Source organism: Hoplias malabaricus, chromosome 1 (genome assembly GCF_029633855.1).
Source record: "Hoplias malabaricus isolate fHopMal1 chromosome 1, fHopMal1.hap1, whole genome shotgun sequence".
Lineage (NCBI taxonomy): Eukaryota > Metazoa > Chordata > Actinopteri > Characiformes > Erythrinidae > Hoplias > Hoplias malabaricus.
In genome coordinates, this window is record NC_089800.1 from 131,503 (window position 1) to 203,591 (window position 72,089).

Sequence of the window (72,089 nt, forward strand, 5' to 3'; positions counted from 1 at the left end):
CAAAGACCACAGTACACTATTGAGGGTGTCTACGTGGACGTCGAGGCGCACCAAGAAGTCACTTCCAATGTAAACGTCGTGCGGCAAGTTAGGGACGACTAAGAAGTAATGGGTGATTACCCTTTTGTTCCACTGGACGGTTAAAGCGCAAATTCCATCAGTGGGTGACATTGCTTTTGATGTCAGGTTAAGAGGAAAGCGACAAGGACTGCTCACCAAAGGAATATTTGGTTGAGTGAGGCGCAGAGTGTTAAAGAGGGTTTGGCTTATGGCGGACTGGTCGGTCCATAGAGCCAGAACTGCATTGTCTACATGATAGTCCTGCATTGTGAGACCATTCACGATGGGAAGGCCTGGAGCGTCTGTTGTGGACGGCTGTGTGAAAGTGCATAGGAATGTGTTCCGTTGTTCTAACATGGCACTAGGGGGCCAGGGAGAGACTGCTGTCTCTGGTGTGGCCGCCATGGGCTCAGTTTCCTCTTCCTCAAAGTGAGGGATCTGACTTGGTGGATCTCCTATTGATTCAGGCCGGATTTCGAGGCGGCAACACTGAGCTTCCCGGTGGTGTGGGGTGCAGATGGGTAAAGGCTCACGCACTTGTGCCCAGATCTTTGACCTTTTGAAGTCAATCAGTGGTTCGAAGCGATTAAGGAGATCTTTGCCGATGAGGAAGGGAATTGTTTCGAGAGGAGACACATGGACTGGATGCACTAAGGTCATTGGTCCAATGGCTAAGTGTATTAGTGCCATAGACTGGATAGTGAGGCCTGCATGTGAATACGGCTGAATTTTAAGAGAACAGTTTTGGAGCTGTATCTCGCGATTTTCACGCCGCGCAATGGCTCGAACCTGGTGGAACAAGGCGGAAGACATGAGCGTGACATCTGATGCAGTGTCCAACAGGGCCTCATGTACTAGCCTTCTCTCCACAATGGTGGACAAGTAGAATTTGCGTGCAACCCCTTTCTCCGTTAGGTGTCCCATGAATTGTCGGACGGGTGTGTCGCCTTCAATGACTGAAGGGTCATTTGGCGTTAAACCTTCTTTACCGTCTAACTGAACAACTAAAACAGCACTGGAGGGTGGTTGCGAGTCACCCCCCTGTATCATCGGGTTTTCAGTGTTTGTTTGGGTCACGAGGAGATTGCACGGTGCACTAGAAGACGGAGCTTCGCTTGTCACTTCTCCTACATAACTTTCTAACATTTCTGGGGTGTTAGAGGATGGCTTTGGGTTAGACCGCGAAGAGGTGATAGAAAGAACGTCAGGTTTTTTCTTTTTCTCTTTGCAAATCATTACAAGCATTCGGCGGATGTCCTCTAACTCCTTAGAGCTGAGTTCCTTGTCTTTAAGCTTGTCTTTAGCGTGATTTTCTTTATTTTGATACCAGTATTTTTCTTTCTTTTCTCTATAGGAATTAGAAAGCTGGTTCGGAGCTGTTCGCTCATATCCCTTATGGGGATGTGATGGTTTTCCACGGCCCGCACCGCGGTTTTCTACAGGGTAATAGTCACGGCCATACCCAGCCCTGTCCCGAGGGTTCCAGAAATCTTTGTCGTGATTTCTGTCTGGCCTGCGAGGAGGGTAGTGCTTGTATTGGTGTGAGGGCAGATGAGGTTTCGGGCCCTCACCGGTCCACGGAGTGGAGGAAGGGTCCAGGGTGGATTTTTGTGGATCGGCCTGGGTGGCACCTTCTAACTCTAAATGTGAGGAGTGGGAGTCGACATTAAAGACTTGGGGTGTTTCGGACCGCCTGTTGGGAATTTGTTGGGATTTTAGGAAACCTCTGAGTGCTAAGTCGCGCAGCTGTCTGCTAGACAGGGTGCGAGGGCAAGCTGAGACTCCCAACTGATGACTGGTGTGGGGATGGAGGTTTTGGATAAATAGTGACTTGAAATTTAACTCTTCCTCCATTCCGGAGTCATTTCTAGGTCCGAAGTACGCCTGTCTGAGTCGGTTATAATATTGCTGAGGGGATTCCTGGCGTTGCTGTTTTATGTTCAAAGCAGCGGCCAGTCCGGTCTGTGACAGGTGATTGGAGAATTCTTCCTCCAATGCTTGGCACAGCACATCATATCGCGCTTTTACATAGTCTGGCTGACGTTCAATGAAGTTACTGACGTCTCGGTTGGAGGTCAGTTTGATCACATATAGTCTGTCATCTATGGTGATCCCGGGGAACCTTTGGAGGTAAAAGTCAATATCTTTTAGGTAGGAAAAGATATCATTAGAACCGTCAGGTTTGGGATCAAAGCGGGTTATATTACGCGCGATTTTATCTAGGTCCTTGTATGAGGGACCGTGAGAGGGTAAAGGTTGAGGGGACCAGACACTGGGTTGCAGTGCTCTGGGTCTAGCAGGGCGTTGTAAGGGACGACTGACAGGAGACACAGGGGAAGGGGAAATACCCGTTGATACCAGAGGAGGTGCTGCAGCAGCTCTAAAAGTTACGGTCCCTGAGTCTGGTTCCTGATCCTCACTATCTTCCTGCTGGCCTTGTCTTTCTGTAGCGGCACTAGGTGGCACATCAGGTGTGACCTGGGGCAGTGTGTTCCCTTCAGCTATTTCACTTTGAAGTCGACTTAACTCTGCCTCTACCTTTGCCTGCTGTCGCCGTGATACGTCAAGCTCACGTTCGCTGGCTCTGAGCTGTACTACAGCGAGGAGGGCTATTTGACCTAATGCCTCAGTTAGGGGCTTGCCCTTGAGGATGTCGGTTAAGTGGTTCTCTACCCACTTAGCCACCATGTGGTCACGATGGGCCTGTGAGGTTTTCTGCACAGTTTCTGCGAGTCCAGGCATCACATCACTGGTGATGCTGGTCAGAACAGAGAATGCCTCATCCCACAAACCTTCTACATATATTTCCGAAGAAAAAGTCCCTTCTGCCATGTTAGCTGTGTTTTTAACTGCGAGGTGTAACTTACTTCTATTTAGTTAGGATTAATTCTGTTTAATCCCTTTTCTAACTAAATCTGAACTAAATTCACCTTGTATCGAGTGCTCTAAGAATAACTGCTAGTATGTATGGTGTTAGAGTTCACTTGTGAATCTCTAAGGGAAGTCTGTTAGTATGAGAGGGTGGAGTGAAAGTTGCTATGCGCGAGTGAATACAAGAAGAGAGGAAGAAAAAATAAAAATTCTCAACAATTAAAATTATTAAAAATTTTGAATTAAAGAATTGTCAAGAAATTTGGATTGAAGAATTTTGAATTAAGTGAAATTTATTACTACATATAATTTCCAATTAAGGAATTATGAAAGTAAAAGAATTTTCCGAATTAAAGAATTATTAAGAATAGCAAGATTAAAAGACTCTCTTTTAACTGCGTTTGTGATCTGGTATCGAGTTAGAGTGTCAATCTCTAATTACTGCACACTGTCTGCTGTAGTTGTATCAACTTATTATGCTTCCAAGCCTTTACTTGTAATTATTCAGATGTGCAGAGTTTAGAGACAGCCACTAGAGCTGTGATACCAGGTCTTATCAGTGTGAACTGGTCGACAATTTCAATTGCGATAGCAAGTTTTCTCCACCAGAGGGTACTGAAGGTAAGTCTGAATGGCAACAGCGAGCTTCAGTATTTAAGTTGAACTTAAATTGTAATACCAGACTAGGACACCAGAGGGCGACAAGCAAGTTACAATGCAATAGCAGCAATGGACACCAGTCGGCGCTGGTGGGAATCCCAATCAACACGGCACCAGCAGACACAGTAACACAAGTGGGAATTTCCACTGTAGCGGGAAGTTTCAACACTAGAGGGCGTTATCAGATTAAAATCTAAAATGGGATAAAGATTTTAAACGCTCAGATACTCTATCAAAAAAAAAATAAAACTTAAAATTTAAAAAGGAGAACAGAGATTTTACACTAAGGTATTTTAAAAGGATTTCATCTGTAATGACAACTTTTAAACACCAGAGGGCTGCTAAACACTTATGTTGTCTCGGCGGACAACCTCCCAACCACTAGAGGGTGTACGGGAATCAAACGTCAAGGGTAGCACCACTTGACCACAAGGAGGAGCACGGGAGGACACGCTTCAATAGGCGCTAGTTATGAAGTATTTTTCCCTGCAATTACGCACTTATACCACAAGAGGGAATTTGTCTTCCTCTGTTTTGGGGGCGTTTTGAATTTCCCTCCTTAGTTTCAGCTCCGCCCCTTCAAAGGGGTTCGTTCCTTTCCTGAATAAGCGTTCAGTTTAACAGGAACAGCTGACAAGAGCAGACCGCTCTTCACACAAGCCGTCTTTTCGGCTGTTTAATAACCTCCCAATCGCCTAGCGCGCGATCTCGTTATTAACGCTGGTAGCGACCCAGTTTAAAACGAACGGGGGTATTCGGTTCGGTGGTCTCTCGCCGGGATTCGCGGCCAAGGGGTCGAACCGAAGGCAAAGTCTTAAAAGCGGAGTTTCGCGCTATTCAGACGTGCCCAAGGCCTCAATTTAATGCATGCAAAATGGCGCAGAGCCGCGCTCTTTCAAAAACAACCAAGCTTATTTTCTAACCGGTATATATATCACAGAACAGTTTTTCAGCAGTAACAAACACAACACGAAATTACCCACATCAAGCTTTGAATCTCAATCGTTATTCAGTAACACAACAGCGTAAAGTATTTCATAAACCCAAGCTGATATTGTTTCAGTGTTTAGTTTGTTCATTAAAAAGCCTTTTTCCGGCCTCGCGTGGGCGCCAAAAATTTATAATGGTTGTATATGTAGTGTAGTAAGGTACACCACAAATACATATACATATAATTTTATAATTTGTTTTATAGCCTTGACTTTATTCAAACTCCTTCAACCTCTGATATTTGACTTAATGAAATTAATTAAGATTTATAATTGGTTTAAGCAATTAGAACATTAATAATTAGTTTGAGAATGAATAATAATCATGCTAAATGAGTTCTTCCGGATTTTCAGAAATTCTAATGAACAAACTGCACACACTGTGATTTCAAATAATGAGAGTTTTATTAATAAAGAGAAGTATTTAATTAACATAGCACAACCTTGTAATCTCACTGTGTCCGGCAGGGGGAACTAATTCGAACTTAAAGGTGAGCTAGGCGTTTCTAATTTGTGACTGAAGTTACTAGCTAAGGTTTAATTAATACAAAATTTATCAAGAACTTAATTCGGTTTCAGCTCTGGAAATGCATAAGTTTAGCTTACTTTTTCGTCGATTTTCACCACCCGTTTGGATGCAGAGGCTCTTTGAAGTCCTGGGAATGGAGGCGTCTCACTTAGTCTCGCGGTTCTTACCGCCGAAGTATCCAGGCTGGTTTAGCGTGGAGGTTTTTCTTCGTTGATTGAGTTGTCTCGGGCGTACCCGGAGTGTGATGACGCAGGCGGCAGGATCCTCTCTTCGGCCTTCGGTCCGGAGTGGGAGAGTCCAAAATATGGACGTTTTGGACGAGCGGTTCGCTAGTTATGGCAGCTCCAGAACTGAAACCGCTTCAATAAACTCACTTATTCTAAGACTTCTGATGTATCGGCAGTGTTTCCTTACTCTGGCCACGAATAAGTTCACCTGCTTCGATCAGTTGTGAGATTAAACTTAGATTGGGTTATAAGACATAAACACGATTAAAAGAAAAGAAGATATTCAAATTACTCGACGTATTAGTAAACTTCATACTCTTAGCTAATTTCGAGACGTCTCTCGTAAGCTTTTTTGAAGTCTGAGAGGTTTTTCTTTGTTTGTTGTCGGCGTGGAAGAGACAGCGTTTCTTTGTCGTTCAAGGTTTCTCGTCGGCGTCCTCTCTTTCCACTTTCTTTCGTGGTCCGTTACTTCTGTAGAGTCCTCGCGACTCTTCAAAACTTCGAACTGAATGTGAGCAGTCGAGCTGCTATTTTCAAGGCTGGCGCGGTCACGCCCTAATGGGAGGCGTCCTCTTTCTGATTGGACGCGAGTTCAGTCTCACGTGACTCTCGCTAGGGGGAGAGAGTCGAAGGGAGTTTGAATCATTGATTCTCACATAAAGAATATGAATTTCTCATATCAAAATTCTTATACCCGCTATCAACATATAACAATGAGTACATTGGACTATTAACATCAGACAGTTACATAAGGTTTCATCTTTACGTCCCATTTATGATGCTATGCTGGGAAAGTATATTAGTTCGTTTAATCCTATTCAGAGGTAGGATTTCTCTTCATGATAGAAAACAGTCCACAATATACACATTTCATTAGGAGGTAGGCATTCATCTGAGGGTACAGAAAGTGACATCAATACATAGGTTTAATACACAAATAATCAGAGTTTGATTATTTTCCGCTATTGTTTTCCAGCGATTCCGAGCGAGGCGTAGTTTCGCCAGTGTCCATTTGGTGTCGCTGTTGATCCGTGCTTCGGCTGGTGATTCACGGGAGTTCACTCGAGGTCACTTTGGTTTGAACATCTGTTGATCCCCGTGAAAGATAAGGGACATTGAGGCGCCACTTTGTCATAGGCGGCCGTAAAAGCTCTCTTCTTTGTTTGAGGTTCCTGTCTCTTTAAAAGCATCATAAAAGTTAGTTATCTCGACAGTTCCTGTTAGTTAAAAGAGAGACGGGGTTGTTGGGGCCATGTGTTGAGAGTGTCCTTTGATGTTTTCAGCTTATGTGTGTGCGTGTGTGGGGGGCTTTGACCCCCGCGGGCACAGACAGTCCTCTGGAATGTGACTTGGTCGCAGAGGAAAGGTCCTATTCAGACTGGAAAAGTTTTAATCCAAAACTTTTCATTTCTTCATTTCGATCTGGTATTCATATTTGGTCCATACTCCACTACAACAGTGAAACACATCTGTGACTTGTGTTTAATTTGTGGATTAACATTTATGCATTTGGACTATTCTCAGTCCAGCAGTGACACTGAGGGCTTTAAAAACTCCAGCAGCACTGCTGTGTCAGCTCTGTGACACTGCTGTGTCAGTGCTGTGTCACACGTACCAGCACAAAACACACACTGACATACCACCACCATGTCAGAAGTGGACTTAATGTTATGGTTGATTGGTGTAAGTTTATGTATTGGAACAGTAGAAATACATTAAAAAAATGTATTATGTCCTTTTCTTGGTGATATATTTATCAAGACATTGTTTAAATGACATATCTATGAATTTATTTATTTATACTTAAATAATTGTGTCCTCCAAAAGTTGGCTTCTACTTTTTAACTTTATATAATCCCCAAACTTTTCCCAGAAAAGTGGTTGACAGCTCCCTGCCACATTTACATTTACATTTATGCATTTGGCAGACGCTTTTATCCAAAGCGACTTACAAAAGAGGATCTAACATTCAAACTACAGCACAATTTATACAAAATACCTTACATTGAGTGCAATACCTTACATTGAGTGCCCCAGTTATGTGTCTGTGTGTTCACTACCACAGATGGGTCAAATGCAGAGAAGCAATTTCCTTAAGGTGATCAATATTGGGGTTTCATATTTTCTTCTTCTTTAGTGTCTTCATGATGCTGCTGATGGACCAGCCAGTATAGCCAGTGTAGGAGCTAACAGAGGAAGTGATGAAGATTTACCTGCTGCGGAACCAAGATGCATCAGACAGTGAACCTGCTGATATAGGGATTGTGATTGAGGGCATCACTGTTCTCAGCAGCGTTGGAACTAACCTATGCCTTGGATCTGAGATACCCAAAGAAGCTCAAATACAGTTTTGAGGTTTTTCAAAAAGTACTGCTGGAGCTGGATTCTGGAAACATATATGTGTGTGTGTATGTGTGTGTGATAATAAACCAATGTGATCACTGTAAAGATGCTGACAATTTAGACATGTTCTGGTGTGAAAGACAACTGGATTAACTACAGTATTTTTTTTTTAAGGGACTATCCTCACACACATTTCACTTATTGTGCAACTGGATGTTAACTCCCAGTACCCTCACATGTCAGGTTACCTTTCTTCATGTGCTTTTAATTCTCACAGTTTTTTATTTATTTATTTATTTATTTATTCTTTTTTGCTAACCATTATTTTATTGGATCTGGCACCATATGCATGAGGAATGGCATTAGAGAGTGAGATTAGAGTACACAGTGAGCCTTACTGCCAATGCGTTAGTGATGACTGCCCTGACTTAGTGTCCATTTATTGACATGATATGCAAATATTACCCATGTTGCCTACATCTAAATCTGCAACTGTGGAAATTGGTGAATGAAGTGCTGAATCAATAAGTCAGGAGATTTCCATAATTTAAGCAAAAGGCCATAAACCCAAAGGTGGATGACCCATAACCTCGATAAATCTCTGAAGCCCAAAAGGAGAACTTTTTTTACATCATCTGCTAGGATGCCAAAAACAGTACATATAAATAGCAGTCTTCTGAAATTGCTGATACAGTTTAAATCTACTTCTGTTTTTAAGAAAAAAAAAAAAAAAGATCAGTGCAATCATTGAACACAACCTCATCCGATTTACTTTGAGAGCTGGACATACAAGGCTGAAATCTGTCCTGTTTTAACTTGGTTCTGTATTGTTAGGGACGAGAACAGATATGGAAATGAGAGAGAATATATGCACAAATTCAGGAATTATGGAAGAAAGCAGATCAAACCAAAGAAATGAAATCAACATTCCATATGAACACATTGATGGGGATGAAGACATCTTGGAATCTAAAGCAAACAGAAGCTATAAGAGAAACCTGACCTCAGGTAAAAGCCCACAATTGCAAATTATATAATACAGGCCACATTGGCACATTTTTTTATTAACTATCAAAGTGAATATTATCACAGATTATAAGCATGCGGTTTGTACTCATTCTTAGGTTCAGCAATGGGTTCTGAAGGAAACAGATGCTATAAAATCACTACAATGTGTCTGGTGCTGCTGTGTGTTCTCCTACTGGTTGCCATCACAGTGCTGTCCATTAAGGTCAATGAAGAGAGTTATACCAACCTGATTACTGAGAGAGACCAATTACAGACAAGATACACCAAAATTACTAATGAGAAAGACCAGTTACAGACTAGTTACAACAGCCTGATTACTGAGAGAGACCAGTTACAGACAAGTTACTCCCGCATTACTAATGAGAAAGACCAGTTACAGACAAAATACAGCAATGTGATTAATGAGAGAGACCAGTTACAACAGGAAATAGATGGTTTCCAGAAGAAGCTATCTGAACTGGGTGTGTGAGTATATTTAACTTTAAGTAATGCACTTTTATATCTATGGAAACAAAAGTCTCATATTGAAATTGAAACTGTAATATGTAAAATGGCAATGTATTCTGATGGAGTATCATTTTCACAGTTTAATGCAATAAAGTGGTCATTTAAATGTTTGTTAAATTATATGTATTTGCCTACAATAATATTAAATTAATGCACAAAATTCACCATAGCATAAATGTGGGAATATTCAAATATATTAAAAATACCAAGGATATAAGGATTATGTTGCCGTTTTTACTTTGATGCTGATATTGTTCCAGAAATAGTCCATGTGGACTTAATACTGGTAGTGGTGAGAGGCCAATTAGACTGAGGCAAGTAGCAGTAGAGGGCAAGTGAACATCACTAGAATAGGAAGAGGTCAGGGCTGTCAGTATCTCATTAAATGTTGTTAACATTTTCATTATGTGAAGGTGGGAAGCCAGAAAGAAATATCTGTCAATAGTATCAGGCAGGACAGGAGGACAGTAAATTATTTTGAAAAGAATAAAGGGATGGACAGAAGCAGCCGTAATACTTTTGAATATATATGAGCTTGAGGAGACACATGGACATCGATAATGGTTGCTTTTGTCTTCCATTCAAAGATAAGCTCAGCAGACAAGGGTGGAGATATTTCAACTCTCATATCTACTTTATATTTACGGAGAAGAAACGCTGGAGTGAAAGCAGAGAAGACTGTAAAAGGAGTGGAGGGGACCTGGTTATCATAAACAGCAGAGAGGAACAGGTGAGGGAGTTTTCTAATCTTTTTTTTTTGTTGTTGTTTTTGAAATTGTTGTTTTATTATCAGGCAAGCTTTTTGGGGTGAAAAAAAAACATGAACAATATCTATATTTATTGAAACTTAAAAGCCCAGTAGTGACCTGCTCTCTATTGTAGTATTTATAAAGAATACATAACAGTCCTTATATGCAGACATAGACCCAGAACTGACCCTCAGTGGAAGGGAATGACCACAGGGAATGTAAAACCACATAATACTGGATAATGGACAGAGAAGAGGCATGAACACAAAATGAAAATAGACAATGGTGGGCAACCAGGAAACACAGACACATTATATATATATATATATATATATATATATATATACATACACATTGAGCCAAGTGGCGGAAGGTGTCCGGTTTGGTGGCCCCAGGATTCCATGTCTGAGTCCATGCACCTCCAAGTCAGAGTCCATGGTACTCAGTTAGAAAAGGGTGGAGTGCTCTCTCCAGCTTGGAAGTGAGATCCTGCCTCAAGTGGAGGAGTTTAAATACTTCAGGGTCTTGTTCATGAGTGAGGGAAAGACGGAGCAGGAGATTGACAGGTGGATCAGTGCAGGGTCAGCAGTAATGCAGGCTCTGTACCGGTCCGTTGTGGTGAAGAGAGAGCTGAGCAGAAAAGCAAAGCTCTCAATTTACCGTTCAATCTACGTCCCAACCCTCACCTATGGTCATGAGCTTTGGGTAGTGACTGAAAGAACGCGATAACAGGTACAAGCGGCTGAAGTGGGTTTTCTCCGCAGGGTGTCTGGACTCTCCCTTAGAGACAGGGTTAGGAGCTTGGACATCCGGGAGAGACTCGGAGTAGAGCCGCTGCTCCTCCACATCGAGAGGAACCAGTTGAGGTGGTTCAGTATCTGGTTTGGATGCCTCCTGGACTCCTTCCTGGTGAGGTGTTCCGCGCATGTCCATGCTGGAGAGAGTACATGTCTCGACTGGCCTGGGAACGCCTCGGTATACCCACGGAGTAGCTGGAGGCGGTGGCTGGGGAGAGGGAGGTCTGGGTTTCTTTGCTCCGACTGCTTCCCCCGCAACCCAGACCCTGATAAGCGATGGATATATATATGGATGACAAACCTAGGAAGTACGCAGGAACATGAGAGAAGGTGATCACATGACAGGGGAAATGACAACATGATACAAGAGACTCAAGCAGGAACAAGGCCCATGTTACAGTACCCTCCAGGGCATGCTAAAAACAAAACAAACAAGGACAAGGAGTCATTTCAAGGCAACATCAAACAACCTTGGAAAAACATGAAAATGTCCCAAAGGTATGTATAGGTGGCCATATTGGGAGGAGCTAAGTGCAGGAGATTTATTGACAAAATATAACAGGAAGACAAACAGAGTGATCAACACAGGAGCTAAAACAAAGATGACCAGAGAACTAAACACAGAGCTGGAGACTGAACACAGAACTAGGAAGTTGTCACGTCCCATGTCTGTTTTCCCCACCATCTGCTCTCTTAGCACATGGCTCTGTTTGTTATTGTTCGTGTCTCCACCCTCGTCCTCGTCAGTCTCGTTGGTAATCTGTCATCCTCGTTATCTGTTCCAGGTGTGTCTTGTCTGTGTCATGTATTTATGTTCCCTTGTGTCACTTCCTGTTTGTCGGTCATTTGTATTGTTTAGCTCTTTAGTCTGTCTCTGCTGTTTCTCGTTTTGATTCCTATGTCATGTTTTCCAAGTCTAGTCTGTCTTTACTATTATTCGTTCCATTTGTCAAGTTAATCAGTCTAGTTTGTCTGTCTCCTCAGTTTTCCGTTTTTGTTATCGAGTCTATCTCCACCGTTGTTTGTCTTTTCTTTTGTTATATCTTTTTAAAATAAACGTCTGTGTTATTAGCGTGTGCGTCCGACATCCGTGATTCCTGACAGAATGACTGACCATCTAAAGGACGCAGCTAACACGGCCATGTCACCGGATAAAGCCATTAAAATAGCAAAGGACTTACTGGCCATAAGGGTGGGTGATCACCCTGCTATTTTGCTATCCTTCCTGGGAGTACCTGCGGAATTTGAAGGAGGTCCCAACTGTAAGGAATTTATACTGCAGTGCAAAGATTATTTTGAATATTTGACCTGTCCTACTCCTTCAGACTTTATCCAGGTCATGTTTGTTAAGTCTCTCCTTAGAGGAGAGGCATTACAGTGGGCAGAAAAATGAATTAAGGAAAAGGCCCAGGAACTTACCCTAGAGACATTTTTAGAACTCTTATACGAAAGATTCTCCTGTTCTGCTCCCGAGGATTACCCCCTCAGGTCCGGGGGAATTTTTTGGGGTGGGGGGTTGAGGGTTGGGGCTGTTAGCCTCAGACCGCTGGACATGGGAGGTGAGGCTAACAGGGGTGCATCTCCAGGGGAACTACGGTTGAAGAAGTCCCTCAAGAGTGTGCCTATCAGTCCCCCTAAACCCGCAATAACTCCAGCACGTGCCCGGCGAGCAGCACAAGCCCCTGCCTCTGTGGACGTCTCCGCTCCTGTTCCTGAGAAGGTGGCTTCCACGGCCGCTCCTGTCCCAGAGGAGGTGGCTTCCACTGCCGCTCCTGTCCCCGAGAAGGCGGCGAACCCAGCAGCTCCTGTCCCCGCGAAGGCGGCCACCCAGGCCGCTCCTGTCCCCGTGAAGGCGGTCACCCAGGCCGCTCCTGTCCCTGAGAAGGTGGCTTTCTCAGCCGCTCCTGCTCCAGAGAAGGCGGCGTCCGCCGTTCCTACTCCAGAGAAGACGGCATCTGTCGTACCTGCTCCTGCGAAGGCGGCGTCTCCCGCCGCTTCTATTCCAGCGATGGTGGCGCCCCCCGCTGCGTCTGCTCCTGCGAAGGTGGCGTCTTCTGCCGCTCCTGTTCCAGTGATGGCGGCGTCACCCGCCACTTCTGTTCCTGTGAAGGCGGGTCCCCCGCTGCTTCTGTTCCCGTGATGGCGGCGACTGACGCCGCTTCTGTTCCCGTAAAGGTGGCATCCGCCGCTCCTGTTCCCGTGATGGCGATGAACCGCGCCACTTCTGTTCCTGCGCCCGGCGGTGTCCCCCGCCGCTCCTGTTCCTGTGATGGCGGCGAACCACGCCGCTTCTGTTCCTGCACCCGGCGGTGTCCCCCGCCACTTCTGTTCCTGTGACGGTGGCCTTTCCCGCCGCTTCTGTCCCAGTGCTAGCGGCCAACCAGGCCACTTCAGTTCCAATGAAGGCGGCAAACCACACCGCTTCTGCCCCTGTAACTGCTTCTGTTCCTGTGAGGGCAGCAACCTCGGCCGCTTCTGCCCCTGTGACTGTGGCTTCGGCCGCTTCTGCCCCTGTGACTGTGGCTTCGGCCTCTTCAGTTTGTGTCCCTAAATCAGCCCAAAGGACTTCCAGGCCGATTCCCAGAACTGTGCCCAGGCTGGTCCCACAGACTTTTGCCAGTCCTGGGCACCCCCTGGTTGTTTTGGTTCCCCTGTCTGTCCCTGTCTTGGTTCCTGTTTCTGTCCTAGTCCCTGTAACTGTGTCTGCATTTGTCTCTGTCCCTGTCACTGTGTTTGTGTCTGTTCCCGTAAACGTCCTGGTCCCTGTTCCCCTGTCAAGTCCTGTCCAGTCCCTGTCCATTCCCAGTTCTCCATTCCGTCATCTGTGCCGTCTCCTGTCCAGTCCCAGCACCCAGTCTCAAGTTCAGTCACCTGTCCTGTCTCAAGTTCAGTCACCCATTGTGTCTCAAGCCTCAGTCACGTCACCTGTCCTGTCCCCAGTCTTTAATCATGTCCAGTCCCTGTACCCATCCAGTGTCCAATCTAATGTCCTGTCCCCTGTTCAGTCACCTGTCTTGTCTCCCTTCCGGTCCACTGTCCTGTCCCCTGTTCAGTCACCTGTCTTGTCTCCCTTCCGGTCCACTGTCCTGTCCCCTGTTCAGTCACCTGCTCCTGTCCAGCCTTCTGTCTCTAGTCCCGTTCTATCCTCAATCTTGTCTCCATTGTCTATGCCTGTTCAGTCTCAGTCCCCATCCAGTATCCAGCCCAATGTCCAGCACCCTGTCCTGTCCCCTGTCCAGTCTGCCGTCTCTGGTTCTGTCCTGTCCGCATTCTTATCTCCTGTTCCCTTTTTACAGTCACCGGTTCAGTCCCCTGTCTTGCCCCATGTTCAGTCTCTCCATTACCATTACCAGTCTTCGGCCTCAGTCCTGTCTCAAGTCCAGTCCCCAGTCCAGTGTCTCATTGCCTATGTCCAGTCCAATCCCCTGTCCCATTTCAAGTCCAGTCCCTGTTTCAGTCAATGCCTTGTCCCCCGTCTCTGCTCCCGTCTTGTCCCAAGTCCCGTCTCCTGTTAGTTCAGTTAATCAGTCGTCGGTCTTGTCCCCAGTTCAGTCTTCTCTCCCTGCTCAGGTTTTTTCTCCAGTCCATTCCCCTCTTCATTCCAGTGCTTTGTCACCCATCTGTACTTCTTTCTTGTCTCCGTTTCTGTCCTCTGTCTTGTCCCAAGATTCTTTGCCTGTTTCTCCCCTTTGTCAGTCTCCTGTTCTGTCTAGAGTCCAGTCTCCTGTTTGCGGTCCTGTCAAGTCCCCGGCTCCATTTCCTGTGTCTGTTCCTGTCTTGTCCTGAGTCCTGTCTCCAGTTGGTTTCTTGTCTTGTTTTCCTTGCTCCTCTCCTGCGCCAGCTCCTGGGGGTTCTAGGTTTACATGCCCCAGGAGTAGGGGGGGGGGGTATCTGTCATTTCCCGTGTCTGTTTTCCCTGCCATGTGCTCTCTTAGCACCTGGCTCTGTTTGTTATTGTTCGTGTCTCCGCCCTCGTCAGTCTCGTTGGAAATCCATCCTCCTCGTTATGTTCCAGGTGTGTCTTGTCTGTGTCATGTATTTAAGTTCCCTTGTGTCACTTCCTGTTTGTCGGTCATTTGTATTGTTTAGCTCTTTAGTCTGTCTCTGCTGTTTCTCGTTTTGTTTCCCGTGTCATGTTTTCCAAGTCTAGTCTGTCTTTACTATTATTTGTTCCATTTGTCAAGTTAATCAGTCTAGTTTGTCTGTCTCCACAGTTGTTTGTCTTTTTTTTTTTTGTTATATCTTGTTAAAATAAACATCTGTGTTATTAGCGTGTGCGTCTGACATCTGTGATTCCTGACAGAAGCTAAACACAACTAGGAAGCTAACCACAGACTATGTACAAAGACCTGGGGACTGAGACAGGAAAATCAAGAACAGAGTGAAAATAGGCAAACAATTTTGGACAACCAGGAAACACAGACAAAGAAAGTGATGTGAGATTTGAAACAAAGTGTTGGGGCCTATGTAGAACAAAAAGGGGCATGCCAGTGTCACGCCCTCGTCCTGTCATGCCTGTTTTCCCCACCATGTGCTCTCTCTGCACATGGCTCTGTCTGTTGTTGTCCTTGTCTCCACCCATGTCCCGCCTTTGTTCCGCCTCCTTGTCCGCTGTCCTTGGTATCTGTCTCAGGTGTGTCTCATTTGCATGTTGTTTTTTAGGTCCCCTTGAATCACTTCCTCTTGTCGGACATTTCTCCTTTGTACTGTTTCAAGTCTGTCATGTTATCAAGTCTGTCTGTCTCTGCAGTTTCCCCGTCATTGTTTTCCACGTCGTCGCTTCATGTTGTCGTTTCATTTCCTTTGTTGTTGTTTCGTTTTGTAGTCTGGTTGTCTCTTTAGTCTGTCTGTCCCGTTTGCCCTGTTTAGCTCCTCGTGTCCAGTTTAGCCTGTTTGGCTCCCTGTTTCTTGTCTTTGTTTTGTTATGTTTCGTTATTAAAGTACTGTGTTTTAGCGAGTGCGTCTGCCTCCGTCAGTCCGTCCCGCGATCCTGGCAGCCAGATGAAGCCTGAGTTCAATGCTTGGGTAGTTATCGTAAAAAATCACATGTCTGATCACAAACAAGGCCTTGGATTCTGTGGGACGTGATTGTCTGATTTTGAGTGTTGCTACATTATAAAGAGGACACGTTATACTGGCCTCAAGCTTGCTTCTATGTATTTTAACCCCCTGGAGTCTGAGGGGTTTTCAGACACCCTGGTGTAGTCTGACATGCCTTGATTGTTTTACAAATTGTACGCATCTGAGAAAAAATCATTTCAAAGTGTTACACATGCATTTTTCAGAACTATCTCTGCAACAACAGTGTTGAATCAGTAAGAGTGTCATACATCTACATTTTGATTAAATTTACTCTAAACTTAGACTTTCCAAAAACCTATTTTCAGAAGTGCTGATATACTGTGAAAAAACACATTCTAAACATTTCTCACCGGGACCTTTGAGGTCAAAACTTTGTGAACACGGGTCTTGGCAACACACTGCTGATTCTACTTTTCATAAATTGTATGTAATTTTATACTTAGGACATAACAAATGTGAGGTGACACTCTGTTTTTCTCAGTCACTGGCTCCTACGTTGCATATGTATGAAGATAGGTGCGAAAACCGAGGTGCGAGGTCCCCACCCCACTGCCTAATGAATGGCCCATTAGCTGTCACTGCCACAGCTGTCAAAAGAGAAGAGACCAGAGGCAGAGTTTATCACAGTTTATTTCAAAAAAAGAGAACTAAACAAGCAATAAAAACAAAAAAATAAATAACTGGCATGAATTAAAATAAATGGAAAATGTGTTCACATGTAAACATAGTGATAATATACTAAAGATAGTCATACTGTATATCCTTGTGTGTGTATATATATTTGAGTCAGTTCAACAAAAGATGCCAGTCTCTAAAACAGTTTCTGTCTGGCTGCATGCAAAGGTAGACATCACACTGTTCACATTTCCATGGGGTTTTTGCATACCACACAGCTGTTCAACAAGCTCTTCCATGAATGCCTTGTGGGTCAGGCTGTCCTGTTGCATAAGTTGTTGTGGAGAATGTAGGCATTGGTAGCAGCAATGTCCAAGAAGTGAAGAAACAGTTTTCTGTACCACTTCAAAGTTTTGTGCTGAGTTGTGTAATGCAAAATGCTAAACTTGCAGAGCAGATGTGGAAGGACCATGTGTTTACACGTTGGTGGTTGCAGACTTGGTTGACGCCGTCGTCTTTGCTTGGAGGTGGAGTATTTTCCACATTTCTGAAAGAAAAATAATAAGAAATGTGAGCTTCTGAGCAGTTACAAAGATTAGCTATTCATGCCAACAGTCACTACAACTAATAATTACTTGTATTTCAAATACAGTACTTGTATATGACCTATGTATAGCAGTACATAGCATAACAAGCTACATAGGATGACACTATTACATTCACACAGGCCATTTACACATGACATTACCACACTAGGCTAAACATTTACAGCCATAAGCCACACTTATGGTACTGGAGCCTCGCATGCTAATGTTAGCACTCTCAGCATGCACTCAGATTAGCAACAGGCTACACTTGAATGTCCCGTTTACACAACAGCAGGTTTTTTTTACATTAATTTATGCTTTCATATACAAAGGAATACTTATTTAATTTATTCTTTATTTTAATTTATCCGGAATTCGCGGAGTGTACACAGTAAGCGCGAAGCGTGGGTTTGTTTCATTTGAAAAGAAATATTTCACTTACCCTTCACAAAAATCCTCCTTCGGATCAATCCGCATCTCAAAATAAATCTTTCTTCGTCACTGTCCTCCCCGCTTTCGTCAGATGAGCTGAAATCCTCTTCATTTTCCAGAACAAAGCTCTCCTCCGCAGTGGCTCCAGCTCCCGTGAGTGCGACATGACGAAGCTCCACGTAAACAATTCCGCGACATGTGCTCTGTATTTGGGCGTTTTCATGCAAATTATCAGCCAATGATCCTCCACTAGCAGCTGCCGAATTACCATAGTGTTAACATATGAATGGCAGAACGCGTCTATGGGCGGAACAAAAAAGCTTGTGCCTCAAAAATGTGCCGGTTGTTGTTTACGCTTCTCTCACAAGAATATAAATATATATATCGTTTCATCCTATATATAGTTGGAAAGTAGACCCTTCAAGGTTTCCGAGGTATGTTGTATTTTTTTTTTAGGATAAAATCTCGCAGAGTTATATACGTGTTTATGTGGAATTTCAATTTTATCCCGCCGGCGGCATAGCCTCAGAGGGTTAAAGGCACTCTGTGTTCTTGTAAAAGGAAAGAAAATATATGATTGTGGTATATATGTCCAAGTCTCAGTGCTGCTTTAAACATGAAGGAACATAAGGAAAAATGTATATGTTAATCCAAAAATACACAAAAAAATGTAATTTAATTGAAACATTGTATTTCATAAAATTTCCAATTCAGTGCCAGTCAAGGTTGATTAGTAATTAATTATCTAATAATTATTCAATTTTTCTTATGGTCTGAACTTTTTTTTTCCTTTCATATTGTCCTAAACTCAGGAGTTTATTACTAGAAATTTTTGTAACCGTGAAGCTTGGATTGGTCTTACAGACCATGTCTCTGAGGGGGTCTGGAAATGGTTGGACAACTCAGCATTGACCACTGGGTAAGAAGCCACTGAACTGATCTATGGTGATAACATTCACTCTTTATTTCAGTGTACAGAAACAAACAACACTCATTCTCTGTGTGTTTCAGGTTCTGGTGGCCAGGGGAACCCAATGATTATGACCAAATGGAGGACTGCAGCATAACCAATTTCAGGCTTTCTCCACCACATACTGTATCATCATGGGCTGATTACCCCTGTAATCACCCAGTAGCTGGGATTTGTGAGAAAACTTTTAGCTTGAAGTAAAAACTGCAGCTCTAACTTTTATTTTTCATTCATTAATATACAGCGTGGGCAATTTATATGGATACACCTTAATAAAAAGGGAATGGTTGATGATATTAAACTCCTGTTTGTGGCACATTAGTATATGTGAGGGGGGAAACTCAAGATGGGATTATGGGACCATGGCCGTTTTGGATCCAACTTTTGTTTTTTCAATGGAAAGAGGGTCATGTGACACATCAAACTTATTTTTGAATTTCACAAGAAAAACAATGGCGTACTTGGTTTTAACGTAACTTTATTCTTTCATGAATTATTTACAAGTTTCTGACCACTTATAAAATGTGTTCATAGTGCTGCCCATTGTGTTGGAAAAACAAATGTTGGATCCAAAATGGCCGACTTCAAAATGGCCACCATGGTCACCACCCATCTTGAAAAGTTTCCCCCCTCCCATATACTAATGTGCCACAAACAGGAAGTTAATATCACCAACCATTCCCATTTTAATAAGGTTTATCCATATAAATGGCCCACCCTGTGTTTTCTTTAGAGCATATTTGTTCCATTCATTGAAGTTTCATTGCAGATGAATTAACAGAATTGATTTAAAAAGTATATCATTACATTTGATTGTTAATTTACATTAAATTACTTTACATTATGAATGCTTTTACTCTCTTGTGTAATGCTTCCATTTTGATAAAAACTGTTTAAATAAATAAGAGATATATATTATTCTGTGTGATGCTAAATGTTTAGATATAACTAACCATAGTAAATTCTATGGTAAATTCTAGGGTATATACCCCTAAGTAACTGTTTTGTTAATTTTCTTAGTGAATATAAGTGCAATTTTTCCAGATTTTGTACTTTAATGTACAGAAAGACAAGCAAGACAATTCCTGATGAATGGACCAGTTGATTTTCTTGCTTAACCCCCAGGAGTCTGAGGCCTTTCAGTCATGTCTGAGGTGATCTGACATGCCTTGATATTTTAACATATTTCACCTACCTAAAAGTTTGTTCCCAAAAAGCTACACATGCTAATATTCAGCACAAACCCAGCAACAATAATGTGTGTGTCAGGATTCTGCTGTGCTCTTCCTGTCTATGTTCTGTTGCTGGCTGTGTCTTGTTTTGTTTGTTTATAGTTCTCCTTGTACCTCTGTCTCAAGTCTTTGTCCTTAGCCATGCTTCCTCTCAGGTGATTTTCTTGTACTTGTCTTAGCCACACCCCTTTCCTTAGGTGACTTCCACAGGTGTTCCCCATTCTATTTAGTTTTATAAGACCTGTCATAATCTTAGTTGGTGTCTGTCATTTGTATTGTTTTGTGTTGAGTTCTTTCTCTAGTGTCCTTGTCATTCATTCATTCATTATCTGTAACCGCTTATCCAGTTCAGGGTCGCGGTGAGTCCAGAGCCTACCTGGAATCATTGGGCGCAAGGCGGGAATACACCCTGGAGGGGGCGCCAGTCCTTCACAGGGCAACACAGACACACACACATTCACTCACACCTACGGACACTTTTGAGTCGCCAATCCACCTACCAACGTGTGTTTTTGGACCGTGGGAGGAACCCGGAGCACCCGGAGGAAACCCACGCGGACACGTGGAGAACACACCTACTCCTCACAGTCAGTCACCCGGAGCGGGTATCGAACCCACAACTTCCAGGCCCCTGGTGCTGTGTGACTGCGACAATACCTGCTGCGCCACCGCCCATAGTGTCCTTGTCTTGTCTTGTTATTTAATATGTTACATTGTTGGTGGGAATTTCAGGTTTTTTTGTACTTTGTTCTATCTGGTCTATTGTCTGCTCCTTTGTCCTGTTACTTGGTCCCTGGTCTCTTTGTATATTGACTTTGTAATCCCTATATTCTTAGTTTGTTATTCTGGCATTTCTTTCATTTTACCTTTTAGGTTTCCTGGTGTGGGTCAGTAAAGTTTTAGATTAAGTTTCCTTTTCCAATTTTTCAGAACGGTCTAGTCTTAATTGTTAGCTTATGTAAGTCCTATTTTAGGTTCTCACGTTTTCTCTGTTGTGTTAATTACATTTGTTTTAGGCCTTTGTCTTGTCTGGCTTTGTGTCTCATGTTTTGTTGTAGTTAAGTAATCCTCCTGTGTTTCTTGGTTGCCTATCTTTCTGTTTATTAAAGAGCCTCACTTTTCCCTGAATTCGTGTGACAGTGAGTCTGTTTGTCATTCATCTGTTTTTAAACTCTAAACATGGACCTCCTAAATACTTATTTTCAAAGGTGCTGATAAAGTGAAAAAACGCATTGTGAACATATGTTTTCTTTAGAGCTCTGAACTCTGTATTGGCTACACACTGCTGTTTACGTAGAGGCTCAGAAGTAATTGTTAGGGGGAGGGGGCGACACCCCACAATTTTATTTTATTTAGCCATCTTCTTTTCATTACAAATATTCAATTGGTTTCAGTTTAACTCGAGGAGTAAATGCTATTACCTATGTCTGCCAAAGAGGGCGTATGATACACAAGTGATGGAGAGTAGAACTGTGCACCATGGAGGAAGAATAAATCCTCTTGTGAAGTTTATCATATATCATGTTGAGATATCAGCTCAACATGTGTGCTCTCTCCATTATCTCAGGTTAGGTAAACACATAAAAATCAAGTGTACATGATTTTTTTTTTAAACCCTACAAGATGTCACTAATTAGGTAGTTGCATGGGGTGAAAGGTGAAGCGGTTTTTGTGAGATGTGTAGCGTTAGTACCCCTAGTTTCAGCCACTTGAAAATTAAATAAATATAAAGTAAATATATCAATAAGAACTTTAATAACTCAGATGTTTTTCAGGAGACATATGTGTGTAGATTAATGTCCAAGACCTGTTTGACTTTGACAGTAAATATGTTTTTATATAAAGACCAAGACCAAAGTAGACACCAACACAGCTAAGATTAATGGCACCCCTTATTGTCAGCCACCTCACTTCCGATTTTCCGGAAGTCATGTTTTCAGATTAAAAGCGTGTATAATAACTGTTAAAAATGTTTATATGTAATGTAAGCGTGCATGTATACGTCATGCATTATATGCTGTGATAACCTGGGTTTCCACTTATGTTAATTAGGCATCTTACATGTAGTGGATGCACAGGGAAACTTGGTTACACTGCAAAAAATGAAATCTAAGCAAGTAAATTAAGCAAGTAAACACAGGTTGGTAGGTGGATTGGCGACTCAAAAGTGTCCATAGGTGTGAATGTGTGTGTGTCTGTGTTGCCCTGTGAAGGACTGGCGCCCCCTCCCGCCTTGCGCCCAATGATTCCAGGTAGGCTCTGGACCCACCGCGACCCTGAATTGGATAAGCAGTTACAGATAATGAATGAATGAATGAACTTATTTCTAACTTATTTTAACCTGTTTAAAGTAATTTTATCTACAAGTTCCATTAGCAGATATTTCTGTTTCTTTTAAGCTTCATTTCATGTTGTTTTTTGAATTAAGCAGAAATATCTGTCAATGGAATAAGACACTTTTTTAAATTATATTTTTACAACAATTTCCAAATGAGTAATACTGGATATTTAGATATCAATTTCATTTGCTTATATTTTATTTATTGTAGTCATGTTGGAACTTTCAAAAGGCTGAAGTAGAGTGATATGACAGTATTTAATATATTTAATCTGACTTCACCCATAAATAAATGACATAGAATAATTAGAAACAATAGCTTTTTTAGCATTCCTGCTCATTAATACGAGGGTTTACACAGCACAGTTCATCCATTCAGCTGAATATATCTTTAGGTAGCGCAGAGTGCCGCTACCCAATTACAACTAGCCTAGCCAGTTAACAGACGCGGGGCAAACCTTCCGAGCATTGGGCGAAAAAAATGAAAACCCGCCTAGCGACCGAGTAAAATGCTCCATACTACTCGAATCTGATAAGGGACATCTAGTCGACTTCTATCTAGTCGATAGCTGTGATCCACCTATTGTTGGAATACACCCTCCAATCCCCGTTCTTAAAAAGGGGATCCACCTCCCCAGTCTGCCAGTCCAGAGGTAATGCCCCTGATGTCCACGCAATGTTTATGTCAGTAAGACAAGGTCAGTTCTGTTTATATCAGTAAGACAAGGCCAATTCACATTCTGCATGGATTACCACAGCATGGTTCCAGGTGCTGAACTTGTCTGTAACATAAAGCCCAAATTACCAACACATTTCCTTTCTTCCTCTAAGGAGGGTTGGTCCTGTGTTTGTTTCTTCGTTTGTTAGCCATGCACCTCCCTCTGATTACAGTTACTGGTTTTCCTCATGTTTTGTGTGTTCTTATTTGTGTTCTCTTGTCATTCCTCTCCAGTCATTGAGTGTATCAGTTTTTGTCCCGATCGCTAGTTATGTTAAAGGAATCTAGCTTTGATTTGTTTCACTGTTAGTGTTTATCTGCCTTTAAAAAAAAAAAAAGTCTACCTCTGCATGTGTATCCAGCCTCCGCGTTTTTTCACCAAAACCCACACTGTGGCAGAAAAAGTGGTTTAGGGAGGTTCAGGAATGTATAGCAGTCGTGCAGGGAGTCTAGGTCAGACTACTCCTGGATGGGGAACCAGAGGGAGCTCCCACAGAAGAACAAGGTTTCCAACTCTGTTGCTCTGTTATTCATGTGCCAAGTGGAAATTCTAAAATGGAGGAAGTTATTGTTCCTTAAGTCCACATGGGGGGTGCTTGATGACAGTTTTGTAGTTTCATTTTGTTTTAAGCTCTAAATTAAATTGGATATAGACGTGTTTTGTTATTCATATTTTTGATGTGAAACTGAACTTGTATTTGAAAATGCTAATTAAATTAATGTAAATCTCACATTCATAGTGCAATTTTGGTGAACTGTACTTTATTTATGTACATTTGACTGAATATTTAAAGTCAACATGAATGCAGAACCCCTTTTGAACGTCTTTGAACTTAGGTGATCTTGATTCTTCCAGTAAGGAGTGGCGAACCTAGAAAGAGAAAAGACAATTGCATACAGAAGATTGAATCTTCGTCGGACTCAACACAGGACAGAACTGAACTTCAAAGGATACATATTGGAACTAGAACACAGACTGGCTACCTCAAAGCATTCCTCAATTATGTAGATTCTGATTTTGTTTTTATTTGTTTGTTTTATTTATTTTTCTTGAAAATTACATTTGTAAATTATATTTTCTGTGTGGTCTATGTTAAATGTATACATTTTTCTGCCTAATTTAACCCTGGCCTCAGTCAACAGTTTTATTCATTTTAACTACCTTTACACCAAGCCTAGATCTGGTACATATAGTGACAAGAGTTGTACTTGTTACTGAAGAATGGTTAAATATTCCCATAAACACACTCCCAAACCTTAAGGAAAGCATTTACAGAAGAGTTTAAGCTGTTAAAGCTACAAAGGGTGGGCTGACATCATATTAAACCCTATGTCACTCAAGTTCATATGCATGTGAAGGCAGATGAGTGAATATTTTGGCAGTATAGTGTATATAGCTTTTATTGTATAGTCAACTGTTTGGGTTGGGCACATGGCTGGGGCACCTCCATCTAGCAGAGGGAGACAAGAGTACCAGGGCCAATTAAGCCAAATGCCCTACACCTTGGCAGAGGGCTTTATAAGAGTTCAGACAGAGACAAACTTTGCTGTGGGTCATAAAATATGGCCAGTAATTTAGGTAAAAAGTACTGAGAGTTGTGCCTTATTATCTTCTTTTTTGAGCTTCTGAAGAATCTCTCCCTCTTCCTCAAAAAAGGAAGGCTTTCACAGTTCACCCAAGCATCTAAAAAACTAATCTTCATTTCTGATCCAATAAAAGGCACTTGTTTTCTTATGAGTCCTCTTGATTGTGAAGGAAGTTAAAATTTTTACACCCTTTTCTGCCTTTCACTTGGTGTCTTTTGTTCCATTTCCCACCTAGGCAAAAAAAATAAAAATAAGTGCACTTCCTTATAAGGTGCATGTTTGCTGACACTTCCACACGGCTCTCATAGTGCAGTGGTAGAGCACAGGAACAGCACCAGTACAGCCTGGGTTTAATACTGGCACTGCATTTCTTCTTCTTTTGTATTTTTATTATTATTAATATTTATATATTAAATTATTATTTAGAGCCATCATTCCTTTTGCTTAGCCATTGGATCCTATCCTTGAAATCCATGGTGGCAAACCTAGTAGACCTCAGGCCTATAGCCTGACTGGCCTAAACTATAAAACCTGATATTTTCAAAATTCTGTGAAGCCTCATTGTGATAACATCAGTTGTAAAAAATGCTATACAAATAAATATGATTTGATTTGATATAGGGAGTGTATTCTTAAAATAATCACTTAAATAGAAGAATAATAGCCATGTAAACGCACAGTAACTCTCAAAAGTCTGATTATAACAGTTTTGTAAACTAACTAACACCACAACACATGGAGGAAGTTACAGTGCAACCCAGCTAACAAAATTACATTCTCAGAATGTTCCCCTAACATTCCATTTTGATTGTAGGAATGTTGCACTTGAATGTTCGCTCAATGTGATTTTTTTTTAAATTCTCATAATGTATTTCCTTACCAATAATTTAATATTCTAGGAACATTATCTTGGAACATTCTTAGCACATAGCAAAATTATGTTCTCAGGACATTCCCATATTCTATTTTGGTTGTTGGGAACTTTGCTTTGGAATGTTCCCTCAACAATAATCTGTCCAGTTTGCTTAATGTTGAATTTACAAAAGCATTCCCAGAATATTACCTCAGCTTCATTAGCACAGACAATTTAACAGTCTAGGAATGTTTTCTTCGAATGTTCTGAGTCCACGTGAGTTTCCTCCGGGTGCTCCAGTTTCCTCCAACAGTCCAAAAACACACATTGGTAGGTGGATTGGCGACTCCCACCAGGGTGTATTCCTACCTTGCTCCCAATGATTCCAGGTAGGCTCTGGACCCACCGTGACCCTGAACTGGATAAGCGGTTACAGATAATGAATGAATGTTCTGAGTATGTGCAATTTAAAAACATTCTGTTAACAATTGAGGTATATTTAATCATAAGGCCTTAAGCGCAGTATTAAAAAATGTTCACTGTTCAGACATATGCTCTGTGTCTGTGTTCCACAGAGAGAAATGTTTAGGATAAGCTGTCAGTGAGGGTAAGAGACTATAAATTTTACCCCTCCCTTAAGAACATGCAAATGTAAACCAACCTCTATGATTACCATATTTGGAAAGGTTAGAGAATCGTATAGATAGGGGTCCTAGCCAGGAGGAAGAGAGAGAATTTGAGCTCTGAATTGAACACTCCTCTCACGGGATCCTTAAGAACCCGTAAGACACTGTTTTGGTAAATAAAGATGTATTTACACCTTTAACCGTGTCTGCGGAGATGATTTTCCATCACCTGTCTTCAAAACACAGCAAAGTTAACAACAAAGATGGCGACGAGGATGGGATGCTGAGTTGTGGCCTTCCTGCTTCAGACGGCTCCTGCATTCGAACTCCCGCTTAAAGCCGGCAAATAGAAGGTGAGATTTTCACAAATTTGAGCGCTGGTTGGGTGTTTGGGCTGTCTGATGCAGAAAGAGTTGCACCGAGATAGACCCATTCGTGTATGCAGTGTTGTGTTGATGATGGTGTTGGATAAAGTTTCTCCGTTCTAAATTTTTAACTATAGTAATAGAAAAATAGAAATGAAGGGAATAAAAGCAAATAATGAAGAAAAGAGTAAAAAGGAATAGAAGAAAAAGGAAAAAGACAAGGAAAGGAAAAGTTGAAGTGTAAATGTAGAATAGCTTAATTAGTAACGATGAGGTGAGCTGATGATGACATGCAAGTTTGGGTAAAAAGGGCCCTATTTTTGCTTGAAACTATAAGACATGAATCACAGTCATTGCGTGAAAATAAGCTTTGAGTTATTGTGGAACTGGATTATATTGAAATAGTGAGAAGCCCTGGGCCCAGTGGCATTTGGTTAAAATTTATTTAAGGTTAAAAGGAAAAGGAATATAAGGGAATGGAATATAAGAGAAATAATATAAGAGGATAAAGGAAAAAAGGAAAAGAGATAATAGAGTTAAATAAAAAGAGGATGCCGCTGATTCGGATATAAGCCCTCATTGAGGCAGGATTAGCCCGGCCGTAAACCCTGAAAAATTCACTAGGTGATTTTTTGGGTCAGTTTAATGAGAAACTGGAGGTGTGATACAGAGATTTAATTAGGGGTGCCCACTCGAAACACTGTTGATGAACACTGTATTGATGCTGCCTCTTTTTGAATTATTACACCTCATAAGGTAGCATAAATTAAAAATAAGGAATAAGGAATAAGGTCCGTAAAGCAATGACAAAGCATGCTGTTAATGTGTGAATGAGTCGACTATGAGAATTGTATTGAAAGTGATGGGTGTGTGTAAGCGCTGTTTGGGGAATGTTGGATGCTGTTAATGTGTGTGTGTGCTTAGTGAGTTAAGAAAAAAGGAGTGTCTTGCTGTATATGTGTGTGTGTCAGTGTGAGTGTGTCAGTGTGAGTGTGTCTCTCACCCTTCCCTTTCCCATCCTGTAGCTTTGCCCTTTAGTTTGTAGCTATGTGTGTGTATGTGTGCGTGTCAGCTGAAATAATTTTTTGGGGAGTATTAGGAGAAAGTGGGGGAATGATCAACCCCCCTCCCTTCTTTGGTCGCTCATGAATGTGTGTGGGGAGAACTGATCTCTCCCTTGCACTGTAAAGAGCCATACATTTTCTGTGGGTGTGTTTAGAGAAAGTAGGGAAAGGACACCTCTGCCCAGAGAGTGTCAGAGAGAGAGTGTCAGAAAGAGTGAAGAAAGTGTTTAGAGAAATTGGGGAAATGTGATGAAGAATGAGAGATTTAGAAATTAATAGGGAAAGAAATTTGTAATGGTAAAAATTATGAGCTTCGTTCAAGGACAGTTATTTAAATGATTATGAACCTCAATAAAATGAGGGGTTTGTTTATTTATGACAATGAGCCTGAACGAAAGACGTTTTTAAATTAAAAAATAAAAAGTAAAAATAAATGAGCTTTCTGGGAGACTGTAAATTAAAGAAAACAGTAGAAAATGAGCTCCAGAAAGACGTTTTTAGATGCTGAGAATAGGAAAAAGGACAGCGAGGTGTTAAAGCTGAGTAATTAATAGGGTACATTGGGGAAACTGTAAGGTTTAATCATGGGAATTAAAGGTATAATTGTTATTGGGGAAAAAAGAGAAAATTTGAAATCTCCATTTGTTGGCTTTTATTGGGAGAAAAAAAAGAGCTCATGGGTTTTGCTGAAGCTTTGAGATCTTACACTTTGATTGTTCCACTCTTAAAAAAAGAGAGAGATGGCAGGACTTTGATTTGTGACGTACTGATAAAAGCTACGTTGATTTGGTTTAAATAGAAACTAATAGTTATTCGGGCAAATTAAAAATATAAATGTATGAAAAATATTGATGTATAGTGCTGTGCAGGGGTTTGGAGCTCCTGAGAATGGGTGCGTTTGAACTGAGTTTTTCAATGGGTGTGTGTGGTGCTTATGATCTAAAATAAAAGGGAAATAGAGGATAAATTTAACATAGTGGGTGATAGTGAATTGGTGGAGCAGTAATTTGTTTGTGTTCTCTTTGAATGCAATGGTTTGGTGAAATTGAGACACATTGTATGGGATAATCATTTTAGGCCAGTGGAACTGAGGAATGGCCTTATATGGAGAGAGCTGCCACAAGATGGAATTTGGATTGAATTAATAAAGTGTGTTAAAATGGTGTTGTTTAGTTGGATGTTGAGCTTTAATGTTGCTCATTTGGGTTTAATGAATTAACAATTGTTGCTCAGAAAAAGGGGTTGAATCTTATAGTCTCTGGTGTTTAGATCTCTGTGAAGTACTGTTACTTTATATAAAAAAAGAATTAATTAGCTGCCAACGGATAAATGAAAAAGTACTGCCAATGTGTGAATATTGGAAAACTCTGAGTGTTTGACAGTGGTGCTTTCTGGGGTTTAAACATACCACTGCAATGGTTTTTATATGTTAAAATTACAACATAGTACATCGATCTTATCTTAGTATATAAGTTTAAGAACCAAGATGCAGGGTTGAAAATTTACTATCAGGAGGTCATAAAATAGTATGTGACATGTTTATGTTAAACTGGTTAAGCAAAACCAGATGTTAAAAGAAGCTGTATTGAGTATTGCCATCAATCACTTTAGACCCTTTCTAGGGGGGTTGAGAAAAAGGTCATTCAGGCTTTAAGCCAATGAAGAGATTTGTTGGAGGTGTTTACAATATTGAATGAAGGGTAAAAATGTTATGAATGAACTAAATGTTGGTAAATAAAATACAAATAATCATATTGAATGTTTATTTACCAAAAAGTAAGCTGAATGTATTAAATTTCTATTTGTATGTTTCTCTCATCCCGTGGGGGTGCGTGAGACGAGGAGACGAGGAGCTGGCTGAAAAAAGGGGGGTCGAAGTTACCCAGAGCAGAGCTTCACAAAGGCCAGTTATTTTGTCCACAAACTTCTTTCACAAACACCTGCATTGATACATTTAGTTTAAATCATTAATAGGTCTCATTATTAAAAAGTAATAATTAGAAATTCATTGATTTGTTTATCTATTTGCATTTAGTCCATTATTTGTGCTACAGTACATGACAGACTTTTTCAAAGAAGGCTTGGCAACAGGTTGTTCATTTTTTAAGATAATGCTTTGATTATAATTCCATTAAGAATTAACAACGAGGCTTATGAAGAAAATTAAAATAAAAATTATTATTTGGAAAAGGGGTTTCTGGTTTAAGCTTTGCTATAAGTGTAATGGGGTTGCAAAAATTTAGTGGTAATCATATGTAGAAGTGGTTGTTGAGCCTTATATAAGTTTGTATATTCTTTAATTACAAGGTAGTTATTGAATGTTTAATAAATCTAAGTTTATGGTGCACTTAGTAGTTATATCACTTAGTAAAGGGGATTTAGTGGTGTGAATTGTATTGCATATTAAGGTTTGATTTCTCTGAAGTTGGCAAATTCAATTGGGGTTTAATTTTTATTGATTGTGGTAATATAGTGGCCTATAAACATAGGAAAAAGGGAGAGAAATAATTAATATGTATGTTATGTATGTTATGTAATATGTAAGTTGGGAATATATTTAGTCATTATTATGCCAAAAATGGGTACTAATGTTTCAAAAGGGGTTACTCCTGTTGATATAGTTAAGAAAAATAATCATTTAATAAAAGGCATTGCAAGAATATCAGAAAAAATTTATAAGCGATGGCCTGACATAGACCAACCATGGCCAGTAGAGGGGACACTTAACCCAGATGTAATTAAAACAATAGAGGTACTTGTATCAACATACAAAGCAGGACAGAAGAAAGGGCATCAAGGAGAAAAGCGAAAGGAAAAAAGAGAAATAGAGCTTGGCATTCTCCAGTTATTTGAACAAGAGAGTCAGAAACTGATAAAGGCAGCAAAGGAAAAGAGGGAGAAAGGTGCAGAAGCAATAAATCAGTGTACAAAGGCAGTTGAAAAACAAAAGGCAGAAGTTAATGTGTCTTTTTCACATGCAGATTCAGTTAAGACACCACCACCTTATGAGAACGAAGTGAAAACTGAGAAAGTCTACCCTCAGCTTCCAGTGATCAGTCAAGGCGGAAGTTATCACATTGAAGATGAAGATGAATGCATCATTGAAACAGGACAAGCAGAGACAACGATAAAACTGTATCTGAGTTCCAAAAGCAAGAAGAAAACTCGACATCTGCAGACTAGAGGTGAACTGAGAATGAGAAGGAGGACCATTGGAGATGAGGATCTGAGTGACCAGGAGGAGGCCATGGGTGGATACGACCCAGCCATCAGACGAATGCTGGCTAAAGCAGAAAAAAGAGGAGATGTGAGCAGAAGGAAAGAGGACTCAAGAGATGGAAGTTCTGATGAAACAGAGAATGAAGAAAGTGATGATGGATGGAAGAATAAGGGATCTTTCTCTGGAAGAGGATTCTTTCCTGCAACATCCAGCACAAAAGGAGAAGAAGACAGACGGAGAGCTTTAAGAGAAGTAGAAAAAAGTATAGACCAATGTCTATTGAACTTAGAGGAGGAACTGAAAAATGAAGACACTAAAAAATCTGAAAGACAATACACATTGCATCCAAGGAAAGGGAAGACACTTGAAAAGATGTGTCCAGTGATAGTCCGTGGACAGAATTTGGAATACAAGCCTTGGCAAAATACAGATATGTCAGATATCATGGAAAAGTTGCCTACTTTGCAAGAGGGAGCACATCCTTGGATTTCAAAATTGGAAGAGCTTCTGGTGGGAACGCAGCCTGCAATAGGTGACATAAAGAGACTTTTAGCATATCCCCTAGGAGTACCAGCTATGGAAGAAATTCTACAGAAAGCGGGCCTAGATCGATATGTAAGAACTGCTGTTAATGATCCAGAGCTGTTTGCTGCAATCAAAGGTTGAATGTGGAGAGCATTGAAAGATTAATTTCCAACCAATGTGCATCCTGACAATATCCTGATTGAGCCATTGGGAGAAGAAGAAAACCCGAGAGCCTATGTGTCAAGAGTCCATCAGGTATGGAGAAATGTCATAGGAATTGATCCAGACTTAAATCAGATGGAGCAGTCAATTTTGTGAGCCAAATTACAGAAGGGACTACCCTTACCAGTGAGAAGTAAACTGGCAGAAGTAGTGGGCCTCGGAAACCTGGCAAAGAGTGTCTATACAGATCATATAGCCCGTCAAGTGGAGCTATATAGAAAGAAGGAATATGATCAGAAAATACAGGATGAAAAGACCCTCAGAAAGCTGAACCAAATACAACTAGTGGACAACAAGAAAAAAGAAAAGAAGCAAGCTGTAGTTATACAAAGTCAGCCTCCTAATCAGCCAGGACCACATCTGGATCAGACTCAACCTCAAGTGAGCCAGTCAACATCAGATGTTCCAGTGACTCCCTGGCCACAGCCAGTGTTTGGTCAGGTGCAGACTTGGAGAGGAAGAGGTCAAGGAAATCTAGGAAGAGGTAGACCAGGAAGATTCAGTCTGAACTTTCAGCAGCCTCCTGAAGTGTGCTACAATTGTGGACAGTTTGGTCATTTTGCTCGTGAGTGCCAGGAGGAAACTTCAGGGGATACTTTAGAGGGGGATTTAGAGGAGGATTCAGAGGACAACCAAGGTCAATCAAGGGACCTGTGAACCCTTATAGGGGCTCAGAACCAGGATTCTAGGGATGCCTGGAGAACTCGTGTGGGAGGTGTCAGCTGGTAGCAATAGGGCCGGAGAGAGATCCAACAGTAGAGGTGAAAATAAATAATCGACCATTGACAATGATGGCAGATAGTGGAGCTGCTTTCACCTGTATTCGGCCTGAAGATGCTATACACCTCCCCAGGTCTGGTCAGATGATTCGGACAATCGGGTTTGAGGGAGTAAAACAGCTGATTCCTCTCACAGAACCAATTGAGCTCTGCTATAAACATCTGAAGACTACAATACCCATACTGGTATTAGAACATACACCTATTGCACTTTTGGGAAGAGATGCTTTGTGCAGACTGAACTGTACAATAAAATGCACACCAGACAGCTGCCTGGTGGAAGTGCCGAGTGAAATGATTGATAAATTGATGATGAAAACGGAGACTAAATCTTCTTCAGTATTTTGGATTGGAAATCTTAGTGAAGAATTCTTGGAACCAGAACAATGGCTGAGTCATCAACCAAAGCAAGTTGAATTATGCTCATGTTGCATAATTTTGGGACCACAAGGAGCTGCTATGAAGATAGACAAAAATTATTACTTACATAAAGAGTTTGATATGGAAAAAAGTGCACCACATGTGACTTTGCTGGTGTCTGAAGATTGTGAGCAGAAACAAATAGGTGAGATGATGGCAGAAGCAGAAGAAGTTGTCTTTAAACCGCTAAAAGAGAATCTTTCCATCTGGAGGAGTGAAGATCAGCGATTTATTAAGATTATGATTACTGCTCAAGGACAAGGACAGCCACAAGTCGTCAGGATGACACATGAATCACTTGGCAATGAGAAAATGGATTCAAATTCTTTGAAAGAGGAAATGCTGCGATATGTTCCAAAATGTTTATGGTCACAACATAGCACTGACATTGGATTTGTGAAGTCAGCTCAACCAGTGAAAGTTGAACTCCGACCAGGAACAAAACCTCCATGGAAGCCTCAGTATCCTTTGAATGAAGAAGCAATCAAAGGGATCGAACCACAAATTGAAGGTCTTGCGAAAGCAAATGTTCTGAAGATAACACAGAATCCACAGAGTAATACACCTTTGTTGCCTGTGAAGAAGCCAGATAACTCTTATCGTTTAGTACATGATTTGAGAGCAGTAAATGAAGTAGTAGCAGACTTTGCAGCAGAAGTGCTAGATCCACATCTTTTGTTAGCCCAAATTCCTCCGGATGCAAAGTATTTCACAATATTAGATTTATGTGGGGCATTTTTAGTGTTCCACTAAGTATAGAAAGTCAGGGTTTATTTGGGTATACATACAAGAGGCAATTCTATGAGTATAAGAGATTACCACAGGGATATAAACATTGTCCTCACATTTTCAATAAAGTATTGAAAGATGATTTAGTTGGGGTAGATCAGAAGTTAAAAAGTACTGTCATTCAATACATGAATGATATTCTTCTTTGTGCACCAGATGAGGAAACATGTCATAAGGATTCAATTACTTTGTTACAGCTGCTGGCAGAGAAAGGGCACAAAGTCTCTCAGAAAAAAATGTAGCATTGTCAGGAAAGGGTAGAAATGATGACATTTTTGGGTATTGCAGGGTATTCCTCAGCATGGGTAGAGGACTATGCTAGTTTAACAAGACCTTTGAAAGCTATGATTAAAGGTACAGGGAATGCTCAGCTTTATTGTAATCTTTCCTGGACGCAGGGTGGCCTTTTAGCTTTTGAGACAATAAAACAAAGGTTACAAGAGGCTCCAGCATTAGCTCTGCCTGATTATTTTAATTTTTTTTTGTTATATGTGTCCACTTCTACTGAAGGAAAATATGCATGTGCAGTTCTTTGTCAGCCAACAGGTACGGGAACCAATCCCCAACCAATTGCTTATTATTCAACTGCTTTTTCAGAAGTGGAATTGGGGTTACCAAGTTGCTACAGAGCAATGGTGGGAGTGTACTTAATGTATGAGAAAGCATCATCTGTCACAATGGGTTATCCAGTGACAATTCTTACCCATCATAGTCTTAGAAATCTCTTAAACTTTGGTAAATATACTCTAACTATGCCTAGAATTAGAGATCATAGGCTCTTAGAACAAGAAGATGTCACCCTAGCGAGGTGCGTCACAGTAAATCCAGCTGAGAACTTGCCAACTCCAGAGGATGGTGAGCCACATGACTGTGTACGAGATGCAGAGAGGTATTCAAGACTTAGATCTGATTTGCAAGCTCTTCCGTTGCGTGAAGCTGAAGTGTAGTATTGGACTGATGGGTCCTGTTATCGTGTAGGAGATAAATTGAGGGCTGGCTATGCAATAGTAAGAGCCCAGGGGACCGACTTTGTTGTTGAAAAGGCTGAAGTAATTCCACAGCCTGCATCTGCACAACTTGCTGAACTTGTGGGGTTAACAGAAGCATGTTTGTTGGCTGAAGGCAAGTGAGTGAACACATACATAGATTCGGCGTATGCCCATAATGTGTGTCATTTGTTTGGATCAGTGTGGAAAAATCAGGGGTTTAAGAAAACTGATGGGTCACCAATACAGCATCATGCTCAAATAATGAAACTGTTGCATGCTATGATGAAACCTAAAGAAATGGCAATAGCTAAATGTGCAGCTCATAAAATGGATGCATCAAGGGTCTCACAAGGGAATAGAGCAGCTGATGAAGCTGCCAAAGCCATTACAGGAACTGACAAACTCTGGGAAGTGTTTTTGGTAACTCATGAAGTGGACTTCGAAGACAAGGTAACACTTAATGATGTACTTTTAATGCAGGAAGCTATTCCTGAAATAAATAAACAATTGTGGTTATATCGAGGTGCCAGCAGGGATTCTACTGGTCTCTGGAGAAACCATGAGGGGCTGATAGTAGCACCTCCGGACTTGTTAGGTCTGATGATTCAAGAGGCACAGGGGTTAGCTCATGTGGCTAGGGGAGAAGTCAGGAGGAAGATTACAAAGAGTATGGTTTTTGGGCACCATATTTGCTTGAACAGATTGATTATGTAATTGGCAGATGCACAATTTGTTTGAAAAATAATGTTCGCAGGGGGTTGATGGTTCCGCCTGGTTACATTCCAATACCAAGGGGTCCTATGCGTGAGTTAGTTGTGGACTTTGTTGACATGATAAAACCAGTTGAAGGTAAACGGTATATGCTGGTTGTTGGGGACAGATTTTCACAATGGCCTGAGGCATGTCCAACTAAGCGTAATGATGCTCAATCTGTTGCCAGGTTTTTGTGTAGAGAAGTCATAAGCAGGTGGGGACTTCCAGATCGAATATCCTCAGATAATGGGAAAGAGTATGTGGATAAAACAGTGAAATTAATTTTGCAAAAATTGGGAATTAAACAGCGTCTGGGAGCTGTACCATCCGCAAAGTCAAGGGATTTGTGAAAAAATGAATGGTGTCTTGAAAAATCGCATTGTTAAAATCTGTCAGCACACAGGTTTAAATTGGATAGCAGCACTTCCATTAGCATTAATGGTGTGTCGCTCAAGTGAGCTGGGTGATTTACACATGACTCCTCATTAGTTGATGACAGGCAGACGAATGCCAATGCCATGTTTGCGTACAAGTGGGAAAGGTCCAAGTTTATCCCTTTTAGAAGATGACATGCGAGCATATGTTTCATACTTAGCTAATTTACATAAAAGAATATCCACATACATTTCAGAAAAGCAAAGAAAAGAGGAGGAGCAGTAGAGGCTGGATGAGCAAAGGAAGAATACAGTGCAGCCTGGAGACAAGGTGTTTGTAAAGGTATTTAGAAGAAAATGGTATAACGAATGCAGAGAAGGACCTTTTGAAGTTGTTCGCAGTACTGGAATGGCAGTTCAAGTTAAGGGGTCTCCAACGTGGTATCATTTATCTCACTGTGTTAAAGCACCAAGTGAAGAGAAGCCTTTCTCAAAGGAAGGAGAGGTTGCAGGTTCAGGAGAACCAAAAGAACATGAGGGAGAACAGGTTGAAAATAACATGCAGGAAACAAACCAGAGTAAATCTCCTGAAGAGGAGATTGTCCCTGGTTTGGATGATGCTGATGACTCTGTGTATATTTGTAACAGATTGTAAATTTGGACAGATTGTAAACAAGACAAAAAGTTTGGATAAATTGAATTTCAATATGTCCCAGAAACAGCAGGTCCCATTCCAGAAAGCAGTAATTCCATTTCAAAACAGTTCAGGGACTTGGATCAAGAAAAGAGTCCAAGACCAGTTCGAAAAAAGGTTAGACCTAAACGGTATGAGAACTAAAGAGAATGAAACTTTAGAGAATTTTACTTTTTCAGTGTTGAAAGTTAGTGAGGGGGTAAATGGATCACATCTAACTACACTAGTGCCTTTGATAATTTCAACAACGTCATCACCTTTGAAGACGGTGATTAAAGTTAAATTAGGTAAAACAATTCATCTTCCCTGTAAATGTGGAAGATTTAATACAGGGAGTAATAGTCCTCCTAAGTGGAAAAATAGTCATGGTGAAGAAGTGGTGTTAACAGAACCTGAAGTTGATCATTTGCCTCATGACCAGAGAAAGTATCTTTTGTTTAATGCCTTTAGGTGGTTCAAAGTTAGAGATGATTGTTCAATTCTATTACGTAATGTTACATGGGAAGATCAAGGGGAATACACTTGTACTTATTTGGAGCCAGAGCTTAAATTTGTGCCATTTCAAAATGTGTGGAGAGAAGGGTACATAACTCGTACAGTGATAGTGATAATAAAGGACCCGAGTCCTATTGAAGTTTTTACATCTACTAAAAGAGTTCAGGACCAAACCACTATAGCAATGACTCTGAAGGTTACTAAAGAACAAATTAAGCCAATTACTTTAGCTCCAGAAATAAGTAAATGAAATAATGTAACAAATCAGATTACTATTTTAGATATGCCATTAAAGGAGATGAATATTTCTACACTGCCAATGATAACTTCTGCTTTGGGTACATCTGAATCTATCACAACTGTTGAAAATGGGAAAATAACAAGATCAAATAATGTTGTAAAAGTAACCCAGACTCCAGAAGTAATGTCCTTTCCATTGCAGAAGAAAGTAAACATAACACAGGGATCAGAGTTAAATATGGAGCATGAAGTGAATATAAGTCAAGTGGCTTTTAAAGCTAGAAACCCAATGGAAGACATGGATTCAAATGGTTTAGTAACCACTCAGAAAATCACTTTAGAAGGGCAGAGAGAGTTTTTTGATTTTGACTGCACCTCTGAAGAAATAACTGACCATTACCATGCATTACAGAAAAGAGAAGCAAAATGGAAAGCATATGGATTTGATTCTTCAGTGTTACAAATCACAGACCCATGGGCAGCTAGAAATTTATGGTTTCAGCAAATAACCCATTCCGTAAGATGTTGACTGGTCCATGTGTGGTGAAAGTTCCAACACCAAGCACATGGTCATCAGTTTTAGAGACAGTACCAGAACCACTGCATGCTATGTGTCAATCTTATGCTTTATCGTGGTTATTATATCAGCAAAACTCTGAAGAAGATAGAATAATGGCTTTATCAGTGCATTTGTTTAGACCTAGATTAAATTGTACTTGGTTGATGAAGCTGCCATATGTGAATTTCCTTGATCAGCATGAAAATATACTGACAGCACAGCCTGATGCGATGGAAGTAAAATCTGTGGGGACTAAAAACTGTTTTTGTTCCAATGATACTCACAATGGGCACAGGATGTTTATGGGAATATCTGATTGTGCTCGTTATATGATGAATTTTAAAGAGCCTAAACCTAAGGATGCTTTTTTTAAAGTGAATTTTCATACACCAGATAGCAAGCAGAGTAGAACATTAATGGTGCAGTATGACATTTTGCCTGTAAATGTAACTATAGGAAATTTTAAGGATATTTGGTGTGTTTGTGGAGATAAAGCATACATATTTCTACCATATGGGTGGACAGGCTGTTGTTATATGGCAACATTAAAACTTCCTTATGAGGTTTATACTCTCCAAAAAGTTGAAGCAACTGATGAAGGGAATTCTGAAGGTAATTCTGTGAGAAGAAAGAAAAGGGAAATGGCTCAGTTTCATAACTTGGAAGCCTATCATTGGAGAATAAGTATAGGAGAAAAATGGGGTATAGGATTATTCCCATGGTATGGTGTGACATTTTTAGCAGATCATATAGATAATATTACGTACACTTTACAAGGGTTTGCTAATGAAACAATAAGAGGGTTTCAGTATTTGTCAAATACACAAAAAAGTCACAGATTAACATTGTTAAAACATGGCATGGCTCAGGATTACATTTTAGCTAAGCAAGGAGGTTTATGTGTAGCTTTGAATCTAACAGGGGATGCCTGTTATACCTTGATTCCAGATAATTCTGATAATATGACTAGTGTTATAGAAGCTTTGAAGCATATAAGGGAGGCGTTTGGTCCATCAAAACATGCTGGATGGTCTGTGAATGCTTGGTTATTGGAGAAATTAGGACCACTAGGAGCAATGTTGGCTCAAGTTTTTGGAGCAGCTCTTTTAGCAGTGTGTATAATGTTTTGTTTTTGTACACTGTTGTTAACTTGTGCAAAAGCTATGATTTTGAAATGGGTTGGAGTTGTAATGCCTGGAGATCAAGTACAGATGCCATTATTAAGTAGAACCGACTCAGACAAACATGAGGAGGAAATTTTGGAAAACAACCTGGTGGAAAGATATCCATTTTGAATATCCACTATTATATATTTTTCTATTCACTTATGACATTATTCTTTTATTTTGTTAGGTTTATTATTTAGTAATCAATTATATTCTACGATGAAGTATACACTGTAGCTTATAAAAAGTATTAATCTATTAGTATTACTATTATTAAGTTGTATTTGATGTTTATTTGCATCTGTCATTTTTGCAAAAGATACTGGCTGTTATTTCTTTCTTCCAGAAAGGAAAAAGGGAGAAGACCACTGTAAGGGAGGATGGTTGTTCGAGATTCCTGAAATGCTACAGGGATCCAAAAACTCAAAAGAGGACAATAAAACAGAAGGACTTTGAAATAAGAATGGTGAAGACTTGCTGAAGCTCAATATGTCATCAACATCACATCAGAAGACATAATTGCTGAAGAGACAATATTATGTCATATGTTTCTATTGTATTGTTTATTATTAGTAATCTTTGATATTGATAAATCATTATACGAGTGATATTAAAAATGGTAACAACTGTTTATTATGAAGACTTATAGACTGATGAAATGTAATCTTTGAAAGTGTATTGAAATCTCAGATGTTTTTGTTTTTATCGATGTTAGGGCCAAGGGGTGTGTCAGGTAGGGACAGGTCCATTGGAAGGTCCGATGGGTCGACCAGCCTGAATTTGGACATTGGTTTGATTTTATTTTCTGAGATTTCTATACACATTTACTTAAGTCAACTCCCTACACATATAGAATAAATTTAATTGGACTGGAGTACAGTTTGTGATCGCCTAGGCAGAGGGATCATGGGGGAATTTTTCCTGTCTAAAATGTTTGAAGGATTTTCAAGAAAGATGGCTGCCTGGCAGGTTTTTTCGCCCTCACACTCCATGAAATTTTGTTACATCATAATGCAAGTGATGTTAAAATTGTGTGTAGGAAGGTATCACTTATTTGTTATGACATTAACATGTATGGGTTGCTTAATTTTACGAGACTTTAACAGTCTCGAAGGGAGGAAATTATGAGGTATATTTAACCATAAGGCCTTAAGCACAGTATTAAAAAATGTTCACTGTTCAGACATATGCTCTGTGTCTGTGTTCCACAGAGAGAAATGTTTAGGATAAGCTGTCAGTGAGGGTAAGAGACTATAAATTTTACCCCTCCCTTAAGAACATGCAAATGTAAACCAACCTCTATGATTACCATATTTGGAAAGGTTAGAGAACCATATAGATCGGGGTCCTAGCCAGGAGGGAGAGAGAGAATTTGAGTGCTGAATTGAACACTCCTCTCACGGGATCCTTAAGAACCAGTAAGACACTGTTTTGGTAAATAAAGATGTATTTACACCTTTAACCGTGTCTGCAGAGATTCTTTTCCATCACCTGTCTTCACAACACAGCAAAGTTAACAACACAATCTATTATGGTTGTGGAAATGTTGCATTGGAAATGTTCCCTGAAAGTGAAAAAAGTAAATTTCTCTTAGTCTTTCTTAGGTTAAAACAGCTTTCCTCTGATTGTTACCTTAACAATATTTTTCACTGACAATTTAATGTTCTTTGAAGGTTTATAGTTAGAGATTTCTTATAATCGTATTAACTCATTGCAAGTTATTGTCACGCCTTCGTCCTGTCAGTCTGTTGTCCCCGCCATGTGCTTTATTCGCACATGGCTATGTTTTGTTTATGTCCTTGTCTCCGCCCTCGTCCCGCCTCCTCGTCCGTGTCATGTGTTACCCGTCCTCGTTATCTGTCCAGGTGTTTCTCGTTTGTGTGAGTACTTAAGCCCTCTTGTTTCACGTCCTGTTTGTCGTTCATTTCACTTCATTATGTATTGTTCTCCGGTCTTGTCATGTCGCGTCGTTTATCTCTCGTTTCTAGTCAAGTCATGTTTGTTTCCTAGTTTTGTCGTTTAGTGTATTTTCTGTCTCAGTATTTTATGTCCTCGTCTTGTAGTTCCCTTTATAGTTTGCCTGTGTTTTGTTATATCTTTGGTTATTAAATATATCCCGTGTTTTAGCGAATGCGTCCGCCTCCTTCAATCCGCCCCTCGCTCCTGACAGAATGAACGACCCACTAAAGGACGCAGCTAGCACGGACTATTTTCTCAACGAGGCGTTCAGGAGAGTACAGGAGTTTCTAGCGGCAAAGGTGGGCGATCAACCTGCTGCCCTGCAATCTCATATGGGAGTTCCCCCCGAGTTTGAGGGGACTTCAAACGTTGAGGGTTTTCTGCTCCAATGCCGCTTATACTTTGACTATCTGACTGTTCCTGCGCCACACGAATTTATTAAGGTAATGTTCATGAGATCTCTTCTTAAAGGGATAGCACTGCAGTGGGCTGATCGCGTGCTGAGAGAGAGAGGCCTGCAGATTTCGGTGGAGACTTTCAGAGATCTATTGAGAGCCAGATTCTCCCGATCGGCTCTCGAGGTCAGCTCCGCAGGACCCTCTGTTCCCGAGGATTGCCCCCTCAGGTCCGGGGAAATTTTTGGGGGGGCGTTAAGGGTAGGGGCTGTTAGCCTCACCTCCGTACCTCTGAGGCCTGAGGCTAACAGGGGCGCACCTCGAGGTGATCTAATGGGTGCGCCTGTGAAACCCCCTAAACCCTTTACAGCTCCAGCGCGAGCCCGGCGAGCAGCACAAACCCCTGTCCTCGAGAGCGCGGCGCGCGGCTCTCCTGTCTTCGTGAGCGCGACGCGCGCCTCTCCTGCCTCCTTGGACGTCGTCGCAGGTCCCCCTGCCTCCTTGGACGTCGTCGCAGGTCCCCCTGCCTCCTTGGACGTCGTCGCAGGTTCCCCTGCCTCCGTGGACGACGTCGCAGGTTCCCCTGCCTCCGTGGACGACGTCGCAGGTTCCCCTGCCTCCGTGGACGACGTCGCAGGTTCCCCTGCCTCCGTGGACGACGTCGCAGGTTCCCCTGCCTCCGTGGACGACGTCGCAGGTTCCCCTGCCTCCGTGGACGACGTCGCAGGTTCCCCTGCCTCCGTGGACGACGTCGCAGGGCTTCCTGTCTCGGTGATGGCGGCACCCGCCGCTCCTGTCTCGGTGATGGCGGCACCCGCCGCTCCTGTCTCGGTGATGGCGGCACCCGCCGCTCCAGTGTCGGTGATGGCGGCACCCGCCGCTCCAGTGTCCGTGATGGCGGCACCCGCCGCTCCAGTGTCCGTGATGGCGGCACCCGCCGCTCCAGTGTCCGTGATGGCGGCACCCGCCGCTCCAGTGTCCGTGATGGCGGCACCCGCCGCTCCTGTCCCGGTGATGGCGGCACCCGCCGCTCCTGTCCCGGTGATGGCGGCACCCGCCGCTCCTGTCCCGTTGATGGCGGCACCCGCCGCTCCTGTCCCGTTGATGGCGGCACCCGCCGCTCCTGTCCCGTTGATGGCGGCACCCGCCGCTCCTGTCCCGTTGATGGCGGCACCCGCCGCTCCAGTGTCCGTGATGGCGGCACCCGCCGCTCCAGTGTCCGTGATGGCGGCACCCGCCGCTCCAGTGTCCGTGATGGCGGCACCCGCCGCTCCAGTGTCCGTGATGGCGGCACCCGCCGCTCCAGTGTCCGTGATGGCGGCACCCGCCGCTCCAGTGTCCGTGATGGCGGCACCCGCCGCTCCAGTGTCCGTGATGGCGGCACCCGCCGCTCCTGTCCCGGTGATGGCGGCACCCGCCGCTCCTGTCCCGTTGATGGCGGCACCCGCCGCTCCAGTGTCCGTGACTGTGGCTACGGCCGCTCCTGTCCCCGTGACTGTGGCTACGGCCGCTCCTGTCCCCGTGACGGTGGCTACGGCCTCTCCTGTCCCCGTGACGGTGGCTACGGCCTCTCCTGTCCCCGTGACGGTGGCTACGGCCTCTCCTGTCCCCGTGACGGTGGCTACGGCCTCTCCTGTCCCCGTGACTGTGGCTACGGCCTCTCCTGTCCCCGTGACTGTGGCTACGGCCTCCCCTGCCCATGTCCGTAGGTCGGCCCGAAGGACTTCAGGGCCGATCCCCAGAACTGTGCCTAGGCTGGTTCCTCAGACTGCCACACAGACATTAGCCAGTCCTGGGCACCCCCCTGTTATTTTGGTTCCCTTGTCAGTCCCTGTCCTGGTTCCCGTCTCTGTCCTTGTCCCTGTACCCGTGTCTGCCTTTGTCTCTGTCCCTGTCCCGGTCACTGTGTTTGTGTCAGTCCCTGTAAATGTCCTTGTACCTGTTCCCCTACCAAGTCCAGTCCAGTCTCCTGTCAGCCCTGTCCAGTCTCTGTTTCAGACCCCTGTCCAGTCTCAAGTCCCGTCTCCTGTCCAGTCCCCGTTCCAACCCTCGGTCCTGTCTCAAGTCCCGTCCCCTGTCCAGTCCCCTGTCAGTCCTGTCCAGTCCCTGTTTCAACCCTCTGTCTTGTCTCACGTCCAGTTCCCGTATCAGTCCAATGTCCAGTCACCTGTCTTGTCTCCGGTCCAGTTTCCCTTTCAATCCCCTGTCCAGTCTCCAGTCCCGTCTCCGTTTCAGTCTAGTGTCATGTCACCTGTCCTGTCTTCTGTCCAGTCACGTACCCCTGTCCAGTCCAGTGTCTTGTCACCAGTCTCTGCTCCCGTCCAGTCCCAGCACCGAGTCCTGTCACCTGTCCCGTCTTCCGTCCAGTCCCTGTTTCCATCCAGTGTCATGTCCAATGTCAAAAATCTCGTCAATTCCCATGTGTCCACTCCTGTCCTGTCCAGTCCGTTCTCGTCTCTTGTTGCCCCCCTTTGTCAGTCTCCTGTCATGTCCCGTGTCCCGTCTAGTATATTCGGTCCTGTCGTGTCCCCAGCTACTGTGTCTGTTCCCGTCCTGTCCTGAGTCCTGTCACCTGTTGGTTTGTTGTCCTGTCTTGTTTTTCGTGCCCTCTCCTGCGCCAGCTCCTGGGGGGGTTTAGGAGTACGCGCCCGGGAGTTGCGCGTTCTTGGGGGGGGCATCTGTCACGCCTTCGTCCTGTCAGTCTGTTGTCCCCGCCATGTGCTTTATTCGCACATGGCTATGTTTTGTTTATGTCCTTGTCTCCGCCCTCGTCCCGCCTCCTCGTCCGTGTCATGTGTTACCCGTCCTCGTTATCTGTCCAGGTGTTTCTCGTTTGTGTGAGTACTTAAGCCCTCTTGTTTCACGTCCTGTTTGTCGTTCATTTCACTTCATTATGTATTGTTCTCCGGTCTTGTCATGTCGCGTCGTTTATCTCTCGTTTCTAGTCAAGTCATGTTTGTTTCCTAGTTTTGTCGTTTAGTGTATTTTCTGTCTCAGTATTTTATGTCCTCGTCTTGTAGTTCCCTTTATAGTTTGCCTGTGTTTTGTTATATCTTTGGTTATTAAATATATCCCGTGTTTTAGCGAATGCGTCCGCCTCCTTCAATCCGCCCCTCGCTCCTGACAGTTATACTCATTGTATACACTATAAAATCTTTTGTGAACTGCAGTGGAACAATTTTTTTTTAAGGACACAAGGTGCACCTTGTGTCCATTAAGTGGAACAGTCAGCTGTGCAGTGTCAAAAGATGAGATTTTATCAAATGATGGTCATTTTAACATTCCATTAACTTTATCTCAGTATGTAGTTATGTTAATCCCCCCTAGGAGGCCTCAAACATTCCCATTTATTAAAAGCTAAAAAAAAAACTTTATCCAAATCACTCTGATTTGCTATGGTGGTCTAATTCAATAATGATAAAACTCCACTGCTTTGACAATTTCATACTGAGGCTAAATCCATGCAAGCTTAATGAATTTAAAAATGTTTATTTTAATCATCATCTTCACATGAACTTTATGAAAAAAGAAAAAAAAAACAAGAAAAATAAAAATCCAAACTTATTAGGGCTTCTCTGTATGTACCACCTGCAAAATAAACAAACAGACTTATAAGGTATTTCTTCATACTTATCAGTTCATATAAAGCATTGTTTCAGGCCACCCAAGCCATTCAGGCTTGTGATAAGGTTGCACTGTACAGCTTAGGTTTAAAGAGTAATGCCAGTGAAATTACTGAAGAATGTAGCGGAAGAGGAATATCTGCTTGCCTGCGAATCTCAGAAAAAATATTTTAGAATAACAATGTCAGAGTGAACAAGGGACTGTTTCACATAACTATTGCAGAAACAGCGGTTGTGATTGCGTGGTTTTGGGTTTAACTTTGAGAAATAAGAGATCTGCTCAATGTCATGTATAGCCCCGTACTGTTTTCCTGCTGTCTGTGTTTCATTGTTTCCTTTGTTTGTCATATATTTATAAGCACATGGCTCTTTGTTTTGTTCCTGTCTTCCTTGTCTCTGCCTTTGCTCCTCCCTCTTGTGCCTTCTTAAGTGTTCCTGCCCCCTTGTTATCTGTCCCAGGTGTTTCTTGTTTGTGTTGTCTTTTTATAGTCCAGGTCAGTGTTTCCTGTTTATGGGCCATTGTGGTTGTATGTATGTTTATGGTTCATGGCCTTGTTTAAGATTCTTGCTATGTTTTGGTTCTATGTTTATAGCAATCTTGTTTAGCGTTCTTGGTTAGTGTGTAGCCCTTGTGTTTAATATCCTTTTAGCCATCTTGTTTATAGTTTAGCCTCTCTGTTAAGTGTTTAGCCTGTTCTGTTTAGTTCTTGTTTAGTTTCTGTGTTTAGCCTTGTTTAGTGTTTATTGTTTAGTGTTTATTAAAGTCTCCTGTGATTTCCTCCTTCCTGTTCCTTGCTCCTTGACCTCCCCTACACCCATGTGACACTCAAACTTTATGACAAACCCTGACTAGCTATTCTAACAGCTAATGTTATTTCTCCTTTTCATGATGCAGTTCTCATATAACTTCATTTTGGAAAGGTTAAGAAATAGCAAGATAAAGTATAAAATAAAAAGTAATAGATTAATCTTAAATTTATTATTGAATTAAATATATATATTTTTGTATAATTTAGTTGAACACAATCAATGAATCCACATATATCGATGGTGTATCTTTATTTCAAACGTTGATGTGAAATAGGTGATTCTTTCCTAATATGTGTCTAAAGAATAACATGCATATACTCCTTTAGACTATATGTATAAAAAGGTTAAAAGAAAGTTAATGTAACATTCACCTGGAATGTTTCAGACTAACATCGGGATAACTTTTATCAAGGTCACGTAGCCTTTATGGAAAGTTTATTGATGTTACTGTGAGAAAGTTTGCTTCTAACATAAGAGAACCTTTACATAACTTTAGCCAAAATTGTGGGAACACTCACTGTTAGCTGGAAAATTACTCCAACTTGTGTCCTCATGTCTGTTTAAGCTCTTATCCAGCAACTGTGTGTGTGTGTGTGTGCATGATAGAAGACCTTTCCTCTTTTGGAGGTGGCAAATATTGAGGAAATGAATTAGTTAATACAGGGTCTACTGCCACAGATCAGGCCATTCCTGTGGGTCTTTCCTGCCGCGGCCACCACTCCTGTTTCTTCAGAATTTGGCCGTCATGTTATTCCTGTCACTATAGCAGTGCCTGAAATGTATGACGAAAACACTAGCGAGTGTCAAAACTTTGTATTACAATGTAGCTTGTATATGGAACATCACCCAAAGCAGTTTCATACCGACACGGACAAAATCCATTTCTTTGTGTCATTATTAATGGGCAAAGCTAAGGCATCCCTTCCTGGATCAGGGCCTTGTCGTGGCGGAAGGGCTTTTGTGGTCTCATGACCTCCAGGGCTATGTCGTTGGGAGCCGTTAGCTCCCAGTAGATTCTCCCAGGGCGAACAGGTCTGGAGTGAATATCCAGACAAACACGATCCAAAAAGCATCCCTATGAGTACAACAGCTAGAACTAAGTGTACCCTGCCCAGGAGAGGGTTACCGGGACCTACCCCTCTAGCCAGGCCTGGGGGTAGTGTCTGACAGCGAGTGCCTGGTGGCTGGTCAGCCCATGTAACCAGGCTGGGCTCAGCCTGAAATGGCAGCGTGGGCGGATCATGTGGGCTCACCACCCACAAGATCCAGAGTAGGGGTGCGGTGCAATGCCCACCGGGCACAGAGTGGGGGCGAAGGGGCACTTGGTGTCGTGGAACCTGTCAGTGGAAACTGGTTCTTGGTACGTGGAATATAACTTCACTGGGGGGGGGAAAGAGCCAGAGCTGGTGCGTGAGGTTGAGAAATACCAGCTAGATATAGTTGGGCTCACACGGTGTGGGCTCTGGAACCAAACTCTTCAATAGAGATTGGTCTCTCTCCTACTCAGGAGTTGCACAGGGTGAGAGGTGCTGGGTGAGTATGGGGATAATTACAAGTCCCTGGCTGGTAGCTGTACAGCTGGAGTTTGTCCCAGTAAATGAGAGGGTTGCCTCAATGCTGCTCCGGCTTGCAGAGAGGAAAACTTTGGCTGTTGTGTGTGCATATGCACTGAACTGCTAAGAGTATTTGGCCTACTTGGAGGTAGTGAGTGGAGTTCTAGAGAGGACTCCATACACTAAGTCTATTGTTTTGCTGGGGGACTACAATGCTCATGTTGGCAATGACTGGGAAACCTGGAGAGGAGTGATTGGGAGGAACGGCCTGCCTGATCTGAACCTGAGTGGTGTGCTGTTCTTGGACTTCTGTGCTAGTCATGGTTTGTCCATAACGAACACCATGTTCGAAAATAAGGTTGCTCATAAGTGTACTTGGTACCAGAGTACCCTGGGCCAATGGTCAATGATCGACTTTGTGGTTGTGTCTTCTGATCTGAGGCCATAAGTTTTGGACACTTGGGTAAAGAGAGGGGCTGAGCTGTCAATCAATCACCATCTGGTGAGGTGTTAGAGCCGATGGCGGGGAAAGTTTCTGGACCTGGTAAATCCAAACGTATAGTGAGGGTGTGCTGGGAAAAGCTGGCAGATGACCCTATAAGGATGGATTTCAACTCTCACCTACGAGAGAACTTCTCATATGTTCCGGAGGAGGTAGGGGGAACAGAGTCTGAATGGACCCTGTTCCCCAGGTATTGTGGAAGCGACTGCATGTGGTCAAAACCTTGTGGACACCACAGGTGAGGGAAGCTGTCAAGCGGAAGAAGGAGGTTTTCGGGCTTGGCTGGCTCTGGGAACTTCCGATCCTGCAGATGCGTACCCACAGGTGAAAAAGGCTGCAGCTGTGGCAATTACTGAAGCAAAATCCAGAGCATGGGAGGAGTTTGGAGAGGCCATGGAGAATGACTTCCGGGCGGCCTCAAAGAGGTTCTGGAAAACACTCTGACAGCTCAGGAGGGGTAGGGAGGACACTGTTCAAGCTGTGCTCAGTAAGGATGGTGAAACTCTAAACTCAACTGAGCGTATTGTTGGGCATTGGAAGGAGCACTTGGAGGAACTAGGAAACTAGGTTTATAGGTGATAACTTTACTTTTTCAAAGATGATTGAGGGGGTGTGGGAATTAGCTACTCCACTCTACATATGCTTTGAGGATTTGGAGAAGGCATATGACTGTGTTCCCCAAGAGATTCTGTGGTAGGTGCTCTGGAAGTATGTGGTGCCAGGGTCACTCTGACGAGCCGTACGGTCCTTGTACTCTCAGAGTTTGAGTTGTAATCATACTTTAGTTAAATATGGTGTCCCACAAGGATCAGTGCTTGGCCCTGTATTGTTCACACTCTACATGCTGCCACTGGGTAGACTAATCCGTAAGCATGGGATTCAATTCCACTGTTATGCTGATGACACACAACTGTATATATCAGCCAAACCCAATGATGTTGCTTGTCTACGTAAAATAACAGAATGTCTAACTGAAATTAAAGACTGGATGATGCAAAACTTTCTCATGTTAAATTCTGATAAAACTGAGGTCTTGTTACTAGGTACAGATACTCAGATACATTCACTCAGAAATGCTGCTATTAATCTTGATAATTCAACAGTAAAACACAATGCCATCATTAAAAACTTAGGTGTAGCCTTTGATTCGACTCTCACATTTGATACCCACATATCCAATACAGTCAAAACCGCCTTCTTCCACCTACGCAATATTGCCAAAATTCGGCATATTTTATCATTAAAAGAAGCAGAGAAACTAGTGCATGCTTTTATAACTTCACGTCTAGACTACTGCAATGCGCTCCTGGCAGGGAGCTCGTGCAAAGCGTTACACAAGCTTCAGTTAGTTCAAAATGCAGCAGCCAGGGTGCTCACTAGAGCTAGAAAATTTGAACATATCACCCCAGTTCTCTCGTCCCTACACTGGCTACCTGTAAAATTTCGCATTGACTATAAAATACTCCTCTTAGCTTATAAATCTCTAAACAGTTTAGGCCCGCAGTATCTTACTGAACTTCTCATACCTTATCGCCCGTCACGTACACTTCGTTCACAGGATGCCCATCTACTCTTTGTTCCTCGCATTAAGAAAAACACAGCAGGAGGAAGAGCCTTTTCTCACAAAGCTCCTCAACTCTGGAATAGCCTTCCGGTTACTGTTCGGGGCTCAGACACACTCTCAATCTTTAAATCTAGATTAAAAACCTACCTTTTCAAACAAGCTTTTGGTTAATCACTCACCTTCAGGTTACTCCTTCTATATTGGTGTTCGGGCTGGTTTTCATATTATCACTGTTCTGTATTAATCCTGTCATATCACCATAGCTACAGCATTCTTAGTTAGCTTTGTAGTACCTGCCAACAACGCTGTCTGTCGCTGGGTTCTCTTGCCTGACCAGTGGAAGCTTTTTTCGCAGGACAAATTTCCCCGTTCTTTACCATGACCCTACTAACCTTTTGTATTTTTATTTGTTCCCTTTGTCTGGCTTTCTTTCTCCTGTCTCTCTCTCTCATGCTTTGAGATGTCCTGCTGCTCTCCAGGTTTTGCCCTGATCCAGCCCGTGTCCTGTACAAGATCCTGGCCTTGCTAAGACTCATACATCACTAATATCATCATCCTCACCATTTTCATTTCTACTTCTCCATCATCACTAATATACTACATTTATATTACTATAACCCCTTCACTTTTACTTCTGTTCTCTATTGTGTCTCCGGTGTCGACCCGAGGAGGATGGGTTCCCCGTATGAGTCTTGGTTCCTTCCAAGGTTTCTTCCTCGTGTGCTGAGGGAGTTTTTCCTTGCCACTGTTGCCCCTGGCTTGCTCATAGGAGGCTTGGACCCGGATCTCTGTAAAGCTGCTTTGTGACGACTTTTTGTTGTGAAAAGCGCTATATAAATAAAATTTGATTGATTGATTGATTGAGTTGTGTTCGCATGCTCGGCAGTAAATCAAGCTTGTTCAGTGTGGGTATTGGACTCCTTCAGGGCTGTGCCTTGTCTCCTCTCCTGTTCCTAATATTCATGGCCAGGGTGGCAAGACATAGCCTGGGACAGGAAGGCTTCCGTCGAGGGGCTCAATGTTGTTCTTCTGGCTTCTTAGCATGGAGGCCTCCAGCGTTCACTTGAGCAGTTGGCAGCCGAGTGTGAAATGTTTGGTATGCTGATCAGCACCTCCAAGTCTGTGGCCATGGGTATCTCCCTGAAACAGATGGCATGCTCCCTTCAGGTACAGGGTGAGAACCTACCCGAAGTGAAGGGTTCTCAGGATATCTCAGGTTCTTGTTCACAAGAGATGGGAAGAGGGATAGTGAGATTGATCATAGGTTAGGTGCAGTGTCTGCAGTAATGCGATCACTGTACCAGACCCTCGTGGTGAAGAGAGAGCTGGGCCATAAAGCAAAGCTCTCAGTTTACTGGTAATGAAAGTACGAGATTGAGGATACAAAGGGCCGAAATGTGCTTTCTCAGATGGGTTGCTGGGCGTACTCTCCGTGATCGGGTGAGGAGCTCAGTGACTAGGGAGGAGCTTGGAGTAGAATCGCTGCTCCTTCAGGTTGAGAGGAGTCAGTTGAGGTGGTTCGGGTATTTTATGAGGATCCCCCCTGGACGTCTCCCGCTGGAGGGATTCCAGGCATGTCCAACTGGAAGGAGGCCCTTGGATAGACATGCAGGACATGCTGGAGGGATTATATCTCCCGGCTGGCATGGGAATGCCTGGGGACAAAACAAGTCCAGCAGCAACTCATGCCCAGTGACACAGTACCCAGGCTCACCTGAACCTTTTGGACAAAAACTTCAGATATTTGGGGGATTCATGAAGCAGGACTTGGGTGGCACGGTGGCGCAGCAGGTAGTGTCTCAGTCACACAGCTCCAGGGGCCTGGAGGTTGTGGGTTCGATTCCCACTCCGGGTGACTTGGTGTGTTCTCCCTGTGTCCGCATGGGTTTCCTCCGGGTGCTCCGGTTTCCTCCCACAGTCCAAAAACGCACGTTGGTAGGTGGATTGGCGACTCAAAAGTGTCCGTCCGTGTGTGTGAGTGAATGTGTGTGTGTCTGTGTTGCCCTGTGAAGGACTGGCGCACCCTCCAGGGTGTATTCCTGCCTTGCGCCCAATGAGTCCAGGTAGGCTCTGGACCCACTGCAACCCTGAATTGGATAAGTGGTTACAGATAATGAATGAATGAAGCAGGACTTGGGAGATGTCAAAAGATTGGCAGGAGATCACATGGTATGACATGAGTGCTGAGGTGAGACCGAAATATAAGAATGGTTCATATTTCATATGTGCTCACAGATCCACATGACTAATTATTTTATACATAATGTTAATGACTTAGGGTTTTACCAGTTATCTCAAAGACTAAAGAATGTCGCAATTTGTAAGAATTGTGAACTGGACAGTGTGCTCTGCTTTCAAAGACGTTTTATTGCAATAATTTAAATGTATCTTTTTTGCATGTTATTTGAATTTGGTCGTTGGTGTACAAATATTTCATTATATGCCAATGGTATGTGAGGAAAAATTAGTTCATGTATATGGTCTGGGCATTCTCAGTTTCTCTTGGTCTCTTGATTTTAAGCTTAATTAAATACTCTGGCCAGGTCTCCCTTGTAAAAGAGATCAGGATCAGTAATGTCAGTGGGACTAAACTGGTTAAATAAAGGTTCAATAAAGAAATAAAATAACTATGAGCAATTTTCAGTTTTTTGTTTTTGCTTGAATGTCCACCACATCTTTTAGCACCATCACATTATGGATGTTCGATTATAACAACTGATGGACAAATCTGTAAAATGTATTCCTCTGCAGAAATGTTATGATAGAACTCCAGTTCAGAGTCATGGTGGTTTCGTAGCCTACCCGGAATCATTGAGTGGATCAGCGCAGCTGCCAAGAGAAGAGGATGGGACGAAGGTTCACAGCAGTACCTGAGGACAGAGCAAGGGCTGTAAAAATAAAGGCTGGGAGCGACATAGCCACAAAGGAGAGAGGTCAGTCAAAGCTCTGTTTTCTTTAAGAGAAAGTGTGAGCTGCAAAGCTAGAACATGGAGCAGCATAGCTGTGAAGCAAAGAGGCAGGAACAAAGATCCACAGCAGGAGAGAGAGTGAGCCTCAGAGTAGATGAAGGGAGCTGTGAAGGGAAGGGCATGTAGACGAAGGTCCACAACATCTTATGAAGAGAGGGTGCAAGGTGCGAAGTTGGAGGCAGGGGGCGGCCACAAAGTGAGGAGTCTGGAAGAAGGTCCGCAGCACGAGAGAGGGTGGGTTAGATAGGAAGAGACTGGGATTAGTGCAGCAGCAGAAAGGGGGATGGGTTGGGATGAAGGTCCACAGCACCACCTGAAGAAAGAGAGCACAACAGAGAAGAGTGTGTGTGAGAAACCATGCCCACATGTGAGTTTGTGGGTGACTGGGTGAAATTGTCCAATGATGTGATGAGTAATAAAGTGAGTGTTCACTACCGAGTGAGAGTGTGATATTTATTGTCCACAGGTATGAGTGAGTGACTGGGCAAGTGTGTGATACTATACTTAAGTGTGTGAATGTGATCTTTTTGCATTACTCCAAAGAGGAAAATCATTCTTAATGTAGGTAATTCATTTTAATGAAGGTAATTTAAAGTCAAATTTAATTGTTTCATTTTTTACCATTTCTGTTGGTTCACTTATAATAAAAGGAGCTGATATTTACAAATGATGCAGAAAAAGGAAAATAACTGGTGATATATAGTAGACATGATATACAATAATGGATGCAAAGTAAAAAAACCAAAAGACTACAATTTTCATTTCCAGCTAACAGTTTTCTCACAGATTCCAGCTACAGGGTGATTACAGGGGTAATCAGCCCAAGATGATACTGTATGGGGTGAAGAAAGCCTGAAGTTGGTTATGGCGCAGTCCTCATTTCTTTCATAATCATTTGGTTCCCCTGACCACCAGAAACTGAAACACACAGAGAATGAGAATGTCCTTTTGTTTCTTTAGTCTGAAATAAATAGTTAATATCATCACCAAGGATCAGTTCAGTGGCCCCTTACCCTGTGGTCAGTACTGAGTTGTCCAACTATTTCCATACCCTCTGTGACAATGTCTGTCAGACCAATCCAAGCTTCATTGTTGCAAAAATTTCTAGCAATGAATTCCTGTGTAGGAACCAACACAAAAAAATGGGTTAAGACGGAATTATTAAAAAAAGGAATTATTACACTAAGACGTGGACATATTTTCCACAGGCTTATATCATCTTTCCTTTTAATGAAACATTAGGTAATATTTAAACTTAAAATAACAGCTTCAAAATATTGTGATGTTTCACTGTACCATAATAGAGAGAATAGAACCTCTGTTATTGCTCAGCTCTGCATAAACTTCAATATGTAACTTTTGGAGGACGAAAGAAAACAATACCTGCTTCCTCCCTTCCTTTCAATTGTAGTACAGTGTTGTAAAAGTGAATTACTCTGCAACTGTAAGGGAAGCCAAGAAGCTAACATACCAAATTTTTGCTAGTATTCCTACTCTAGTGCCTTCGGGCTAGACAAAACCACAATGTTTTATCTATCAAGTCATATTCTGCATGTGTTAAAAATGTCAGAGTCATTAAACTTTTATTAATTTCAAGTACACATTCATTCATTGTCTGTATCTGCTTATCTAGTTCAAAGTCACGGTTGGTCCAGAGCCTACCCAGAATTAGAACACATCAAACTCTTCACAGACAGTCACCTGGAGCGGGATAGGAACCCACAGCCTCCAGGTCCATTGAGCTGTGTGACTGTGACACCAACTGCTGTGCCACCATGCCGCATGTTTAAGAACACACTACTGCAACAAAATAAATGTTATATTAATATAAATTATATGAAATGAAATATATTCCAAATATATTAATATTATTAAATTGTTTTATTTATTAAAAGTTTTAACTACAAATGTAACAAGTGTTTCAAGCACTTCAACAAACAAAATCTGTAAAAATCAGTAAGTGTGTGCATATAAACAGCAAAAATCAATTATACAAAACTGCTTGAGGTGGTGAAACATAAGTTGTGTTTCTCACTTCTGTTGTTATAGGTTTCTTTCATTTCTTAAATAATACCATGATGTATTGTACATTTGATATTTTGTAACCAAACCACGTCTACATGACTGAATTTACTTCCCATCTTTTGGAGCAAATTCCTCAACCTCAGAACCACTTTCCACCGTATTTCACTGTGCCTAATGGTGCTTTTCCACTTCATGGGTCTGGCTGTACTCAGCTCGACTTGGTTCCCCTTGCTGAAAGCTTGTTGCTTTTCAGCTAGCACAGCTCCCTCGCAAAATGGAACGGGTGACGTTCCCAAGGAGGGGTCTCTGGTTTCCTCCCACAGTCCAAAAACAGGGAAGTTTGTTGAACTGGCTTCTGTAGCAACTGTCCTGGTGTGAGTGAATGAGTGTGTATGTGAAGGAATGTCTGTATGTGTGAGTTAATTTGTGTGCCCAAATACAGATTGACGCTCTGTCCTGGTTGAAACCATAGTGCCCGATGCAGTCCTATAGGTGGATGGTTGTTCCTGGTTGAGAGTAAGCTGTGCATGTTTGGCTGCCGCTTCTTGCCAGTGTGTGTGGATTGAGTGTTGGATGGAATGGCATTCTGTGCAGTGTTGATTATAAAGTGTCCTTGAGTATCTAGAAGAGCACTATAAGTGTGTGTAATGATAAGGAGCATATAAACCTCTTCAAAACACCTTGAGGTAAAGTTATGAGCTGCTGTTTTGAATCCAATAGAAATAAATGTTAAAGCTGCTATAACTGAGGAGATATTACAAACAGTGTGTTTGTGCTGGATTTGAATGAGCGCTGAATTTCATGGTGATTGACATGTCTATCTGGCCAATTAGAGCTCTTCAGGGTTTACATGTCAGTGGCTGATTCGAGTACACAAGTGCTGGGCCCAGTGAGTAAGCTCCAGCATCAGGTATGTCTGGTTGCTGACTGGATTATAAATGGCCACAGCATCCCCATTGGTTTGGGTTATGATTTAAATGGCCAAAAAATACAGGAATGTTGTGGTTGCAGGTAGGAAGAGAGTGGGACCTCTGTGAAGCTCTGATGGATTGTCATAAGATATTTAACATCTTATCCTGTTTATCAATATTATTATAAGAATTTCAGAGTGCTTTCCTGTTACATTCCACTACACCTCCAAACACGTTGCTGTTGTAATTGTATGTAATATGTGCAAAATCAGTTTACATTACTTTTCAAACATCAACCCATCAATACCTCACATCAATGGAAAACTTGAAAATAGAGAAATGTAAAGAGCCAAATACATTGTCCTCTAACGACAAACTTATGTAGCATTTTTCAACAAAAATTTTGGGCAGCCCATGCTGAGCTAAACATATAGGAGAAAACCTAATTGCTTCTATTTACTGTTTTCTCAGAAGATGGCAGCCCACTGAAAGCAGATTGTTTGCTGGATTCACCTGTGGTCCACACCAGACCAGCTGTTCACCTCCATTTACTGCTCTATCTCCATCTACACCTCCATATACAATTACACTGAAGTAGAATTGAACTCAGATTAGCAACACTGACTGATGCGTATGATGCACTTATCGTGGCCCCACATTGAATTGAATTGAATGAATTTATTGTCACATACAAAGTTATACAAGTACAACTTGCAGTGAAATTACATTTCCGTCTGTCCACTCACCCAAACAGGGGTTAGGTGAGCGCAACAGACGCGACGCCAGCAGGTGCCCCCGCCATCTTACAGTTGGATTACAACAGGGAAGTGGTGGTAAAAAAAAAGAAGGTCATAGACTGTGCCTTAAAGAAGTACAGTGTGTGATCTTGAAAAAAACAACACCTTTAGCACACAAAGCAATACACACAAATAGTTTCAGTGATGTAGACAAAAGCAGTAGGAGGCGTGTTCAAGGGGGAAATGGGGGTGCCAGGTTCAGTTCATGAAAATGTCCAAGAATGTAGTAGCGGTCACATGTCCATGTCCCACAGCTCAGACAGGGGAGGTGCAGCAGATATCCATGACAACGCTCCTTCTGGAGGAGTTGAAATTATCAGCAGCCAAGGCCACTGATAGCAGGGGCAGCCAAAACAGATAAAGTTCAGCTTGTTAGAATCAGAGACCTGAGCTGAATTTTGAGCTAATAGTCCCTCTGTTTCAAAGTTTGCACTGGTCTTCCAAACGTTCAATCTTGGCGTTCAAAGCCGTTAGTTGTTCCTTGATGGAATCGAAGTTTCTACTCACAGTCCCAGTCTGTGCGCCAACGGCTCTGCCCATCCCATCAATCATGTCAGATTGATGTCACTGTTATTATTATGGGTAACTGTTTTGCATAATGACAGACTTAACTGGTGATACTGTACATTTCTGTCAGTAATTTTCCTTGCCACTGTCGCTTTCGGCTTGCTCGCATTGGGCTTTGATTCAAATGATCTGTTCTGAACTAATTATGTAAAGCTGCTTTGTAACAAAGTCAGCTGTAAAATCACTATATAAATACATTTTTGATTGATTGACTGAGTGCATAGCTGAACAAGATTGTGATCTCCCAAGTTCCAATATACAAACCGGATTCCAAAAAAAGTTGGGACACTAAACAAATTATGAATAAAAACTGAATGCAATGATGTGGAGATGGCAAATGTCAATATTTTATTCGTAATAGAACATAGATGACAGATCAAAAGTTTAATTTGAGTAAATGTAACATTTTAAAGGAAAAATATGTTGATTCAAAATTTCACAGTGTCAACAAATCCCCAAAAAGTTGGGACAAGTAGCAATAAGTGGCTGGAAAAAGGAAATTGAGCATATAACGAAGAGCTGGAAAACCAATTAACACTAATTGGTCAATTCACAACATGATTGGGTATAAAAAGAGCTTCTCAGAGTGTCAGTGTCTCTATGAAGCCAAGATGGTAAGAGGATCACCAATTCCACCATTGTTGCACAGAAAGATAGTGCAGCAATACCAGAATGGTGTTACCCAGCGTGAAATAGCAAAGACTTTTAAGTTATCATCATCAGCTGTGCATAACATCATCAAAAGATTCAGAGAATCTGGAACAATAAGGGTAAGGGTCAAGGCCGTACAACTCTACTGGATGCTCGTGATCTCCGGGCCCTTAAACGTCACTGCACCTCAAACAGGAATGCCACTGTCAAGGAAATAACAGAATGGGCTCAGGAATACTTCCAGAAAGCATTGTCAGTGAACACAATCCACCGTGCCATCCGCCGTTGTCAGCTGAAACTCTACAGTGCAAAGAGGAAGCCATTTCTAAGCAAGCTCCACAAGCTCAGATGTTTGCACTGGGCCAGGGTTTTTTTAAAATGGAGTGTAGCAAAATGGAAGACTGTTCTGTGGTCAGATGAGTCATGATTTGAAGTTCTTTATGGAAAACTGGGATGCCATGTCATCTGGACCAGAGAGGACAAGGATAACCCAAGTTGTTATCAACGCTCCATTCAGAAGCTTGCATCACTGATGGTATGGGGTTGCATGAGTGCTTGTGGCATGGGCAGCTTGCATGTCTGGAAAGGCACAATTAATGCAGAGAACTATGTTCAGGTTCTAGAACAACATATGCTCCCATCTAGACGTCATCTCTTTCAGGGAAGACCCTGCATTTTTCAACAAGATAATGGCAGACCACATTCTGCAGCAATCACAACATCATGGCTACGTAGGAGAAGGATCCGGGTACTGAAATGGCCAGCCTGCAGTCCAGATCTTTCACCTATAGAGAACATTTCGCGCATCATAAAGAGGAAGGTGCGACAAAGAAGGCCCAAGACAATTGAACAGTTAGAGGCCCGTATTAGACATGAATGAGAGAGCATTCCTATTTCTAAACTTGAGAAACTGGTCTCCTCTGTCCCCAGACGTGATGAGTGTTGTAAGAAGTGGGGATGCCACACTGGTAAAAAATGGCCTAGTCCCAACTTTTTTGGGATTTGTTGATGCCATGAAATTTTGAAACAACATAATTTTCCCTTAAAATGATACATTCCCTCAGTTTAAACTTTTGATCTGTGATTTGTGTTCTATTCTGAATAAAATATTAGATGTTGGCACCTCCACATCATAGCATTCAGTTTTTATTCACAATTTGTTTAGTGTCTCAACTTTTTTGGAATCCAGTTTGCAAAATATAAAATTCTGTAGGTTATATATTGCAACACTTTGCTGTCATATTGACATCTCTGTGTTTGGAACTATGTACTTTCAAATGTCTGATTCTCAGTGTGTGAATAGTGACTCTCCAGTCCTTTCATCGCCCCTTGGTGGCACTGTCAAGCTTCCACAAGATGGAAACCTAAACAACTGACAGAAGAGCACAAACAGAACTGTTTGGGCAACTGTAAACAAAGTTTGGACCAATACTCAAGGTGGAAATTTATTAAAAAGAATAATTCCTAGTGACTGGCCCATACTGTTGACATTTGTCAGAAGTCTGCCCAAACGTTTTGTTCCTGATTATTTCAGTTTCCATCTTATTTCCTGATTTGCTACCCATGTGGTTTGTTTTTTACCCCATGTGGTCCTTGGGTCATTATGCTGTTAGTCACTACCCTGTCATTTGTCTCCAACACTCTCAGGTGTTTTCGATCCCGTGACTTTATTTTATAAGCCATTTATATGTTTAAAACTTTTTATGTTTATAAGCCATTTCCCCAGTCCCAGTGTTTGTCCACCATTTCTGGTTTGTTGTTGTTCTGTGTTATGCTGTTTATTTAGCTCTTTAGGACTTTGTTTAGGTTGTTCTCTAGCTTGGTTTAGTTCTACTTGTTTAGTCTAAAGGTCTCTCTGTTTAATAGTTGTCTAGGTCTTTGATTATGCGTCCTGGTTTAGTGTCTAGGTTTGTGTTTAACTCTCCAGGCCTTTGTCTGGTTATTCATATTGACTTGTGTTTTGAGTTAATCTTGTCTCTTTTGATTCAAGTCAGTGTTGCACCGTGGCCCTCTCTCAATTAGTACTCTTATTGGTTTCTTGTTATAATTTGTCTTCCTTTACAGGTCTGTGTCCAGTGCTTTATGGTCTAATGTTTATTTTCACGTTTTAGACTAGTTTTTGTTATTTTCATTTTGTATCCCCTTGTTTGTGTCCTTGTATCTTTATAATAAAACCATTCCTGTGGTTACCTCTGTCTCTTGGTACTTAGCATGAAAATACTCTCCGAAATCGTTGTTTTGTGGAGTTAAAGCATCCTCCCTATAGTCCTGATATTGCCCCTTGGACTATCACCTGTTTGGTCCCTTGAAAAATATCCCACGAAGACGAATATTCATGTGTGATGAAGACAGCATCCATTTTTGGCTCGCAGCTCAGCCAAAAGGTGTTTTTTTTTTAACTGAGGAACTGGAAGCTTTTTGACAGCTGGCAAAGTTTAGTGAAAATAGAGATTGTCAAATAGTTATGTATTTGTCTCTTCTAGAAGTTGATAAGAATAGATTCTACAGCAAGACAGTGGTTAATTTGACTCTCATTTGTCAAATAGGGAGCTCAGTTAATGCTATTGCACTTATTAAAGCAAAATATAAAACTATGCTACTGAATGCACAGAATGCTAATTAATAATATGGTGTAGTGCTGTATCACTAGATACCAAGCAGTCTTAGTCTTGGTATTGTCTCGGTCTCTGTATTCTATTATGACTGGCTGGTGATGGTGAATTCTGTTAACTGTATTCCCAAATTCCAGCAAAGTCTGCTTAAGGTGGTGTGACAGCATGAAATTCTCTCAGTATCCATGAATGTATCCAAAAATGAATTGTTTTTGTTTGAGGACAGATTAAAATGTTATGGTTATGTTTTCATATTTAATAAAAAAACTTGATGGAAAAGGTTTGTTTATATGGTGACTTTATATGTATATAGTTGTAACTTTACAGGAGAAGGAAAAAACCTTAACTATCAATGGAAGTCTATGTAAAAAAAAAAAATAAATAATTCCAAGTGATTTTGGAGTGTATATATTGGTCCATTCATCATGAATTTTTTGCACAACGTGACAGACAGCTGCTGTGTTCAAATAATGTAGTTAACTAAAAATCAACAAAAAAATCAAAACTAAAATGGAGATACAGGTTTTTGATTGGACAGCGACATTACATAGCAGGAAAGTGAAATCCTAATAGTTTCTTTTTCTTGCCTATATGTACACTCTCACTGTATAATAAATACTATTTCAGAAGGTAACACATTACATCAACTATCCCAACAAGGATGAAGTCATGATTAATTGCTGTTTGAAGATAAACATCTCCTAATATTAATTTTATGGGGCGTTTCTCTTTCTCGGTTGCTTTCGATGTCACCCGTCCGGGTGTATGGACCAGTAAGATCATTGAGACGAATAGCATATTACTGACGAAATTAGTCCCGGTTTCCAACCCAGGTGCCGGACAGAGCGATGGGGAGTGGTCCCCAAGGTCCGTGGGGCCTGTCAGTGGGGTCACTGTCATAAATCCAAGTGGTTTCCACTCGGTCCGCCTCGACCAGGTACCTTTAAGGTCGAGTCCCAACCCCGGATCTCGTATCACGGTGATATTGGGACGGCCTGTGGGTCTATAGGCCACTGACCATCTGCCCACTTGTGAGGTGGGTGGAACGGGCCGCCCCGTCGATGGTATAAACCCGGTTAAGCCCGTTTCCACCCCGATGATTCGTTCGATGTATGCCTGGGAAGGTAAAACATTCCTGGGCATGGGGGGTCGAGCGTATGAGGGGTTTCCCCCGTCCCGAAAGAGTCTTCCAACCGATGATTCGTTCGATATGCCTGCCCGGGGAGGGTCAACTTCCCTGGGCACCGGGGGGTCGAACGTATGAGGATTTTCCCCCTTTTTAAACCCATAAATTTGCCCGTGCCTTTTTAAACCCATAAATTTGCCCGTGCGCAAGTCAACGGGGCCGCGTAACCCCCGAGGCATTGGCCGGCAGTTATCCGCCGGTCCGTGGGATCTCCTGACCTTTCCCCTCCTTTTAGCGGAACGTGGGAGCGCACCACCGGGCCCCGGCTGGAAACGGCCGGAGGCAAAGAACGCATTAGAGGTGACACGGATCGGTCTTCCACAGACCCTGGCTGGAAGTTCGCAGGGTCGGCCTACGGATCGACCCTTCGTCTTCTTAAACGCAGACTTTCGTAGGCTCCGGGGGCGAACCGTAAACCTATGCCGACCTCCTCGCGCTTTGAGGGGGCCAGGATTCTCTTCCATTCTCTTCCTTTAACGGCCGTCCTTTACGACCGTTTGATCTCGGTATACGCGGAGCACCAGGGGCAGGCTTCTAAGCCGAAATACCGTGCTTAGAACGATCCTCCCCACCTTGTGCTCCCAGCCTCCATGGCTTGTGGATGCCTGTAAGAGGCGTCCGCTTGTCCAGAATTGTTCCGAGGGGGACTTAGTCGGTCGGTCGATCCAACAGTAGGTCCGTTCAACGTCCGCGTCGGTGGTGCCTTAGGGTCGGGATCCGTTTGAGGGAAGGACCCGTCCCCTAGCCTGCACCGTCCGGGCGAGAATCATACGTTTTCCAAGTTGCGGAGCCGATTGCAGACCCCCACAGCAGGGTCGCATTCGATCCTCTTCGCTGGTGTCCCTTGAGATTATTCTCACTGGCACCATGTGCCCCCTCTCTTTCCTCAGCCAGGGTTTGAGATCCAGGGGGATCGGTCTGGTTGATCCTGCCAGTATCATATGCTTGTCTCAAAGATTAAGCCATGCAAGTCTAAGTACACACGGTTTAGTACAGTGAAACTGCGAATGGCTCATTAAATCAGTTATGGTTCCTTTGATCGCTCCACACGTTACTTGGTATAACTGTGGTAATTCCAGAGCTAATACACGCAAACGAAGCGTTGGAAGGGTTCTGGGGGTCGGCGTGAAAGATTCTCCCGGCCCCTGTCCCCCGGATACGTGCATTTATCAGAACCGAAAAACCCTCCCAGCTCCGGTCGGGTAGCTGTGGTGACTCTAGATAACCTTTGGCCGATCGTTAAGCCCTCCGGGGCGGCGACGTATCATTCGAGTGTCTGCCCTATCAATTTTCGATGGTAGGCTACGGGCCTACCGTGGTGACCACGGGTAATGGGGAATCTGGGTTCGATTCCGGAGAGGGAGCCTGAGAAACGGCTACCACATCCAAGGAAGGCAGCAGGCACGCAAATTACCCATTCCCGACACGGGGAGGTAGTGACGAAAAATATCAATGCGGGTCCTATGATCCTGTGGATCGTAACCGAAATGAACTCAATCTACATCCGTGAGTGAGAACCCATTGGAGGGCAAGTCTGGTGCCAGCAGCCGTGGTAATTCCAGCTCCAATAGCGTATGCTAAGATTGCTGCAGTTAAAAAGCTCGTAGTTGGATTTGGGGACTGGTCTCGGATCCCCTGGACTGTCCGGATGGCTGGGAAGCTCCTTCGGGGGTGACTCTCTGTCTCTGGGTGGGTTGTGAGACCTGATCCCTACCACTGGTGTCCTCTGCTCGCCGGCCGCGGAGAAGCCCTTAGCTGGATACTTCACTGCGGTGCACGGTGGGTTGGAGGGTCCGGAGCGTTTACTTTGAATAAAGCAGAGTGCTCAAAGCAGGCCGACACGTGCCATGCCTGACTGAGCTAGGAATAATGGAATAGGGCCCTCCGCGGGGCGTCAGGGTCTCTCTTTCGGTACGGCTGGTCATTCCGGAGTGGGGCTCCGGGGCTTTCACGGTCCTATTTCGTGGGTTTTAAGGACCGAGGGCAATGATTAAGAGGGATGGTCGGGGGCATTCGTACCACACCGACAGAGATGAAATTCGTTGACCGGTGTGGGACAGACGAAAGCGAAGGCATTTGCCAAGAATGTTTTCATTAATCAAGAACGAAAGTCGGGGGAGCAAAGACGATCAGGTACCGTCGTAGTTCCGACCGTAAACTATGCCGACCCGCGATCTGGCGGCGTTAGGTTAGCGATCATGACCCGCCGGGCAGCGTGAGGTAAACCACGAGTCTTTGGGCTCTGGGGGGAGTATGGTTGCAAAGCTGAAACTTAAAGGAATTGACGGAAGGGAACCACAAGGAGTGGAACTTGCGGCTTAATTTGACTCAACACGGGGAAACTCACCCGGCCCGGACACGGTAAGGATTGACAGATTGATGGCTCTTTCTTGATTCTGTGGGTGGTGGTGCATGGCCGTTGGTAGTTCGTGGAGTGATTTGTCTGGTTAAATCCGATAACGGACGAGACCCTGTGCCTTAAAAAGTTACACGGCCCTCACTGGGTCCCTGTGGGGGCAGGCGGCCCGAGGGGTCAGCGGTCGGTGGCCAAACTTCTTAGAGCGATCCGAGGCGAGGCAAAGCCGTACGAGATTCGGGGCCATAACAGGTCTGTGATGCCCTTAGACGCCCGGGGCCGCACGTGAGTTACACTGGCTGGTTCAGCGTGTGCATCCATCCTATGCCGAAAGGCCTGGGCAATCCTATGAACGCCTTCCCCGCTGGGGATAGGGGATTGTAACTTTTCCCCTTGAACGAGGAATTCCAAGTAGTCACGGGTCACCAGCCCGCATCGATTAAGTCCCTGCCCTTTGTACACACCGCCTGTCGCTACTACCGATTGGATGGCCTGGTGAGGTCCTCAGACCGTCCCCGAGGTGCCCCTTTACCGGGGGGTTGCCTCGTTGAGGTGGGAAGTTGATCGAACCTGGGCATCTAGAGGGAGTAAAATTCGTAACAAGGTTTTCGTAGGGGAACCTGCGAAAGGATCATTAACGGTGACCTGGCCATGGTGGGTGCCCGCCCTCCATGCCAGTAGCCACTCGGTCTTTAAGCAAGGCCAAATCCCCCGGTGGGTACCTTAAAGGTATGAACCCCAGACACCTCGTACCTTTCGTCGTCGGCTAACGTGAGTCTCCCTCCGGGGGGGACAGAGCGGGCCGACCTCAGAACTCGGGGTTATGGGAGGACCGCCTTTGGGAGCATAGGTTGCCGGGGGTCCATCCCGCGGCCACGCCTGTCTGAGGGTCGCTTTACCCATCGATCTGGAAGTTCGCACGGCCTCCACCTCGGACGGCCCTTCGTCTTCCTAAACACAGACTCGGTTCTTAAACCACCGTGTGGTGAGAGCTCCGGGCGTAGGGAGAGCCATTAGGTCCGGGTCCCATCCGTCATCATCTCTCCCCGCTGGGCTTTCCGCCGTCGGAGGGTGGGCACCGTAATACGGCGAGCGGCCGGGGGGTTCGCGCCCAGCACCCCGCAAAACAGCCTCGTAGCACGACCTCAGATCAGACGAGACAACCCGCTGAACTTAAGCATATCAGTTTTGCAAGGAAGTGTCTTCCATAGATGGTGAAGGCCCGGTATCGTCCCGCATCCCGCCGGGTAGATCGGGCTTCCCGGAGTCGGGTTGCTTGTGAATGCAGCTCAAAGTGGGTGGTAAACTCCATCTAAGGCTAAATACTGGCACGAGACCTATAGTGTACAAAGTACCGTGAGGGAAAGTTGAAAACAGTACTTTGAAGAGAGAGTTCAAGAGAGCGTGAAACCGTTGAGAGGTAAACGGTCGGGGGACCGAGAAGACCGCCCCGGGGGATTCAGCCGGGCAGACGGCCCGCGCTCATGTGGTTCCGTGACTTGGAGGCGAGTTCATCCGGGCGAGAGAGGGGGCAACCCCACTCCTTGCTCGGCCCTGAGCTTCGCCTCCCGACTTCGGGCCTCTCGGGCGTATGAAGGCTCGACCCGTCAGGTGCATTTTCCCCGCGTGGTGGACGACTGAACGCCTCTAAGTCGGAATCCCGCCTAGAAGGAGCGATACATCCGCGCCCAGCATCGGTGAGCTTGGTCTTGGATAGCCGCGGTGGGAGGCGGTTCCTCCCCACCGCCGGTGACGAGAGCCGCATGACACTGGAACCGGACCGGGGCTAATACACCGGTTAGAGGGAGCCGGTGGCGGGCATAGGGGAGGAGGGTACTCCCCTATATAATCCTGGATGTGATTCAGGTCTCGCCTCCCCGGAGGTCCCATGGCCGATAAAAGTGCCTCGGGCACGGGGCAATAGAGAACCATAAAAGTCGCAGTGTTAAATTGGCAGGTATCCCAGTGGGCGATACGAACTTGAAGAAAAACAGCTAAGTTAATAAGCCAGGTCTTCCAGTGGGCGGAATGAGACTTTAAACGGTCAATAAGGCAGGTCACCCAGTGGTTAACCCTAGGTTGTTGTTGAGGTTGGACTTAGAAAAAATTTTGACCCTCTCCGTCCTAGTCTCAAGCCCGAAAAGGGGGCACCTTCGTGAGCCCAAATTCAAAGGGCATGGGTGTTTCCAGTGTGGTGCCGTCAGGACATTAGGGTTACTTTAGAAACGATGAAAGTTTGGGTACACTCTATGTAACTATGACATGCCCAAGGCTCTGGTTCGTCTCTGGGCTTGAATATTGTGAGTTTTACGCCTAATCTCACTGGAAGTCGAGACCCCGGTGATGCGAATTTCAAGCCCAAGGAGTGACTCACCTCTGGGCTAGGGTGATGGTAAGCCCAGCCCCCCCGTGGATGTTTTCAAAACCTAAGTCGAGACATCCGTAGACCCCGGTGATGCGAAGTGACATGCCCGAAGAGTGGTGCCTTCTGGGCTAGGGTCGTGGTAAGACTGGCCCCACTCTCTGGATGTGTTCAAAACCTAAGTCGAGACATCCGTAGACCCCGGTGATGCGAAGTGACATGCCCGAAGAGTGGTGCCTTCTGGGCTAGGGTGGTGGTAAGACCGGCCCCACTCTCTGGATGTGTTCAAAACCTAAGTCGAGACATCCGTAGACCCCGGTGATGCGAAGTGACATACCCGAAGAGTGGTGCCTTCTGGGCTAAGGTGGTGATAAGCCCGGTCTCTCCTCTGGAGGTCTCTGGTGTTCAAGTGAAAATTTTCTAAGTCCTGCAACTGAGATTTTAAGAAAAATCATGACCCCCTCAAGCCTTGTAGTGAGTCCGAGGGAGGTTCATCGTTGTCGGTCACACGAACGAGGTTCCGATGCCTTGAATTCTGTGGGCATATGGTTTTCCAGCCTGGTCCCGTCGGGATATTAGGAAGGCATTAAATCAGACATAAGTTTGGGTAACAACGATTCAAAATGCTATGCCCAAGGGAGTGGTGACCCGATGGGCTTGAAAAAATGGGAATGTCCACTCAACTTCCCTGAATGTTTTCAAAACCTAAGTCGAGACATCCGTAGACCCCGGTGATGCGAATTTAAAGCCCGAGGAGTGGCACACCTCTGGGCTAAGGGGGTGGTTTGGGTTGCCTCCCCTCTGGAGGTCTAAAATGACTTCCATGGACCCCGGTGATGCGAATACACAAGCCCGAGGAGTGGCACACCTCTGGGCTAAGGGGATGGCTTGGGTTGCCTCCCCTCTGGAGGTCTAAAATGACTTCCATGGACCCCGGTGATGCGAATTTAAAGCCCGAGGAGTGGCACACCTCTGGGCTAAGGGGATGGCTTGGGTTGCCTCCCCTCTGGAGGTCTAAAATGACTTCCATGGACCCCGATGATGCGAATTTAAAGCCCGAGGAGTGGCACACCTCTGGGCTAAGGGGGTGGTTTGGGTTGCCTCCCCTCTGGAGGTCTAAAATGACTTCCATGGACCCCGGTGATGCAAATACACAAGCCCGAGGAGTGGCACACCTCTGGGCTAAGGGGATGGCTTGGGTTGCCTCCCCTCTGGAGGTCTAAAATGACTTCCATGGACCCCGATGATGCGAATTTAAAGCCCGAGGAGTGGCACACCTCTGGGCTAAGGGGATGGTTTGGGTTGCCTCCCCTCTGGAGGTCTAAAATGACTTCCATAGACCCCAGTGATGCGAATACACAAGCCCAAGGAGTGACACCCTCTGGGCTTAAGATGGAGGTAAGCCCGGCCTCCCCTCTATATTAAAATAAACCCTCTAAGTCCCAACGGCAATTCTCAAAGCTTTAACACTGGTAGAACTGACTTGACTATCTGCCTGTTACGTTTCAGTCTAGGGGATGGGTAGAAAGAGGATAAAAAAAAGAGAAACTCACACAGTTTAGAATAAATGAAAAAAACTTGTATTTACAAAGAAAATATTGATATTAAACAAAATCAAACAAACAAATCTTATCACAACACACAAAACTTAAAGCCATATCTCCAGGGGTAAGCCACGGCCAAAATAACAAACATAACCCAACACTAACTCCAACCCCAACACTAACTTTGCTATTCAAACCAAATAAACAAATAAATGACAATAAATAACCCTGACTCCCTATCTAAACATAAACCAAGAGAAAATAGATAAACTCAAAAGGCGCTTACCCCCTTCCGGCACAGGTGACCACAAAAATAATAAACAGAACAGAATCAACCCACACAAGGAAACACACAGTCTCCAGAAGTTCACAACTAACACACACAAGGAAACACACAGTCTCCAGATACACAGAAGTTCACAATTTGAAAAGAAAAGCCTTCCGATCTTCAGCTTCCTGCTTCTTTTATAGGCAGACACAGGAAGCACCTCAGTAGCCAGCAATACCAGATCTCTCCACAGCTCCACCTAAAGACAGGGAGGGATAGCAAGACAAGAAAAGGAAAAGGCATACAACCCGTAACACCCCCCCACAAAAAAATTCTTTAGGGGTATAGAGAGTGTGACAGGGCATCAGCGACAACATTATCTGACCCCTTTTTATGTTCAACAATGATATGAAATGGTTGAATAGACAATGCCCACCGCATTAAACGATGATTTTTATTACACATTTTGGAGAGGAAAACAAGAGGGTTATGATCCGTATAGACTCTAGTAGGAGAGGAGTGTGAATTGAGATAAACCTCAAAATGTTGTAGAGCTAGAAGCAATGCCAGTGTTTCTTTCTCTATGGTGCTGTAGCGTAACTGGTACCTAGTGAACTTTTTAGAAAAAAAACATACAGGATGTGGCACCCCTCGGATGTCATCCTGAATCAGCACAGCACCTGCACCATTATCACATGCATCCACTTCCAACTTAAATGGTCGTGAAAAATCAGGGGCACTCAGAACTGGAGCACTACACAAGAGAGCCTTTACATTGTCAAAAGCCCTCTGACAACACTAGTCCAAATGTAATTCACATGACCTTTGAGCAGATCTGTTAAAGGGAGTACCAACGACAGAAAAATTTTTACAAAAAGAGCGGTAGTACCCAGCCATTCCTAGAAATCTCCGTAGTTCACGTCTAGTACGTGGAGCAGGAAAATTCAGAACAGCCTGCACTTTATCCTTTGGAGTACGAACTTTCCCCTGACCTATCTGTCTGCCTAGGTACAAAATAGTAGCCTTACCAAACTCACATTTAGCAAGATTCAAGTTCAGGCAGGCTTTATCTAAACGATCAAAAACCAGGCGTAATGTGTTAACATGTTCAGCCCATGTAGATGAATATACCACCACATCATCTAAATATGCCGCACAATTGGGCACAGACTGAAGTACACAGTTCATTAGCCGTTGAAAAGTAGCAGGTGCATTACGCATTCCAAAAGCCATAACTGAATATTGCATAAAGGAATCGGGGGTTACGAAGGCAGAAACATCAGAGGCACGATCAGTTAAAGGGACTTGCCAATATCCTTTTAATAAATCTAGTTTTGTTACAAACCTAGCTGTTCCTACCTGATCAATACAATCTTCAATCCTAGGCAAAGGAAAAGAATCAGGGACAGTAACAGCATTCACTTTTCGGTAGTCAGTACAGAATCTAAAGCTTCCGTCTGGTTTTGGGACCAGAAGACAGGGCGAACTCCATGGGCTGGAGCTCGGAAATGCTAACCCATGTCGAACAAGATACTCGACTTCAGTTTGCATAATAACCCGTTTGGCTGGATTCACCCGGTAGTAATTCTGCTTAATTGGAACATTTTTACCAATATTCATATCATGTTTAAGTAAATTTATTTGCCGCGGCACATCCGTGAACAGATCTGCATACTGCCGACACAGTGCTTTCAAATCAGCATGAGCATCTTCAGGGAGACAGCAACTCCGAGTTCTGTAGACGTGCAGACAAAATGACAGAGGAAGGCATTAAAACATCATCAATATTATCAGCTTCACATTCTGCTTCAGGTACCACAGTAACCAGAGCAGGCTTAATGTCAGTCATAGATAAGCCTAATGACTGAGAATGCCTTTGTTCTTCACGTGGAACATATCGTTTCAACATGTTAACATGACATACTCGATGTTTCCTTTTACGGTCAGGAGTAGACACAACATAATTGACCTCATTCAGTTTCCTGATAACCTCATATGGACCAGAGAACTTTGCCCGTAATGCAGAACCAGAAACCGGCAACAACACTAAAACCTGGTCATGAGGCTGAAATTCCCTCAATACTGCCCGCTTATCATAACATACTTTCATGGAAGACTGTGCAGATAAAAGATTTGTCTGTGCCATTTCACAGGCCTTGTGGAGTTTCTCACGAAATTTACTGACATACTCTAACAAAGTACCACGACTGGAACATCTTTCAGCCAACAGTTGGTCTTTTAACAACTTTAAGGGTCCCCGCACTGTATGCGCAAACACCAGTTGAGCCGGACTAAAACCAGTTGACTCTTGTACGACCTCACGAATAGCAAACATTAGGAGAGGCAAACCCTCATCCCAGTCTTTCCCAGTTTCCAAACAGAAAATACGCAACTGAGATTTGAGAGTTTGGTGAAACCGCTCAAGAGCACCCTGAGACTGAGGATGAAAGGCTGAGGAAGTTTGATGCTCCACCTGCAGTTGCTGAAGCACTTGCGCAAAAAGCTTAGCAGTAAAGTTTGTTCCCTGGTCTGTTTGAATGGTTTTAGGCAGACCAAAAATAGAGCAAAAACATACAAGGGCTCTAGATATAGACTTAGCAGTTATTACGCAATGGGAAAGCATCTGGAAAACGAGTAGACAAACACGATAGTCAGTAAATACTGGTTACCACTTTTTGTCTTAGGAAGAGGACCAACACAGTCCAACAATAAATGTTCAAACGGCTCCCCCATGGCAGGTACGGGACACAGAGGTGCTGGGGGAATGCTTTGATTAGGTTTTCCAGCAACTTGACAAACGTGGCAAGAACTACAAAATTTCACTATATCAGCCCTAAGTCCTGGCCAAAGAAATGCTGCAGAACAAGCTTATAGGTTTTATTAATACCAAAATGTCCTGCCATTATATGATTATGGGCAAGGTTTAACACTTGGAACCTAAACTGTTCAGGTACTACCACTTGGAACACAGTATTCCAATCAGTAATCTCTGAAGGCGGTGACCATTTTCTCATTAAAACTTTGTCTTGTAGAAAGTAAGCAACAGAAGATACCCATATTTGATCAGGGGCTACAACTGCAGACCTGCATTTAGCCAAAGAGGGATCTAGTTCTTGGGCAGATACCAACTCAGCTCGATTAACAGGAAGAGACAACACACAATCAGCTAAAGCCAAGTCTCTTTTACAAACAGAGTTGTTTGCCGGTAAAGGAACAGAGGAATCTCCCTTTATTTCCTGACTACTTGTAAATAAGTTGCTAAGATCAAGTACATCCTGGTTAGAGCATTAGGATCGAGTTGTGACACACACAGGAAAAACAGAAGGAAATTCTTCTTGTAATTCATCCAACTCATTTAAGAAAGGTTCAGACACAACCTCTGGGATGGGGAACACTTTTCCACCAGCAAGGTCATTACCTAGTATCATATCCACCCCTTCAACAGGTAATCTATTACTCACAGCAATTCTAACCCTTCCACTGACCAACTCGGAATGTAAATGAACGTAATGCAACGGCACACTCATGGGGGACAAATCTATCCCACATACCACCACATAAGAGCCACAAAAAGAGTGTTCACCCAAATCAAGCACATCACTAGAAAGAAAGGACTGGGCTGCCCCGGTATCCCGTAAAATTTTAACTGCCACAGTACCCTCATCACTTTTAGACAGAGAAACACAACCATCCAGTATAAAAGGCTGGAAAGTAACATCACATATCTCCTGACTTTGTAAAGCCTCCACAGTATTAGCCGTGGCAGCAGACATACAAGCCACATTCTTAGGTTGATTTCGTTTTTTATTCCAGACTTTACAGTCCGCAATCAAGTGACCAGCTTGCCTACAATAAAAACACACACGGTTCTCAGAAGTTTGTGAGGAAGACTGAACAGCAGGAGTATTAGGAGACTTCTCTCGTCTTGATGACCTCTGAAAGGTTTGAGTCACCGGAGACCACCCTACTTTACCCCTTTTGTCCCTACCACCAATTACAGAAGAGGTAGCATTACCAGACGGAAAAACCATTTTGTGGGTTAAAACAAATTCGTCTGTTAAAACAGCAGCATCTGACAGTGTAGAAACCTTCTTCTCGTTTAGATGGACTACAATAACTTCAGGCACAGAGTTTTTAAAATCCTCCAATAATAGTAATTGTTTCAACTGAGGCAAAGTAGTCACTTTAGACGCTGAACACCACTTCTCAAACAAGACAGTTTTCTCACGAGCAGACTCAACAAATGTCTGGTCTGCAGATTTTCGGTGTGACCTAAATCTTTGACGGTAAGCCTCAGGCACCAACTCATAGGCTCTTAGAACAGCAGCCTTAACCTTTTCATAATCAAGGCTCTGTTCAACACTCAAGGATGAACACACTTCCTGCGCTTTACCATGTAATTTGCACTGGAGAAGTAAAGACCACATATCTTTAGGCCAGTGCAAGGTAGCTGCTACTCGCTCAAATGCAGTAAAATAGGAGTCGACTTCAGATTCTCTAAATGGAGGTACTAGAGAGATGTGCTTACTGATATCGAATTCAGGCAAGTGTGAAGCAGTATGCCTGGAGGAGGAACCCTTGTTAGCCTCCAATTCCAAGGCACGAACCCGCAGCAACTGTGTCTCATGCTCTTGCTGCTTTATAGCAAGATCCAACTCCTTTAGCTTAATAGCCAAGTTCAAGTTCATCTCAGTAAGTGGACCAACTCCAGATGGAGAAATAACCAGATCTATGCCAGATGGTATACCTGGTGACTGTCCAGTAGCCTCCGCCACTGTCGAGACATCTGGTTCACCTGAGGCAACACCAACACCGTCCACACTAGACAACATGGCTGGATCTATACTTGCAGCACTCCTTGTATCAGGGGACACAGGCACACGTCTGTCTTCATGAAGCCGAGAAATCAACACATCCCGTATTTCACCTACTCTAGCTGAGCGAGGTATTGAAATGTCATAAAACTCAGCAATCAACAAT

General features: G+C 43.3%; 1 protein-coding gene across 1 annotated transcript; it reads left to right on the top strand.

Annotated features, from left to right (window-relative positions):
- The first annotated feature begins 8,811 nt into the window (after positions 1-8,811).
- LOC136702530 (asialoglycoprotein receptor 1-like) lies at positions 8,812-31,854 on the top strand. The gene is made up of 6 exons (XM_066677641.1): positions 8,812-9,169; positions 9,821-9,945; positions 18,290-18,396; positions 18,489-18,644; positions 21,247-21,251; positions 31,325-31,854. Exons 1-6 carry the CDS (start codon positions 8,812-8,814, stop codon positions 31,852-31,854), a joined length of 1,281 nt encoding a protein of 426 aa, XP_066533738.1.
- The last annotated feature ends 40,235 nt before the right edge of the window (positions 31,855-72,089 follow it).

Bases quoted from the DNA above. Each gene is read 5' to 3' on its own strand.
- LOC136702530 (XM_066677641.1), top strand. From the start codon at position 8,812: ATGGGTTCTGAAGGAAACAGATGCTATAAAATCACTACAATGTGTCTG. The intron at 9,170-9,820 runs GTGTGTGAGTAT...TCAGCAGACAAG, and splicing joins GAAGAAGCTATCTGAACTGG to GGTGGAGATATTTCAACTCT. The intron at 18,397-18,488 runs GTAAGAAGCCAC...TGTGTGTTTCAG, and splicing joins AACTCAGCATTGACCACTGG to GTTCTGGTGGCCAGGGGAAC.